Raw genomic sequence first — 72,089 nt, 5'->3', positions numbered from 1 at the left:
AGTGCTGCGTTCGACACCATAGATCACGACATACTCATAGATAGATTACAAAACTATACAGGTATCCAAGGGCAGGCTTTAAGATGGTTTAGATCCTACCTGTCCGATCGCTACCACTTTGTTTATCTAAATGGGGGAGTCATCTCATTTATCACCAGTAAAATATGGAGTGCCACAAGGATCTGTCCTAGGTCCTCTGCTATTTTCAAAATACATGTTGCCCCTTGGTAATATCATTAGAAAATACGGGATTAATTTCCACTGTTATGCTGATGATACTCAACTATATATCTCAACAAGACCAGGTGAAACTTCAAAACTATCTAAGCTAACAGAGTGTGTTAAAAATGTATTAAATTCAGATAAGACAGAGATATTACTTATTGGACCAGAAAACATTACACAGAATCTCGTAGATTACAATTTGCCATTAGACGGATGTACTGTTACTTCCTCTACTGTCAAAGATCTGGGTGTTATATTAGACAGTAACTTGTCTTTTGAAAATCATATTTCCCATGTTACAAAAACAGCATTCTTCCATCTTAGAAACATTGCCAAGCTAAGAAACATGTTACCTGTTCGTGATGCAGAAAAGCTAGTTCATGCATTCATGACCTCTAGACTGGACTATTGTAATGCACTTCTAGGTGGTTGTTCTGCATCCTCAATAAACAAGCTACAGGTAGTCCAAAATGCAGCGGCTAGAGTCCTTACCAGGTCAAGAAAATATGATCATATTACCCCAATACTACAGTCTCTGCACTGGCTACCTATTAATTTACGTATCAGTTACAAAATATTATTACTTACTTATAAGGCCCTTAATGGCTTAGCTCCTGCGTACCTAACTAGTCTTCTACCACGCTACAACCCATCACGCTCCCTAAGATCACAAAACGCTGGACTTTTGATAGTACCTAGGATAGCAAAGTCCACTAAAGGAGGTAGAGCTTTTTCGCATTTGGCTCCCAAACTCTTCCTCTGTTTAAATCTAGATTAAAAACACACCTTTTTGGCCAAGCATTCAAATAATGCATCTTATAATTTTGGACTGCAGTTATATCTGATCAAATGCGCATTATTATTCTTTAACTTGGGTTAAACTAATTAATTTTACTTGGCTTGAACAGCAGCTACGCTAATTATGTCTCTATTTGTTTCTCTGTTTCTGCTGGGATTTACATCTGGATCCAGAACACCTGAGAAGAGATGATGCCAACCCCTCAGAGGACCTCAGATGATGCAAACCCAGAGACAACATACAGAACTACCACATTTTGCTCTAAGTTTGATTGCATAATTGCTGTTAATAGTGTTAATCGTCTGTTTGTTTACGTCTTTTATTGAATTTTCTGAACATTTCTGCCGTATGCATTGAATTGAATTGAACTGTTCACTGTTTAAACTTTAGATAATGTTTCTTTGTCAATGTTCACCTTCATCTTCAAAACCAGCAGATTCAACTCTAAGATTCAGATCAACTCAAAAGATGAAGTTCCTCCCCAAAGAACAATGTCAACATGTTATATTCTTGTATATTATTTTGGTTCATGATATACTTGATATATTTTTTAAATGACTATGAAAGGGTGTCTTATATTAGGCTAAGTTAGTATATTCATAACAAAACCATTACTTGTCTCTTTAGATACATTTTCTAGACTTTTTTTTTAGTTTTGTGTAAGAGGATGTGTTATTTTGCTATGTCCCATGCACTGCTCATTAAATTTAAATAAGAGTAGAATATAGTCAAATCATAAAATAAAATAATAAAAAAAAATGTTCTCTATTATATTTTGTTAAATATTTGTTAAACTCAATTTGAGGGTATTGATCATTTGGTAATAAAAATGATATTTCTATTTAATAAAAAAGAGAAGAGTTTGTCCGTGTGCCTCGAATGGACGTCCTACCTGTTGCTTTTCTTAAGCTCAGCATGTCCACCCTGTCGGCATAAAATATGCCAGAAGTATTTAGAGTACAGTATTTTCAAAACATGTAAGTTTAATGTGAAAGGCTATTTGTTTAATGTTGGGAATTTCCCCCTGCCTATTAAAAATAAATAAATACAAAGTGTCATATTCACAAACAGTTGCAAACATCAGATGAACATGATGAACATCGACGGACGAGATCCTCAACATCCCAGCGGGCAATTGATGTCAAAAAGGTGTCAAATTAACATCAAACATTGAAGTAAAAAAAAACAGGTCAAACACACAAATCAAATTGATGTCAAAATGACACCCTTTGCCCTGTTGTCCTAACTGATGTCCTATTGTAGACCACTAAAATAATTGCACAACATTAATAAACTACAGTACATGTAAATCAGAGGTTAAAAGTACTGTGGATGAATACAGTTCAACACTATAAAAAATAAAACTATTCCAGCATTCACTCACATTTTTGTGCACAATTTTTACAGAATGAGCCCTAAATATTGTATCACAATGTGTCAATATAGTAGGATATTATTTTTAATGCAACATTAATACCAGTAACATTTCATGACATAAATTAGGCAATTTCACCATTTCCAAAATTAGTACTGCATGTTTCATTTTAAATGTACAACTTAAAGATTCTTGAGAATCATAATTTATCAACAACAGAGCATGTGTCAAGTGCCCGAAAGTCCAAGTCCTGGTTAAATTATACAAACCCGATTCCAAAAAAGTTGGGACACTGTACAAATTGTGAAAAAAAAAAAAAGAATGCAATGATGTGGAAGTTTCAAATTTCAATATTTTATTCAGAATACAACAGAGATGACATATGAACTGTTTAAACTGAGAAAATGTATCATTTTAAGGGAAAAATAAGTTGATTTTAAATTTCATGGCATCAACACATCTCAAAAAAGTTGGGACAAGGCCATGATTACCACTGTGTGGCATCCCCTCTTCTTTTAAATAACAGTCTGCAAACGTCTGGGGACTGAGGAGACAAGTTGCTCAAGTTTAGGAATAGTGATGTTGTCCCATTCTTGTCTAATACAGGCTTCTAGTTGCTCAACTGTCTTAGGTCTTCTTTGTCGCCTCTTCCTCTTTATGATGCGCCAAATGTTTTCTCTATGGGTGAAAGATCTGGACTGCAGGCTGGCCATTTCAGTACCCGGATCCTTCTTCTACGCAGCCATGATGTTGTAATTGATGCAGTATGTGGTATGGCATTGTCATTTTGGAAAATGCAAGGTCTTCCCTGAAAGAGACAACGTCTGGATGGGAGCATATGTTGTTCTAGAACTTGGATACACCTTTCAGCATTGATGGTGCCTTTCCAGATGTGTAAGCTGCCCATGCCACACGCACTCATGCAACACCATACCATCAGAGATGCAGGCTTCTGAACATGATAACAACTTGGGTTGTCCTTGTCCTCTTTAGTCCGGATGACATGGTGTCCCAGTTTTCCAAAAAGAACTTCAAATTTTGATTCGTCTGAGCACAGAACAGTTTTCCACTTTGCCACAGTCCATTTTAAATGAGCCTTGGCCCAGAGAAAACGCCTGCGCTTCTGGATCATGTTTAGATATGGCTTCTTTTTTGACCTATAGATATTTAGCCGGCAACGGCGAATGGCACGGTGGATTGTGTTCACCGACAATGTTTTCTGGAAGTATTCCTGAGCCCATGTTGTGATTTCCATTACAGTAGCATTCCTGTATGTGATGCAGTGCCGTCTAAGGGACCGAAGATCACGGGCATCCAGTATGGTTTTCCGGCCTTGACCCTTACACACAGAGATTGTTCCAGATTCTCTGAATCTTTGGAAGATATTATGCACTGTATATGATAATAACTTCAAACTCTTTGTAATTTTTCTCTGAGAAACTCCTTTCTGATATTGCTCCACTATTTTTCACCGAGCATTGGGGGAATTGGTGATCCTCTGCCCATCTTCACTTCTGAGAGACACTGCCACTCTGAGAGGCTCTTTTTATACCCAATCATGTTACCAATTGACCTAATAAGTTGCAAATTGGTCCTCCAGCTGTTCCTTATATGTACATTTAACTTTTCCAGCCTCTTATTGCTACCTGTCCCAACTCTTTTGGAATGTGTAGCTCTCGTGAAATCCAAAATGAGCCAATATTTGGCATGACATTTCAAAATGTCTCACTTTCAACATTTGATATGTTATCTATATTTTATTGTGAATAAAATATAAGTTTATGAGATTTGTAAATTATTCCATTCCTTTTTTACTCACAATTTGTACAGTGTCCCAACTTTTTGGAATCGGGTTTGTACTCTATTCAGGTTCAACACATGTGAATGTAAAACATAAGATACTGAGTTCAAAAACTGAAGATTTGACACATCACTTAGTACACCTTACACTAAATATCCAAGGCATTCACATGAGGATCTATCTTCAACAGCAACACATTCCTATTGAAGTCAAATACATTGAAATAAATAAAATTAAAAATTAGGTCAAAGTCAAATACACAAACAATTCTCCTCATGTGACCACACTGATATACCACAAAGATATTCTGTCAAGACCCATTCACACAATAAAGAGATCAAGCATTTAAAGCATCATATTATATAACTACAGCAACCACTTAGAATAAACATAATATTGTCATCCCTTTATGTGGATGCTGAAATATTTTGGCATTAGTTATTGATCTTGGAGTGAAAAAGTGGGGCTTCAGGACAGGTTAGATAAGCTCTGTGCTAATGTATAGTTATTATAAAAATCTAACTATATAAATATTCTTATAGACATGTTAGGCTATGTTGTTGTAGGATAGTTATTTACAGCGTTTTTGTATCATTGATGTATTATGCAGGTCACATTGTGAGAAATTAGTATTGTCTTTCAATAGAGCAGTTCTATACACTTTTATCATATATCCTGACTCAAATTATGTGTTTCTATCAGCAAACACTCAGAATAAAGAGAGATGATCTGCTGATGATCTGAATGTCTTGTTGAATGAGTGTTGATGGTCTGAGACTCATCAATATTAACAGAGCTGCTGAAAAGACTCATTTCATGTCAATAGTTCTTGTTTTTACCTTATTTATTATGCTGATGTCTTCAATGAAAGGAGCTTTAAGTGGCAGTTTGCATTTTTCTTACCATTATTTATATTTGTAAAAAAAATTACATTATTTGTATTGTGCTGTGAAAACTGTTTTTTTTTTCTATACAGCATTCTAACCTTGAATCTTCTTTCTTTAAATGTTTCTTCCAATCAATTATTTGTCAAATGAATACAGAAAAAAAAATGAAAAGTCAGATTTTTTTTTAACTAAGTAAAAGTTGATTGGGGTCATATTGACCCCAAGGACAGACCAAGGGTTAATTTTTTCTTTTGTTTGTTTCCTAAAATATCTGCTGAATTGTGGGTTTTCCTGCAGCTTTTGATGCGGATGACTGATTTGCTGCTAAAGCAGCTGCTGCCCTAAAAAGAAGAAAATAAAGACAAACATGTTCATTTAACCTAAATCTGAAAATACAGTGTAATTTTAGTTGATCTTTTAATTAAAGTTGGAAAAAACGTGTTTTAATATATATGTATATAATTTAATGTACATAACTAGTATAAACCTGTAGTAAAGACTATAAAGAGATGGACCAACGAAACAGAGCAGGATTTACAAGCTTGTTTTGACCTCACTGATTGGAGTGTTTTTGAAGCTGCTACCACCGATCTGGACGAACTCACAGAGACTGTAACATCATATATTAGTTTTTGTGAGGATATATGTATTCCTACCAGGACTTATTTAACATTCAACAACGATAAGCCATGGTTTACAGCAAAACTCAGACATCTTCGTCAGGCCAAAGAGGATACCTACAGAAATGGGGACAGAGTCTTGTACAATCAGGCCAGGAACACACTGAACAAAGAGATTAGAGCGGCTAAAAGGACCTACTCTAAAAAGTTGGAAGACCACTTTACTTCCAACGACTCAACTTCAGTGTGGAGTGGACTGAGAGCCATTACCAACTACAAGACACCATCCCCCTGCACTGAGGCTAATCAACGACTTGCTAACGACCTGAATGAGTTTTATTGTAGATTTGAAACACCCCACATCCATTCTGATCATCTCTCTACACAACCATTAACACCTCCTGCAATCCCCCTCTCCACACCTCCTGCTCTTCAAATCAGTGAGGATGATGTGCGCCAGGTCTTCAGGAAGAACAAAAGAAGAAAATCACCAGGCCCAGATGGTGTTACACCAGCCTGTTTGAAAACCTGTGCTGACCAGCTGGACCCCATCTTTTCACAGATCTTCAACAGATCTCTGGAGTTGTGTGAAGTGCCGTCCTGCTTCAAACGCTCCACCATCATCCCCGTTCCAAAGAAACCAAAAATAACAGGACTTAACGACTACAGACCTGTGGCTCTAACGTCTGTCGTCATGAAGTCGTTTGAAAAACTGGTTCAGGCTTATCTGAAGGACATCACTGGACCCTTACTGGACCCCCTGCAGTTTGCTTACCGAGCAAACAGGTCCGTGGATGATGCAATCAACTTGGGATTGCACTTCATCATGCAACATCTGGACAAAACAGGGACTTATGTGAGGATCCTGTTCTTCAACTTTGGCTCGGCTTTCAACACCATCATCCCAACAGCCCTCCAGACCAAACTGACCCAGCTCTCTGTTCCTAGCTCTATCTGTCAGTGGATCACCAGCTTTCTGACAGATAGGCAACAGCTAGTGAGATTGGGGAAATTCATGTCAAACAGCTGCTCCACCAACACTGGTGCCCCTCAGGGATGTGTTCTCTCCTCACTGCTCTTCTCCCTGTACACCAACGACTGCACCTCAAAAGACCCCTCTGTCAAGCTCCTGAAGTTTGCTGACGACACTACAGTCATCGGTCTCATCCAGGACGGTGACGAGTCTGCTTACAGACAAGAGGTTCAGCAGCTGGCTGTCTGGTGCAGTCTTAACAACCTGGAGCTGAACACTCTCAAAACAGTGGAGATGATTGTGGACTTCAAGAGAAACCCCCCTGCACTCCCCCCACTCACCATCATGAACAGGACTGTGGCTGCAGTGGAGTCATTCAGATTCCTGGGAACCACCATCTCTCAGGACCTGAAGTGGGACAATCACATTGACTCAATTGTTAAAAAGGCCCAACAAAGGTTGTACTTCCTTCGCCAGCTGAGGAAGTTTAACCTGCCACAGGAGCTGCTGAAACAGTTCTACTCAGCCGTCATTGAGCCTGTCCTGTGCACTTCAATAACTGTCTGGTTTGGTTCAGCTACAAAATCAGACATCAGAAGACTACAGAGAACGGTTCGGACTGCTGAAAGAATTATTGGTGCTCCCCTACCCACCCTTCAAGAACTGTATACATCCAGAGTGAGGAAAAGGGCTCAGAAAATCACTCTGGATCCCTCTCATCCAAGTTACCCCCTTTTTGAACTTTTGCCATCTGGCCGGCGCTTCAGAGCCTCAAATACCAGGACAGTCAGGCACAAGAACAGTTTCTTCCCCCAGGCAATCTACCTCATGAACAGTTAAATGTTCACCACTTATGCAAAAATGTGCAATATTCTTATATTTATTTGTTACCCCTCCATCCAAGTACATCTCTACATCTTACTCTAGTCTAATCCATTGTCATCTATAGCACAACTGTTCATACAATTTATTTATTTGCAAGTTGTTTTTTTTGTTGTTGTTGTCTCTGTGTACTGGAAGCTTATGTCACTAAAACAAATTCCTTGTATGCGTAAGCATACTTGGCAATAAAGCTCTTTCTGATTCTGATTCTAATTTAATAAAAGCCCAATTTGAAGCAAAAACAGACTGTTTTGACTAGCTTAGTGAAATTATACCTCATAAACATCAGGGGTCTCATTTATAAATGTTGAGTACGCGCAAAAATGGGCATAGAAAATGCGTACGCAATTTTCCACACACATATCGGGTTTAAAAAATATGAACTTGGTGTAACAGAGTTGTACATATACAATATATTGTGTGTCTCCACTTGCTAAGAATGTTAAATAATCACACTGGAGGATGATTGGACAGAATAGGGTTAATAGGGCTTCCTATTGGCTGGATGGTTCTTTGTGCTGTGTGTGCCCTCTATTGTACTTATCAGTTCACGTGTGTAAGGCCAGCGGTAAGTCGTGTGATTGATAGCTATGTAATTCTATCTGTCTGTTAATGAAATGTGTGATATATTAAGCAATAACATTTTCAATATCAAGAAAAGTGATGGATGTTGTTGAAGAGTGTGAAAAATATGTTTTATTATAGCGCCAGCAGGAGGAGTGTCGAATATGCTGGAATAGGCCTATATCAACTCAGTCTGTTACTGTGCTTTCTCAGGTACATGTTATGTTTTGATTTTGTGAGAATGCATTATTTTGAACCATGGGTTATATATTTTGAATTTGTTCAGCTCTATTGCACTTATCAGTTCACGTGTGTAAGGCCAGCGAGCCAGCAGGAGGAGTGCCGAATATGCTGGAATAGGCCAATATCAACTCACTCTGTTACTGTGTTTTGTCAGTGAATAAATTGACAAACACGACGCAAAGAGGATAGGAGACCAGTTACATTGGCGTAAATATGTACGCAAAATACAGACGTTCTAGCACTACATACTATTTTTCCTGGCGTGAGAAAAGTAATGAAGAAAACAACGATTTTAAAATCTGTTTACATTTCGATATACAGATTTACATTAAATATTCCACTCTCATTAATGGAGATATGCACTGAAAATACATAAAGTCATTACGCAAAAGTTAAAAATGATATGAATTTAGGCATGTTTAGTGGATGCGCTTGATCACTTTCCCTGTGGCATGCTGTTTTAATGACAGCGAGGAGTGCTATAGGTGCACAATAATTCATCTTCAAACTAAACTGCAGATCTTATGTTATGAGAAAATACTTTAGTGAGAACAATGATCAATGACGTGAACTTCGATACTGTGGTGGACACTGCTGGATTCATTAGAACGGTCGATATCATCCATTGTCTGGTTTGAATAGGTCCAGTGACTGGGATTTATAAAGGGATTTTTGCTCAGGTTCTGGCGTACGCATGGTTTTATAAATCTGAAAACTTTTGTGCGTATGCAAAATCTAGCTTTTGTGCATACGTACACTTTTAGGATGAAATCTACGGAGAGTTTTATAAATGAGACCCCAGGGCCCCGCTCTATGAATGTGCGTTCTGCTCATGTACTGCTCAATGTAAATGAAAAAACAAAGTCTGCTCAAATAACGAGTCGACGGGAAATGTCTTTGTAGTGTACTTGATCATGTTTGCTTTAGCACTGCTGTGCTCACATGATTAACATGGTAACTCTGGTGAAATGACGCTGCTCTCCTTCACTGATAATATTAGCTTTGTAGAACTATACATTATTTAAATGATTAGAAATAAATAAATAAGTTATATCTGATTCTGTTGCATTGAACTGAATAAGAATTAGATGTTGGTATTTAATAATATATGTTCTGTCTAATTCTATTGTTACTTTCAATAAAACTTATTCTTTATTGGGTTGTGTTTTTTTTTTAATTCAGTATAATTAAGATTGAGTTAAATTAAAAAGTCTTACAAAATTACTTTATAATATTTCATTAAAATAATAAATATTTATTACGAAACATTTTCGGTTTTCAGCAAAGTGCATGCAGTCTTACTGTTTTCAATGATTTACAAAGAAACAACACTGTATTTGTAAAGCTCAGGGGTCTCATTTATAAACGTTGCGTATGCACAAAATGGGCATAGAAACATGCATACGCAATTTCTCATGCACATATAGTGATTAATCAAAAATAAATTTACCGTAAATATGTATGCACCGAACGAACATTCTAGACCATGCGTACAAACTCTTTTTCCTGGAGAGAGAAAAGTAATGAAGTAAACAACAATTTTAAACTCAGTTTTAATGTTGATATACAAATTTACATTAAATACTCCACTCACATTAATGGAGATAATCACTAAAATTACATAATTTTACCATGTGCAGTTTATTTACAGGTTATCCAAACATAATCCAAACAAGAAATGAAGACTTGACTTGAACAGACTTAACTTGACGTGGCATGAACAGACTTGACTCACCGACAGCAGGTTACAACATTAATACGCAACAAGGGCTAATGGCAAAAACATGACTACTTATAACAGACAATGATGGACACATGACATGAACAAACCAATGGGGAACAAGGAACATGACTAAAACAACTAATGAGTAAACAGAACTGATAAATCACATGACAAGACAACAAACCAATCAGAACATGACACGTACACAAGGCAGAGATACATGAGGGCAAGGGAAGCATGACACAAACAGCAAATGAAACAATAACAAAATAAAAGACATGAAAACAAGAACATGAAACAAAACCCCAAAACAGACATTACTATATATATATATATGATTAAGGAAATGAAGAAGGCGTGGCCAGGAGTTTTCCTAACAGCCGTAGGTAATGTGTGTATATTTTTGTTTATCTATCTATCTATCTATCTATCTATCTATACACACACACACACACACACACACATATATATATATATATATATATATATATATTCATGTGGAACTAAGTACAGCTTTATATTTTAGTTGCAAATCTGTTGAGAATACCATTTTACCCATCAAGAAGGTATGTTATTACCTCGCTAGCTAACTTAGTATCTAGCTTGATCGCTAGCAACATGTGCTAGTAAGTCACATGCAAAATCCTGCTCATCAATTCACTATCAAAACAGGGTTATTTGTGGTGCCTACTCTAAATAATCTGGTTAATTTATAAATAGTATAAATTAATTTAAAGTAATCAACTTTCTATGACTTGTAAATGATCTGACTAATCAGATTCCATGTCATGAATTACAATTTCTGTCATATTGCCACAATTAATTTCAGCTTACTGTATCCCAAACTGTAAATGTTTACTCTTTAGAGTAAAGGTAGTTTCAACATTATACAAATATTATCAGGGCACAACAATTTTACATCTAAATTATTTAAATTCAGGGTATCAATTTAACCTTTTTAAAGAATAAATATCATCACAGATGCAGTATTGCAAAATCTGTTAACAGAATCAGGTTCAGGTTCATTGTTATTGTCTATTTTAGACTATAGCTACAGAAAACAAATATTACCCATTAGTAAATTCAGATTTCTAGGCACAGGTTGACAAGGACCAGACTGTGGCCACACTTACAGAGGCCTGCTTGTTTTGATTGAGCTCTCAGAGCTTGTGTAGACACAGCTTATGTGCAGAAACCATGGAAGATGAGTTGGAAACCCAAAAAGTAATGTTTTTCATACATTATTTCTCTACCATGGCATTTACCTAATTTAAAAGAAAATGGCTCTGCACACGTCTCCCCCAAATATATCATTTAGTTTTTACTTTTAGACTAAAAAGAAAAGAAAACAAAAGGGAACTGAAGTCTCCAATGTTTCCTGGAGGAAGAGAGACCAGCATGGGAACATCCTACCACAGCGTGTTAGGAAGACTCGATCTGGTCAGTAAAATACACAGTCATTCTGTTGTTCACAAGTGTTTATGCTTCTGGTCAGAAGGAATGGTTTCTATATCATTACATGTTGTTTTTGCAGTGAAACCTGCTGGCACTAGAGACTCTCAGAAGTTGAGGTGTTGATAGTTTCAGCCTTTATATTTAAATTCAAATGTCACATACAGTAAAGGCAACTGTAAAAAGTATGTAATGACCATTTCCATGATGCATATGAAGTGACAAAGCCATATAAGAAATTGCTAATTTGCTTAATTAAAATGCATCATTGTAACTGTCTTTTTCCTTATTATTAAAATAATTATTCGAATGAATCATTTTAAGTATCTTTTTTTATTAATTTAGATCAACATCAGAGACTAAAAAACCTGCTAAATTCTGCCACTGTCTCTGCATCAGTGGAAGCAGAAGAGACACCCACCATCTCTGGAAACAACTTCAGGGCTGCAATGCCAGCAATCTTAAATTGCATGTTGGCTGCAGAGACAGAAACCCAGCATTGCTGTCAACAATGCAAGACTCTTGATGCTGTTGTCCGGTGCCTAGACTGTGTTCCCTCAGGAAGTCAGTTTTTCTGTTCCACATGTGACTCCGAGATCCACAGAAAAAATGTTATCCATGATAGAGAAGCCATGTTTGATGTTTTCTTTAAAGCTATTCCACCAACATCATTAGTGGTGGTTGATGAAAGTGGCCAATATCAACTCGGTGAACAAGGTATGTTCAGATCATTTCGTAGGTCTCCTCTCAACATGTTTTCATAATGTCCACTACATGTACAGTGGTACAATATAAGCTCTGTCTGCAGTTTCCTTTAACTGATTATTATTATTATTATTATTATTTTGACTTTGTTGAGTAAATGTGTAGACATTACTGATATTACTTTCTGAAATTTGATTTATTGCAGTGTGTATGCTTCCGATTTCTCCACCAATGCAAATCTGCTTCTGCGGTCCAAACCAAGACTTCACAGTTATCCCAGGAAAGAAGACTGTCTTGGTGACTATCAACGGTATGTCTTGTCACTTCCTTCTTCTTTTTTTTATATTCCACCAGATGAAGTCAAGCATAATAATGGCTTCCTATTATTGTTTTGTCCTGTGCTGTACAAATACCGGTCAAATGGTAAACACATGTTTGTTTTAAGGTCCATACAGCCTGTGCCTGCCTAGTATATGCTGTCCACTTTGTTCTTGTAAATGGACCTCTGGGATTAGATTCTGGCCAGCGGCCACCAGCTGCCAAATGCTGTTCAAGTATGATGTGTTCTCATCATTTGAGCAGATGAAGTTAGCTAGCCCAGCTTTAACCTTACAAGAATTTCTCAAAAAGTTTGAACATCGATCTCTTTGCACTGGTCGGGTAAAGATGTGTTGAAAAATGCAATGGAATTATCAAGGCCAAAATAAACAAAATATGTGAGAGTACTAAACTTATTTGGATTGATGCATTACCTCTTGCACTAATGAGCTATCGCATGCAAACTAACAGGAACACGCACTTAACACCGCATGAAATGCTTACGGGTCGACCCATGCCTGTGCCATATAGTAGATGTCCCTATAAAGGACCGCCTCTAGAGCAATTACAAATGGAACTTCACTCTTATATGAAGAAATTAACTGCCATACATAAAGCTATCTATTTACAGGAAAAAAGAAAAGAGCTCAGAGAGGAATCAGAGACTGCCTGTCCAGTTGTTCCAGGTGACCAAGTATATCTGAGGGTATTCCGGAGAAAGTGGAATGAGCCCAGGAGAGAAAGACCTTCAACAGCAGTCCAAGTTAGAGCTTTTTCACATTTGGCTCCCAAACTCTGGAACAGCCTGTCACGGCGCGGTAAAGGGCGCCGTGGAAGAAACCGGGTCTGGGTCCAAACGCAGGGGAAAACTTACTTTTTAATAAACAAAAGGCCAACACGGCAAAAACAAAACAGAAACGAATCACAGGAACAGGAACAGGAACAAGCCGAAAATGCAAACACTAGAGACACGTAAAGACAACAAACATAGCAAATAACATTAATTCAGGCAGGCCGAGAGGTGGGAGTGTGGAGAATATATACTAGTGAACAAATGGGGGACAGCTGTGTATGAGTATGTGACAGGTGTGTCGAACTAGTGTCCAGGTGTGAGTGTAAGTGTGTGAGTGGGTGACACAGCTGAGCGGAGTGAAGTTAATGAGTCCGGGAGAATGGAAGTGGCGCCCTCTGGGTGGTGACAGGGAGGAACACCGGGTCCGGACTCATGACAGGACCCCCCCTCTAAGGAATGGATTCCAGACGTTCCAGTGGCCCCCCCCCACCCAGGGAGGAGGCCGTGCGCGGGGGGAACCCAGGTCCAGGTCCGTGTGCAGAAGGGGGACCAGGGGACTGAGGCAGAGCCGGTGGGGTGGGAACCCAGGGCAGTACCAGGATCGTGAGCAGACACCGCCGCCTCGGTGAATCATGAGCGGCACCCGCCTGCTCCTTGGGGGACTCGTGAGCGGCATCGGGGACTTCGGGAGACTCGGGAGAGTCGTGAGCGGCACCCGCTGCCGCCTCGGGGAACTCGGGAGAGTCGTGAGCGGCACCCGCCGTCGCCTCGGGGAACTCGGGAGAGTCGTGAGCGGCACCCGCCGCCGCCTCGGGGAACTCGGGAGACTCGGGAGAGTCATGAGCGCCCACCGCCGCCGCCTCGGGGAACTCGGGAGACTCGTGAGTGGCACCCGCCACCGCCTTGGGGGACTCGTGAGCGGCACCCGCCGCCGCCTCGGGGACTTCGGGAGACTCGGGAGAGTCGTGAGCGGCACCCGCCGCCGCCTCGGGGAACTCGTGAGACTCGGAAGAGTCATGAGTGGCCACCGCCTCGGGGAACTCGGGAGACTCGTGAGTGGCACCCGCTGCCGCCTTGGGGACTTCAGGAGACTCGGGAGAGTCGTGAGCGGCACCCGCCGCCGCCTCGGGGAACTCGTGAGACTCGGAAGAGTCATGAGCGGCCACCGCCACCGCCTCGGGGAACTCGGGAGACTCGTGAGTGGCACCCGCTGCCGCCTTGGGGACTTCAGGAGACTCGGGAGAGTCGTGAGTGGCACCCGCCGCCGCATCGTGGACTTCGGGAGACTCGGGAGAGTCGTGAGCGGCACCCGCCGCCGCCGCCTCGGCGGACTCGTGAGACTCGGGAGAGTCGTGAGTGGCACCCGCCGCCGCCTCGAGGGACTCGTGAGCGGTACCTGCCGCCGCCTCGGGGACTTCGGGAGAGTCGTGAGCGGCACCCGCCGCTGCCTCGGGGGACTCGTGAGACTCGGGAGAGTCATGAGCGGCCACCGCCGCCGCCTCGGGGAACTCGGGAGACTTGTGAGTGGCACCCGCCGCCGCCTCGGGGACTTCGGGAGACTCGGGAGAGTCATGAGCGGCACCCGCCGCCGCCTCGGGGAACTCGGGAGACTCGTGAGCGGCACCCGCCACCGCCTCGGGGACTTCGGGAGACTCGGGAGAGTCGTGAGCAGCACCCGCCACCGCATCGTGGATTTCGGGAGACTCGGGAGCGGCCACCGCCGCCGCCTCGGGGAACTCGGGAGAGTCGTGAGCGGCACCCGCCGCCTCGCAGGGAACATCCACGGGTTCAGCCGCTTCATGAAAGCCGGAAGCGAGCCCCGCTGCCTCGCAGGGAACATCTGCGGGCTCGGCCGCTTCGTGAAAGCCGGAAGCGAGCCCCGCCGCCTCGCCGGGAACTTCCTGGGTCGGCCCCCCCCCACCCTGACGGCTGAGCCACTCAGCTGCAGAGCCAGGTTAACGTAGTCCTCCAGCGTCTCGTCGGGGTGCCAGTATGGCATTAAGGTTTTAAAGGGCTCGGCCAGTCCTCCCCAAAAGAAGACCATAAGACAGGTCTTCTCTGTCGCCGAAAACCGAGCCGCCCCGACGAAGTCCCAGGCATAATCCTCTATGCTCCGATCTCCCTGGTGGACATCGAGGAACATCCCTGCTGGACCCATATAGCTGCCTGAATTCTGTCACGGCGCGGTAAAGGGCGCCGTGGAAGAAACCGGGTCTGGGTCCAAACGCAGGGGAAAACTTACTTTTTAATAAACAAAAGGCCAACACGGCAAAAACAAAACAGAAACGAATCACAGGAACAGGAACAGGAACAAGCCGAAAATGCCAACACTAGAGACACGTAAAGACAACAAACATAGCAAATAACATTAATTCAGGCAGGCCGAGAGGTGGGAGTGTGGAGAATATATACTAGTGAACAAATGGGGGACAGCTGTGTATGAGTATGTGACAGGTGTGTCGAACTAGTGTCCAGGTGTGAGTGTAAGTGTGTGAGTGGGTGACACAGCTGAGCGGAGTGAAGTTAATGAGTCCGGGAGAATGGAAGTGGCGCCCTCTGGGTGGTGACAGGGAGGAACACCGGGTCCGGACTCATGACACAGCCTTCCTGATAATGTTCGGGGTTCAAACACACTTCCTCTGTTTAAATCTAGATTAAAAACACACCTCTTTGGCAAAACATTCAAATAATGCATCTCATAATTTTGGACTGCAGTTATATCTGATCAAATGCGCATTATTATTCTTTAACTTGGGTTAAACTAATTTTACTTGGCTGGAACAGCAGCTACTCTAATTATGTCTCTATTTGTTTCTCTGTTTCTGCTGGATTTACATCCCGTGGTAACTAGGATTTACACAAGCTCCAGTCTGGATCCAGAACACCTGAGAAGAGATGATGCCAACCCCTCAAAGGACCTCAGATGATGCTAACCCAGAGACAACATACAGAACTACCACATTTTGCTATAAGTTTGATTGCATAATTGCTGTTAATAGTGTTAATCCTCTGTTTGTTTACGTCTTTAATTGATTTTTCTGAACATTTCTGCCATATGCACATGAACTGACAGTCACCACTGATAAGCTACTAATAAATATTGTAGAAACTTAATTTTCTGTAAAGTTGCTTTGCAATGATTTGTATTGTAAAAAGCACTATACAAATAAACTTGAATTGAATTGAATAAGTAATAAAAATGAAAGTAACAGTGAGTAAGTCTTCACCATCGGCGTGCAGCCTCGCACACAGCTCTCCTCTTCCTTTTATAGCCTTGTGTTAACTTCCCTGCATCGCTTCTTATCTCGTGCATTCATACACAGACAGAGCACATGACCTTTATCACACTTAATACAGAGCGTCAAAAGTTCAAATGGAAGAATTGCAGGTGCTATTAGTAAAACATGCCAATGCTCATATTAATTTTAGCCCATAAAAATATCCACAACACCTCTAACGCATAGTTATAAGTATACACTGTCTCAACCACATAAGTCACACTTGTATACAGATATAGTAAAATTTGCAGGGCTAGATAGAGGATTCATCTCACAAGTTTATTATAAGATGCATCCCCTTCCTCTCCATCGTCTAAATAAAGCACATAGCAACTTAAACCTCAAAGATGAACACTTATAGACATGAGGAACAGAAGGTGTGATCAAAACATACATCTGAAACTTCTATCATTTTAGAGCTGGAGCTTTAAGTTTGAGTGACTCTAAGTCATCTGTTAAAGTTTGCAGCTCAAGATTAATCCTATTATATTCAGCCATTTCTCTTATCAACTTCATTATTCTCTTATTCAAAGTTTCCTGTTTTCACATCAGCTTTATTACAGTTCTCAATGTGAAATTCATATTCTGCTGGTACTCTTTTTCTGGCAACGCTTCTCCATTTTCACTTGCTTTTTGACTTTTCGGCTTTCTTCCACTTGCACTCCTTTAATGATGAGATCACCAAATTCAATACTTATTTTTTTTGCTTCTCAGTCTCTGTTCCCTATAGAAATTGGTCTAGTGGGGAATTGATCGGAAAATTGCATATCTATATTATTAACCAGATATTGTACAAGACACATGACCAATGAAAACAATACGGCCCAGTTTCACAGACAGGGCTTAGACTAAGACAGGATTAGGCCTTAGTTCAGTGTCTTAGAAACCACTGGCATATTGTAATTAGTTTATTTCAGTTGAGACAGCTCAAACATGCATTTTAGTCTGGGACTAACTTAAGCCTTGTCTGTGAAACTGGGGGAAAGTGTTATAAAAAACACATGTTTCATATCCTCTATTTGGATGAATCATAGCCTGAAGCTATGAGTCTGTGCCCATCATACACTACATGATTTTCTGTGAAATCTCACTGCACAGATTGTGTTGGCTCGCTCTGACTTTCGGCAACTAGCATCAATTTCTGAATCGTCATGTAGTGTGTTCCAGCCTTAAGCCTCACAAAGACACACATGATGTGAAATTGAGTGAGCAAGCATCATGTACAGCAGCGGTTCTCACACCCCCTGCTCTGCATATTTTGTACTACTGAATAAGACGTTGTATCATTACAGGTGATCTGCTGGTGGAGTCTCTGTCTCTGTGCTGTTTGTGGCTGAACTCTCTCTCATGCTGCTCGCTTCTTTATCTTTGTTAGACACTGTTGGAAAAAAGACATGATAATAACAATAATATAAATATATAATTGTGTTCATTTAATAAAATAAATAAAATAAAGTTTTATTATGGTTTATGTTTAAGTCCACCTATGGGTTGCATTTAATAATGTAATATCAATTTGACATGATCAAAATAATACAAGGCCCCGCTCAAAAGTCTTCTTACGTTATTTTTACTTATGTAAAAAGGAGGCTTCAAGGTCAAAATGTTGGGAATATGATAAATGAAACCAATATGTGTTGTAAAATGTTAATCCTGTTGAAAGAGACATTTTCAAATAAGAAAAAAAATGATGTTCAAGTTAAAGCAGTTTTTTAACCTAGAGATAGAAAAAAAAACATATTTCAAATCAGTCGAGGATGCACTAATAAGCAATGCAATATGCAATATTAACAAGCATTGCACATTTGTGTTTATTACCATTGAGAAGAATTTAATACAATCACTTTATTGTAAGAAAAGTGTCATGGACAGAAGCATTCAGCAGAAAAACCATTTGAGGTTTTCCTGGCAAGAACAAGGACTGGTAACCTCTCTAAAAGTTCCCACTTGTGGAGCTGGAATGAAATTGAGACCAAATCATAAGACTGAAACCGGATAATTAAATACAAGTTTGTACACACACACATTTATATATATACATTATACACACACACACACACACACACACACATATATATATATGTAAGGGATAATCAACGGCTAGCTGTGCATTAATCAATTTGATAGCTCTAGTTTATATTTATTCACATATTTGAAAGGACTTCAACAATCAGAGACCATCAGATATGGACATGGGGTAGACACAGATTTAAAAAGTCTGATTCAAAAATAAAAAATGTTTCAAGTTTTGGATTCTTTTCTATGTAATTGAAAGTTGCTTGAGGTATTGCATAGTTTCTATAACCAACATCTTACCTGTCCAACAACTTTGGATTAATGCTGTCCAGCACCTCGGCTCATCTTTGTTTATTGTCATTCAGCTGGGTTTTTAGTTATTGTAAAACTATAGTTCTTTTATACTCTATCCCAGGGGTGTTGAATCCTGCTCTTGGAGGGCCACTGTCCTGCAGAGTTTAGCTCCAACCCCCATTAAACACACCTAAACCAGCTAATCAAGGCCTTACTAGGCATACTAGAAACTTCCAATCAAGTGGGTTGAGGTAAGCTGGAGCTAAACTATGCGAGACAGTGGCCCTCCAGGACTGAGTTCGGACACCCCTGGTCTATATGAATTCTTTTTTTATTACACTTTCTTATATTATGCACACACTTCTAATTTAGCTTTCTTTATCAGACCTGAGTACAATGGAAAAAACACACAGATGTTACACCGTGTCTACACCGGACGCGAGTGGCGCAATGCGACACTTTAAACGATAACAGAACCCATTATAATCAGTTATATTGTCTACAATGGATGCGGCGTGGCAGTAAACAATTCCCCATTCTATAGGGGCGATCACACTGGTTTTTTCATTCCATTGATGTTCATTCATACGCATGCGAATGCGGCAGACCGGAAACACAAGCTCATGTGAAAAATTTCGCATTTCGCTGCATTCCAAAGTTCAAGTTTGGTAAACTCTGACCTGCGGATTCACTAATTTTAACCATAGCGCAGCGTAGCATCTTTAAAAGATTATAAAAATAAAATAAAAATAGCTGCATGGTTCGCGCTGTCAATGGAAAACAGGAGCAGATGGTACATTTGAATGCGAACATATTTATTTTTTTTTTTTTGTGAAGTGCTTGTACTGTCTTTTGTGATGGCATTGAAAGCGTCTTATATTGTTCTCTCTCTCTCTCTCTCTCCGTCACGAAAGACAAACTACAAGCACATCGGAATCCATGTTGTGGTAACTGAGGGGAAACCTTGGTGCATGATGTTGTATCCTGCTCCCGCTCATATTCACAATGGCGTCCGAAACAATTTAGCACGTTCAAAGTCTAGTGTGACCGCCCTTTATTTCTGACGTAGTCCAAGTGCTTTGCAACGGTAGGATTGTAATGTTCAGTGTAGACAGCTTTTAGCTGTTGCAGGATGGCGTGATGTGACACGATACAAGTTGTGTCTGGTGTAGACACAGTGTTACACTTAAATCTGTGTGTAAATCTAGAAATGCACGTGTAAAAGATAAAGACCAGGGATTATTTACCTACTGTTTTATGAATAACATTTATAACATTTGAAAGACAAACCTACTAGTAGATTTGTTGCATTGTAAACTTTGTTCACACTGCTGCTTTTTTTTGGTCTGTCTTTCCATTCCTGGGAAAGCCGTTTCTTTTTTTTTTCTCAAGCATTTGCTTATACGGTTCTTTGGCCCTACAGTGTGGACATGTTTTGCTGGCTACTCCGATTTTTTCCCTGCATGTGTAGCAATCCTTTAGAGTAGGCATCTGTAAAAAAAGAAAAAAAAAATACTTAAATGATAATAAGAGCACTGCATGCTATGTTATGAGGGGATAAGAAATATTTTTTCACTCCCACTATGTTGTCTTCGAAAATATTGTCACCACAGTGACCTAACTTTCAAAACTTTTAAAGAAAATGGCAACAGTATAATGCTACTCAGGTTTGAAATTGTTTTATTAACTTAAGACATTAAAGGGTTAGTTCACCAAAAAATTTAAATTCTGTCATTAATTACTCACCCTCATGTTGTTTCAAACCCATAAGACCTTCATTCATCTTCAGAACACAAACTGAGATATTTTGGATGAAATCCGAGGGTAGCAACGTCATTGCACCTTTTGATGTCCACTTTGACAGTTTTAACCATGTTTTAACTACCTTTCTCGATGTCAAAAGGTGCAATGACTTTGCTTTGTATGTGTGGAGCAGATACTATCGGATTACATCCAAAATATCTTAATTTGTGATCCAAAGATGAATGAAGGTCTTATGGGTTTGGAACGACATCTTGAATAGACTGAATTATAGGCCTTATATTTGTCCAGTAATAATAATCTATCTCTTTCAAATATTTTTTTTTTTATTGTCACTGATGTTCATGCTGTCTAACTTTTCCATTTCCATTTCCATTTCATAATGTCCTTTATAACGTTATTCTCAAGTAGTCTAAATACCTGTAAAACTAATCACCACAAACGAAGATGAAACAACACAAAGTGCCCTAAACATTACTCCCTCCTCAAATACTTATATAAAGGTTCGCTGATAACATACCTGTAATAGCCTCGATTATTTCGTAGAAATCCCACAATGCATCAAGACGAATGTATGTAGCATTTCTCCCGCTGCCTTTAGGGGCACTATTTTAGGAAACGCTCCAGTGGGTCGTATTTGAGGAAAGGTGCAGATGACTAATATGGTCAATTGAGTTGGATGACTTGTTGGTAATTTTGTGTGTATTTGTCTGTATAAGAGCAAGAAGAGGCAAATTAGTTGTTCAAGTGCTTTTAGACGCATCTCTCTGTGTGCGTCCCGTGCGCACAGAACACTGCGCGGGGTGCTGAATTGGGCTTTTCACATCTTCTGTTTGCATGTTTAAACTGTGATTTGTATTTGTTTGTTCAGGTGCAGGAGGACACGAAGGAAAGCTTGATTCAGTGTTGCTGTCCGTGAGTCACGGTTGTCTGCGTGCGCACTGAACACGGCGTGCAAGTAATCAGTTGAGTTTTTCCGCGTCTTGTGTTTGAGGGCTTTAAACTCTTGTGAATGTTAAAATTGGCAAGGCTTAAAAACAGGTGCAAATGAAAAGCTTTTGTGACAATGTGCAGCCCAACAACTGTCCTGAGCATCTTTTTAGGCTGGCTAAGACAGCAGATTCTGTTTTCTGCCACAACTCCAAACACTTTTCATTTTCTTTATCCTGGCTGAAGCACTTTTGTTTCAATCTATAAAAATAATCAGCCTTTTTTATAGTTTAAAGTTAAATATATTAATATTAATAAGGTGAGACTGAGAGTCTTATGTTTATTTGACAGAGATTTCACTTTTTTTTTTTTTTTTTTTTTTTTTTTGCATGAAGGCTAAAAATAAATAAAAGTGACCATTCATTTGTTTGTGGCAGAATTTGCCAAGACTATGAAACCTCCTATAAAACTATATTTCAAATATAGCCTTCATACAAAAAAACATCTGCTGTGGCATTCTTGGCAGTTTTTCTGAGGAATTTTTTTTTATTATTGTTTATATTGTGTCGACTGAATTAACAAATATATTTTGATATAAATTTTGGCCATTTCGTCCAGCCCTGTTTCAGATGGCTGTTTCTCAAATGGAAGACTGCATCCTTATTTTAGAATATTAACAGTTATAAAAATAAATAAATAAATAAAAAATAAAAAGATAAATAAATTTTACCATTATTCTTAGTTAAGAATAAATTGTTGTAATATGCTTATGACTCACAAATGTAATGCTCAGTTAACTGAAATAAACCCGACTTGATGATGTATGCAGTCTGCAAATTCCAGTGGAGAAATACCCGGATGTTGACCTATTCTACACGCTATCGCTGTAAGCTCTGCCATAACGACCTATTTTAGTTGTCATTTAGTTGTCATTTAGTTGTCAGTTGTCATCACTGAGCAATTTTCTATTTAATTATTTAAAATGTAAAAAACATTAATATTTTCAAGGTGAAAAGCATTCATTTGCCTTGTTCCACGCCGAAAAAACGTCTAAATATCACATTTTATTGAAGTAATGAGTAAAACGTCTATTTTTCTTGCTTCCCCCAGCTCCTCGTTTAGGTGAAAGGTAAACAATGTATTATATCAACGTTAAACAATGTTAACCATAACCTTTTAAATACTCAACCTAGTTCCGTTGCTTAGCAACTACGGGAAACAATTAACTCATACAGATTAGGAGACATTATGTGTTCGCTGCATTTGTAATGTTTTAATTCCGTGAATATTTTTTTTTTTTTTTTGCTGTGTATGGTAGAATACATTAATAGTGCATACCCTTTCCAAACCTGAGAACTACACGATAGAAATAAAAAAATACCCGAATGTAAGACGTCACGTGACGTCACCGTAATAGGGCTTGGGCGCCGCGTTGCATTCTGGGACGTGGCGGCCATGTTGATGGCGTCGTGAATGTAAACACACACCAAGTCGAACAAGAAGAAACAGAGTTGGGAGAAAGAAAAAATATGTTAAAATCGCGAAAAGGTTGTGGGATTTACAGGGATACGCTAAATAGGGATGCCAGGGATCGGTATGTGGACAAAACCGGCACTATTAACGGTTTGGATCAATATGAAAATCCCAACAAAGAGTGGAGCACCGACGACGAGTTGCTGCCGAACTTTTCCATTACAGATATCTTCGGCTACCTTGTTTGTTTTGTGAGCGCCTACACACTTCAGAACAGTTCCGAAGCTACAAGTCATTGGAGTCTCATGTGCAGTTCACAAATGGATTGGTAAATTAACTACAAGCCATAAAGCCGGTGTAGTGCCGAAATTTGCACCCTGCCAGATTATGCACCCCCTGGTATTGGTAGGTTTAGGAGTAGGTGTGGGGGAGGGGTTAGGATTAGGGGTGGGGTTGGGATTAGGCAATCAGGTAGCGACTTCAATGAGGGGATGCAGAATCTGGCAGGGGTGAAGAATTCGGCACAACACCGGCAAACAGTATACAGTAATCCGGACAAAGGTAAACTGCACTCCGCCTAGTTGCTAGTTTAGTAACCGTTAGTGCTAACAACCATTCACATGTACTTTTAACTAACTTATGTGTTTCAAAAGTTTAGTTAGTAGCTGTCAACCCTCCCGTTTTTTTCCGGGGTTCTCATGTATTTGAGCTCTTTTCCCGCTGTCTTCCCGTTTGTAGTATTTTCCTGTAAAATATCCCGTTAGCCCTTCCATCGGACTGTTGTCCTGTTGCTACACAGTTGCCCTTCCAGCAAAACAGATATTTTTAAACCATCGTTTTGCTTAACGTTACTTGAAAGCAACCTTAGCGTGATATTGGCCTTTTTAAGATAACAGCGTGGTTGTTGTGAGAGCAGGATTTCACACCAATGTAAGCAAAGTCACGTTAGACATAGCTTCACAATCTCACTTAGTTAATGCAGCAGTTTTGTAGTACGAATTTTTGCTGTCAGCAGAGGGACAGCAACAGAAAGATGAATGTAGAAATTTTCCGGTTTTTTGGATGAGTAGCCCAGGAAATTTCCCTTATTTTCAGTGTTTACTTAAGCTATATAAATTAATATTCAGATATTATACCTCACTTGGTCTCCGTGGTCGCGCCTCCAAGCAGGAAAGCAGTGGCAAGTTAATCCATTTTTTTTTTCAAAGGGCGATTATGTGTTGCGCTATTACACCCTACAATACAGCAACGGTTTACCATGGTTGAAATAGATTTTTAATTAATCAAATTAAGAAACACGGCTGAGAGGGAGTATGTCTAAACACTGCGCAGTAGTCCGAGTAGCAGTAAAGGAGGCCATCAGCATGGCGGCCACGCCAAGTAATGACGTCACGACGCCCAAGCCCTATTTGTTAAAGTTTAATTTAAAGAAAAAAAAAACACTGAATAACTACTTCACATGATTAATACTCTCAAATGTGAAACTTGCATGTGTTTTCAGCTGTGGAAATTCTGAGAAAATACCCGTTAATACCCGTTAATGATTCGCTTGCAACCACGACTTTCTCCTCACAGTAGGTGGCAGTAATGCGCGAAATCGATGCGAATCGCCAAATAAAGGCAGAAGAAGAGTTCCACCTCTTCGGACTTCATCAAGCAGGTAAGACGCGTTGACAACAATATATACAACAATGTAATTTTATAAGAGCTATTGTCATTTGCAATATTAATATATTAAATAACTTATTTAATATTTTTATGGTGTTCTTTGGTCACTCAGTACATGTCTTAATTTTCCAATAGACTTTTAACGTCAGCAATTTAGTTTTACAATTAAGATGGCTGAGCAGGACATTGGTGCAGCAGAGGATGCTATGTTCCATGCAGACCTGCTTTTGGCTCAAATGAAAGTGAGTATCTTTAGTTATACAGCAGTCTGGTCATTTTGCAAGTGAATGGGAATCATACAGTAAGTAAAAATGGAAGAAAACCCACTGCTGTTGTGTTTACATGTAATGTTGATTTTCTCTCATGCAGAAAAACAAAATGAGAAAAGTACACCCCCTAACCGTGAAAGTAAATTTCAGTGGATTGAGAGAGATTGTGAAGGTCGTCCACTGCTGAAAAGAAAGAGCAGAAGCGGAGAAACGCATATGCGTTCTTCAGCTACAGGTTGGTCTTCGTCTGTATCCTACTGTATATTCTGAATGGGTGTGTGTGGAGCCAGGCTAGGTTGGTCTATGTCTTCTCTGGTTAAATCACCTGTAAATATAGCCTATAACTTCACTGCTTTTGATTGTTACAATCCCCACACATTACAGGATGCCTATGCCCCCTTGCTAGTAATGTTTCCAAACAAACTTAGTCTGACCATTGCATCAAAGAGTGATGCAGTAACATTACAGTAGTTTATTTTTCTTTCTGCTAGAGTACTATGTCTGATTTACTTACTTGCACCAAACTGCAAAATTATTTAAGGGAGACTTTATCCCAATATCTTTCAGTCATGAATCCTTGTGAACCAGCTGAGGAGGTACCCATGGTGACAGAACAAAACTTGTCTCAACACTTACTTGGTAGGATGACTCCATATTGACATTTTTTTTTAATCAAATGAACAGTGTAAAATGAGTGTTTGTTACTTCACTATATTGTAGCCAAGTAGTTTAATCTTTCCAGAACCACAATGGGGTCTTTGTAGAACCACTAAGGAGCTTTTTTCATGTCCCTCTTTCAGACAGTGAGATGCAGAAACTGCAGGAGATTCTGGCAACAACTGTTGAAGCTTCAGATGGTCCTCCTTCAACATCATCATCATGGAGCTTGCGACAGTCTGCAGCCCAAGATGAGTGGCAGAAAGCAAGGCCCTACCACCTGGACTGCTTGTTGTTCTCCAGGGTGGTCAAGGAAAATAAATGCAGTCAGTGCTCATCTCCTGCCATTATTCGTTGCAGAGACTGCATGCCAGAAGAGTGGCTGTGTATGGAGTGTGATATAATTTGCCACAAAAAACTGGTACTCCATAACAGGGAGTCCTGCATTGATGGATTTTACCGGCCCATTCCGCCAACGGTGTGCTGCGTGAAAGAAAATGGCAGATATACATTAAAAAATCAAGGTACTGCTCTGATTAGTGTGTGTGTGTGTGTGTGTGTGTGAGAGAGAGAACTTCTATGTAGTATTTACATTTCTCAATCAGACAGTCCCTTAAGCTCTTTTCAGAATTGTGCAATTTCTTTTTAGTTCGGCTGTTGCCTACAGTGAGACCTGACCGACTGTGCACCTGTGACCCAACAAACATCACAGAATCTGCTGGAAGAGCAACTATTTTGGTTTGCATAAATGGTAGGTAGGCTTTATTTTTTGGTTTTGCATTTAAGGGTCACAAGATATTCATACGTTTGATTCTTTTTAGGTCGTTATGACTTGTACTTGCCCAATTTGGCATGCCGAGTGTGTCTATCACAATGGACACCTGACAGAAGCGACCTCATAAGAAGTGGGTATTGGCCAGCATCTGTGAATGCTGAAACATTGTTTTCAGTGGATGTATTCAGCACATTTGAGGAGATGAAAACCGTTGCTCCGGGTTTGTCAAGACAAGGCTTTTTGCGGCTGTTAGAGCAGAGGACAGAGCAGTTTGGAAGGGTATGTTCCGTGTGGATGAAGATTTCCTTAATTAGAGACCATTGGCTATTTAATTTTACTTTTCTCTTAACTATTTGCACATTTACAGAGGGGTAAAATACATGGAGATGCATTTCAAAGGAGCTTTGTGGAATACACTTTCTGCCAGTTTTTATGTGAGAAAATGGCAAATGTAGAGCACTTCACCTGCCCAGCATGTACACCCAACATGCTTGCGGTTTCTGCAGACGGCAGCAGAAAACTGTACAGATTTCAACACTCTAAAGGGTAATGCAAGGCAAGATGCCACACTACATGGCTTTGCTGTACAGCCTACACTGCACAACATCACTCTGTGACAGGGGCACTACATCATAGAAGCTTCTGTGTTGTGATAACATGAGCTACTATTTCGCATCGGATAATTATTCAAGGTTCCATGATCGGTTGTACTTGTTTCTGCTTCCTCCCTGGTTTTCTCTTTTGCTGTCATGGGCCATTACTATACATTTTATAGACTTGTCATACATCACCACACTGTCATACATACAACAACATGACACATTTGATAGCAGGTATCAATATAAATTTGCCGCACTTTAAAATCCAGTAAGAAGAACCATGTGGTGATAATTTTGTACTTTGCAGCTGTGCGCCTGGCTTAAGTTGTTTTACACCTTCTAAAACATACTGAACAAATGGTGTCTGCCACTGAATATGCCTTTTTTCTGCTTTCATTAAGGTCAGAGGAACAATACTTTAAGGGCATCTTCATTGCCAAAGATGTGGACGTATCCTCTTTTGTTGAAGAAATCAGGAGTAAAGCGAAAAGTGTTAGTAATGATTCAGAGTTTGTAGCCCTGCTGTGTAAATGCAGTATTTTTGCCATCTAATATAATTTTTTTTAATTTAATATTAAAAATTTTTTTTTTCTCCATGCAGACTCCAGGAAAAGGCACTTGTGGAGCTAGTCAGTGGTCTGCTGCCAGGGAGACTGCCAGAAGAGCTAGCAAACTTGATGAAGAGGGTCTTGAGGTAGCTGTTTGCAGGCATGGGGTGATATTAAAGGGTCTCAACATGTACAGGGGGGAGATCTTTGCGTATCCCCTATACCTGCAGAAGGAGCTTCAGGCAGCCACAAACATTAATTTCTACTGCACTGACATCTCATGCAAGTACTGGCCCTATCTTCAGAAGATGTCAGTCTCTATGCCTGAACTGAGCCCTCTTCTTCAAATGAGGCCGTTTCTGTCAGTCATGCACGCCAAGGCCCATTCAACTAAGTGTGAGGTATTGTCTTTATTATGCCATTTACTATTGCTGTTAAATTTAATTAATGATAATGGGAATGCACAATTTATATCTTTGCAAAACTGAGATTGGTGCATCCCTAACCAATAACTTTTTCACAAATTTGTTAGATTGTCTGGAGTGGTAGGAATCAGGAGGGTGCTGGCGCAACTGCAGGGGAAGAGGTGGAAATGGTGAACAGTTTCCTCTCTCGTTGTGCTCTCACAACTAAGTACATGACCAAATCTGGTATGTGATCCTCCTTTATTACATTAATAAAAATGTTTTGTTCTTTCAGTTATTCTTTCATTAGTCTTTCATTCTTTATATAAAAATACAGAAGAGAAACCTTTATTTTAATTAAATTTGAGTAGGCCGTCCAGTTACATTTGACTATGTTTTCAAAAAGCTCGCAATGACATGCTGACTGTACATGCAATTGGGTGGAATAGACGCAAGCATGATGGCCTTCATCTTGCATTGTCCAACAGATATGTCAAGGTATTAAACATATTACACAGAATTAATCTGGTCCAAGATGGCAAAGGCAATTGTTTGTTTGCATTTTTATTGAAGACCGTCCGAAAGGCTGAGGCTGAGTCCCAGAGGCTGGAGAACTTGAGCCGTGAACTTGGGTGTCCTGAGAACATGGTGCAGCAGTGGGTACATGACGTCAGACAGTGGGCCACTGATGGTACAGTATTGACGTTATAAATAATAGGCTATTTACAGTTACAGCATAGTGTGCTCGACAGTGTTGAGGACGTGTTACTGTAATCACATTACTTTCTTCTGTAACACATTACAGTCCTAAATGAATATCATGTTTAAGGTGTTTTCGCCACTGTTGCAAACTGCACATACAGCATAGTGCTAGTAGACATAGTGCCATTGATGCACTGTCAGGTAAATTTTATCAGAAATGTAAACTGACCTTTCCAAAGTGGTTATTTATTCATGCTTCTGTCTCCTCCCGATTCTATAGATGCCAGACAGGATGACCAACATATCCTTCAGCGGACGATAGAGCACATATGTCTGGGTGTCTATCAAAAAAAAGCAAGCCTTTATAATCAGACAGGTATGTTGTTGACTTATATATTGTATTTACGTGACTTGTGAATCTCTTGTCTAGATTTTATGTTTCTGTCATGTGTTTGGAAATTATAGACAGCAACAAGATTCGACAAATGCGGCGACGGAAATTGGGGGACGAGAAAAGAAAACTCTTTGAAGCAATCAAACGATACAATGAGCAGGTGCCAGAGGAGGAGGGCATAAATGAGCAGATGGTGGAGAGCCGACTCTCTATGGTGGGCCATGCCAGTGGGGAGGACAGTCTAATATGGCCATGGGAGGTTCACAGCACTGGTATGGAACAACTTCTGTGAGGGAGAGGGATTACATTGTGCAAACAGATGTTGACGCAGCTTAATGGGCATGTATGCTATACAAGTATATTGCAGCTTACAGGTCACTCCTGTTGACTGTCTCATTTGTATGACTTTAGAATCCACAAACATCCTCACTAAGAAGAAGATCTTCGATGCATGCATGTCAAAGATGCGGCTGCAAGAAGAGAAGATCCTAATTCTTAGGGAGATGAGACAGCACTGCACCTAGCTCAGAGGGTTGGCCGATGGCATTAGGAAGCTGATTGCAGACATGTCTGGAGGAAACCGTGGTAAGAACATGGGGTTAACACTGAGGTGCCGTTTTTATTATTTATTTATTTATTTATTTATTACTTAGTGTTATTATCTATTTATTTATTTATCTACTTGAACTTTGGTTGCTGCTTAGTCTATGTATTGTGGCCTGTGTATTTGTTGTTTTGGTGTCCAAATGCAATATGATGTCATTGACAGTGTTTCTGAATGCTTGACTAAGTATTGTCTTGTCGATATGACTGGTAGGCTAAAACTGAATTGCCCTACAGGGATAAGTAAAGTTAATTGAATTGAATGTTATAATGCTGTTCAGAGATGGAAACGTATGGCTGCTATCTTAAATGGGTCAAGTTAAGGGTCTAAACGGGTAAGAATCAATGTGTTCCATTAATGTGTGCCTTTTTTGTTTTATATTTCCTCCTAGGCAGTTTAACTGACGAGGGGCATTGTGGGCTACAGTGTCTTCTACAGGAAAGGCTTGCTGATGTGGAGGAGAAGATTCAAGTCGTTTCCTCAAGATACAGCTTGGCTTTAGGACCTCTATTCCCTGAAGACTGGTCCGAGGAGATACCGGAGATACCGGATGAGAGTAAAGGACTTGAATATGAGAGCTCAGAGGACAGTGATTTGGAAGATGTCTAATTTGTGAATTGACATGTGTTTTTGCATTTGCTTGCCTGTTGTTTTTTTGTTTTGTTTTTTTTGGCGGGGTGGTTTTGGACATGCCCTTTTTCAATAGATAGCCTCTCTCATTTAATTTACATAAATACCATTGCCTTTATTGTGATGAGTAAACTAGCAAATTTATTTTAGTGTCAGATGAAGTGTCCCCACCCACCAGCCCTGTAACTGGTCAAACTGATGTACTTGGTACTGACTCTATAAATAAAAAGCTGATGTATAGTGATCTTTCTGCTGTTATGCTTTATAAGCTCTGTTTGCTAGGCTTAATTTGTTCCTGCTGCACCACATTCTCACAGTCTCACATAGTCTGACAGTGAGTTGTTGAATGACTACCACCAAGACTAATTTATGGATATTATAGCACATGAAACCCTATTCCAAAAAAGTTGGGACACTGTAGAAATTGAGTAAAAAAGAAATTTAATAATTTACAAATCTCATAAACTTATATTTTATTCACAATAGACTATAGATAACATATCAAATGATGAAAGTGAGACATTTTGAAATGTCATGCCAAATATTGGCTCATTTTGGATTTCATGAGAGCTACACATTGGAAAACTGGGACGCCATGTCATCCGGACTAAAGAGGACAAGAACAACCCAAGTTGTTATCAGCGCTCAGTTCAGAAGCCTGCATCTCTGATGGTATGCGGTTGCATGAGTGCGTGTGGCATGGGCAGCTTACACATCTGGAAAGGCACCATCACTGCTGAAAGGTATATCCAAGTTCTAGAACAACATATGCTCCCATCCAGACGTCGTCTCTTTCAGGGAAGACCTTGCATTTTCCAACATGACAATGTCAGACCACATACTGCATCAATTACAACATCATGGCTGCGTAGAAGAAGGATCCGGGTACTGAAATGGCCAGCCTGCAGTCCAGATCTTTCACCCATAGAAAACATTTGGCGCATCATTTGAGCAACTAGAAGCCTCTATTAGACAAGAATGGGACAACATTCCTATTCTTAAACTTGAGCAACTTGTCTCCTCAGTCCCCAGACATTTGCAGACTGTTATAAAACTTTTTTGAGATGTGTAGCTCTCATGAAATCCAAAATGAGCCAATATTTGGCAAGACATTTCAAAATGTCTCACTTTCATCATTTGATATGTTATCTATATTCTATTGTGAATAAAATATAAGTTTATGAGATTTGTAAATTATTACATTCCTTTTGTACTCACAATGTCTACAGTGTCCCAACTTTTTTTGGAATCAGGTTTGTACATTAGTCTAATACATAATGCTGTTTTTGTTGAAGCTCATCCAACTGCAGACGTGTTAGGTGAAAGTATTTGTAGTATTTTGTGCAACATATAAGTCACACGTGCTACAAAAATAAAATCTGTGTGCAATTAATTATCTGCCAAAGACCCACCCAGTTTTGCAGTGACTTTGCATTGTTCCTTCACATTGACTATTCAGACTGTTAGATTTTGGTTAAATTGACTGGTTAATGATTAAACTATATGAAAAACTGTATTATATAGATTTGAGACAGCATGAGGGGGGTGTGTGGGGGGGGGGGGCTGGGGGGGGTAACTTAGGCATTTCCTAAGTTACATTAGGAAATGTTGGCATGGGACATCTATTGATGCAGGGGTTGGTGACAAATTTGATTTGTGTAATTTGAGACCCCTAGCTGGTTCTGTGTTCACAGAAGGCAGAGCCACAAATCTGAAAAAGTTGATTTGGGGTGTAAAATATGCCATTTAAGATAACAAGGAACTTTTAAATTCAACAAATAAGTGTGTCTTTATGCTCTATGTCACATATGTTTCCATTGCTGATATAAGGCCTGTTTGACCCATGCAGTTTATAGGCTCGATATTAAGCTTAGACCTAGGGCTGACATTTCTAACAAGAAGACCTCATAGAACGATGAAATTTGTTATATAATGTCCCACTATGATGTAAAGTAAGGGAGAGATGTGAAGTTACACCTCGCACACTCTCAGACTCTGTAGCACTCCCTAGGAATGTAATTTCCACGCTTTGGTTCCGCCTCCTGGCAACACACAACCAGTTAGAGGTCTCAAATTTGAAAAATAATTGTGTCTTTATGTCCTGTATAACGTATGTTTCATAGGCAGATATGTGAATAAATTACTGACATGACCCTTAATACCAACAAGAGATTTGACCCTTTTATTGAGGTCACACAATGTTTATTTTTTCTTAGCTTAACAACCACTGTACCTGCATGATAGTTTTAAATGATGTCAGCCACCTGCAAGTTGACACAGCAGGTGATAGTCAAATTAAATTAATCAGTACAACACACATGTAAGAATCATAAAGAGAAGCATGGATGTTTTTATGGTTTCTGCATGCTTTCACTGCAAGTCCAGGTTCATCCAAGACATTGCTCCAGGCAGCTGTTTACTGCATTTGCTGGTGCAGCTTCAGAGCCTGGGGGATTATATTCCTATGATGAAGATGACTGAAAATAAACAGGATATACAAAAGAGGGCAACCTGTTGCAATAAGGACTTATATTTGACAACAGTACTGGTACCCAAAAACAGTTTTAATCAGCTTTAATGTGTGATGACTCCTCCGTCACAGATGTTGACAGAATGTGTTGTATGTGAAAGTGCATAAAAGAGTAAGTCCAACGAAGACATTTGGCATTGTAACAACTGTTTATTAAACACACACACACACACACACACACACACTACATAAGGAAGGAATCCTCCTCCACCCAGGTGCTTCTCCATTTTTTTCCACTGAAATGAAAACAGAGAACATATGTATGTTATGTGTAACAAGTATTTATTTTAAGAGTTCAAGAATTTACAAAACTACTTTAAAAAAAATGAGTGTTGTCATTTGACACATTTGATTCATTATCACTTACATGGTGACAAAAAATGGCTGAATGTTATGTAAATCACATGGATAAGTATTCCATACTTTGTCAAGCTTTTCTACAAAGTACAGTGCAATTTTACAAACCCTGCAGAATGAGATTAACTGAAATACAATCTTATAATCATCCCAAAATATTTCTCCAATATAACTTGGTGTAGCCCACATTTTTTATATACGTTGGCTAATGAGTACCTACTTTGTACAACTTGGGGCCTTTGAGAAAAAATAAGTCTCAATTACCAGTGTTGGGGAGTCGTGAACTACAAACAATTAAATTATTTTTTTTTTCTGAATTTGCTGTAGCTTCCTAGTAGTTCAAATGCATTCTTATTTGTATATTAATTCAAATACTTAAATTACATTTTTGCCATTTTTGTGTATTTAACTACTGAAACTACCAACAAATTAGGACCATAAAAGGAAAGGAATGATTAGCCAAAATGCTGTGTGGCACAATGCTGGCGAATGTGAAACTTTGCCCAGTGACTTTGATCCGCTCTAAAATGTCATGGGTACTTCCTTGACCCATGATAGACCTTTCATGAAACTCATGCTGGTAGTTTTTGCGTAATCCTGCTTACAGACAAACAAACAGCACTGAAAACAAAAAGGAGGTAAAGAGTAAAGAAGATTTCCATACATACCATAAACTGCAAGGGTGCCATTTCAGAAGGTATTCCTTCCTTCCCTATTGAAAAAGCAGAATATTAAGTTAGTTTGATTGTTGTCAATACTGCCAGCTACACAACCAAGCATTCAGGAATTCAGACCCCTTACACTATTTTCACAATTTTTGTTCTGCTGCAGCCTTATGTTAAAATAGTTTAAAATAATTTCCCCCCTCAATCTACACACAAAACCCCCTAATGATGAAGCAAAAGTGTTAAAAAACCTAATAACTGTAAGTAACGTAATCTGTAGGTCTACACTTAATGTACAGTAGTTAAGTAGGCTTACACGTGCAATAACTATCAATACACTTTCATAAATAAAATACTCTTTATTTTGGACTGTATTTTGAGTTAATTTGTCTACATACAGTATATGATATCTGTCTACATACAGTATATACAATAACCTGTTTTACATTGCACATGTCTTGTAAATTTCTGTTCACCCAAATATTTCTGTAAGTATCTCTGTACATTTCTGTTCACCTAAAATGCATTAGTCTAATACTTCTGTACACAATTAGTCTATATATATATATATTCGGAATTTCTTCTTGTGTTTGTATTATGATAATAATGGCACTGTCCATGGAGCAGACCTGTTTTACATTTCACTGCTGGTTATATATTCTCTATATAACTGTGTATGTGACAAATAAAATCTTGAACCACAAATGTAAAACATATGTGAAATAATAGTAGAAAATCATATGTCATATCATGTCACATCGTTATGTTCAATGTAGATTAGTCTTACGTGTTAATAAGTTCAGTTCTAACCCTGCAATAACATCCATTCTTTAATGTTCTAGTTTTTATCCATATCAGGTAATGGCTGACCAACCTCTTTAACTCGTTCCTTCAAAATATCTCCCTTGTATACCTCCTGGCTGCTGTGAGAGCAATCTGAAATACACAATTTGTTTTTGGTGAAATGTCCATTAATTTCTAATGCAAAACAATCACTAGATTCTTTGTCTCAAAAATAAATTAGATACATGTTTTTAAAAACATATACACCCACCATTCTTCTTCTTCCTCTTGTTTCCTCCAGGAGCAGGGATGGCAAGAGTAGGCCCTGGAGGGGTAGGAATGGGAATAGTAGGAATAGGAAGAGTAGGGGCTGGAGGGGTAGGAATGTCAAGAGTAGGGGCTGGAGGGGTAGGAATGTCAAGAGTAGGGGCTGGAGGGGTAGGAATGTCAAGAGTAGGGGCTGGAGGGGTAGGAATGGGAATAGTAGGAATGGGAAGAGTAGGGGCTGGAGGGGTAGGAATGGGAAGAGTAGGGGCTGGAGGGGTAGAAATGGGAAGAGTAGGGGCTGGAGGGGTAGGAATGGGAAGAGTAGGGGCTGGAGGGGTAGGAATGGGAATAGTAGGAATGGGAAGAGTAGGGGCTGGAGGGGTAGGAATGGGAAGAGTAGGGGCTGGAGGGGTAGGAATGGGAAGAAGAGTAGGGGCTGGAGGGGTAGGAATGGGAAGAGTAGGGGCTGGAGGGGTAGGAATGGGAAGAGTAGGAATGAAGAGTAGGGGCTGGAGGGGTAGGAATGGGAAGAGTAGGAATGGGAAGAGTAGGGGCTGGAGGGGTAGGAATGGGAAGAGTAGGAATGGGAAGAGTAGGGGCTGGAGGGGGGGGAGGGGTAGGAATGGGAAGAGTAGGGGCTGGAGGGGTAGGAAATGGGAAGAGTAGGGGCTGGAGGGGTAGGAATGGGAAGAGTAGGGGCTGGAGGGGTAGGAATGTCAAGAGTAGGGGCTGGAGGGGTAGGATTGGGAAGAGTAGGGGCTCCATAATAACCTAAAAGCAACCAGAAATACAAAATGTGAAATTACAAACAGCATCTAGGGTGGAATATCAGTACATTATGTAACTATGCAACACTTACTTGATGTGGCCAGTGAGTTGTCCACAGGAGGCTGCTACATCCCCTCACCTAATCCAACCAATTACTAACACAAATCAATACTTCAGGGGTACAGAAGTCAAACAAAAAATAAATAAATTCAATAACACCATATAATTAAAGGGTTTAATTGATTTCAATATGGCATTATTGCTATTTAAAAAAAAAAAAAAAAAAAAAAACTTACTATTTCTCTAATGATGTCTTGTTCTACTTTAACATACAACAATACCTTGCACAACAAATTCAAACAACGCCTCCATCCTCTTTAGGCAGGCAGATGCTGCCTCAGTGACTTTACATCTGGGCAGAAGAACCTCACAGGTCCACGATTTAGTTCCAGGGCGGGATATAAATAACACACCCCTGGAGCCAAGGGCTTGAAACCTTTCCAGTTCCAACAAGAGTAAAGAAAAATCTACATTATTTCTGAACATTTATGCTCTTAAAGCAAATTCTTTATATACTAACATAATGACATATGCTGCATGCATACATATTCATAAGAACTATTTCGCTGCAATAACAGTCTTTAGAATTTTGGGATCAGCAATTAGAAGCTTTACACAGTGATTTTTCATTCAGAAGATGAGTCAATAAGTGTAAACCTAAAACTAAAAAAATACAGGTGTGTAATTACTTATGCATGCAAGCGAAAAATATAAAAATAATAATAGTCTGTAACTTACCAACAAAGAAGCGTCATCCCTCAGGTGGGATGAAGTGTTATTCTTTTTCTGGGCCTGGGCCCATGTCTCTGATTTCAAATCAAACCTTTCTATTTTTTTTTCAAACGCAGATTGTGGGGCTGCGCTGCTTTGCAGTACTTGCACGTCTTGCAAGCCACATTGAGTGGCATAGAACAAGACGCACATTTCTTAGTAGTTGAACCAGGTCCTGGCATATCTGTTTGGAAAGAGACATAAATTCACAATAATAATACAATGAAATGATATAAAAGTTGGCTAATTTTTCTGGTCTTTGGCTGGTTAGTCACTAACATCAGGGCACGGTGTCTCAGGCATTTTTTATTTTTATTTTTGGGAGGGGTTAAAATAGCCTACACATTAGAAGGATTACTCCAGTCTCCGTACTTTAAACAATGGTCACCAATACAACTAAATAAGAAAGCGGATTTCTTTGGGTTGCCTCGCTGTACAGTTTGCTGTTCTGGTAGCGATTTCCCATACATTGCCATTTCTAACAAATGCAATTACCTGTACACCTGTACACATTCCTCTCTATACGACATTGGTTCCTAAAGTGTAGGGTGGTTGAGGGTGAAAATACAGAATGAGAACACTAGATAATCAACTACTGGTCAAATTAAATATGGCACTACACCTAACAGCTTAGTTAATAACAACTTGAACTTATATAGCGCCTTTCATTGTACCTAAGTTTGCTTAACAAATGGGGGGGGGGGTATAGTCTATAACTCAATTAATCATATTTGATGATGAGTTTATAGCCTAATTTATATGTATAAGGGACAGTTAAAGTTAGCCCAATTAGCAATACAAGAGACACTATACATAGCCAATCATAAAACCTTCTTTGATGTGCCCAATTGACCTGTTTTAAAAAAGAGCTCTGATCAAATAAATTGAAATGTTTAAAATTATTAACTGATAATATATTTAAGTTGAACTGACTTAAAATGAAATGATGGTAACACTTTAGGTTAGGAAATAAGTATTAGCAATTAACAAATAACTAATGTGTCTCTATTAGAGCCTAATAAGGCCTGCATTAAGCATCATTATTCATTTAATAGGCCTGTATTCACCTATTTTCACATTCTCATTGAATAGGCCAATTATTCTTGGTAAATCCTTAATAACCCAAATACCTAAGGTTACATACAGTAAGGTCAACATAGAAAGTTAATAGCTTTGACTATAATATAACGTTATATATATTATATAGAGCCCCCTTCCTCAAATCTTGCCCTGGAGGTCCAATGCGCTGCAGAGTTTAGCTCCAACCCTGATCAAAGTCACCTGCCTGTGATTTTCTAATGATCCCAAAGACATTCATTGGCATTGATTAGCATGCTCAGGTGTGTTTGATTAGAGTTAGATCTAAACTCTGCAGGTAAGTGGATCTCTAGGTCCAGATTTGAGGAACCCTGATATAGAGTGACCAAAGAACACCATACAAATATTAAATAAGTTATTTAATACATTAATATTGCAAATGGCAATAGCTCTTATAAAATTACATTGTTGTATATTGTTGTCAACGCGTCTTACCTGCTTGATGAAGTTCGAAGAGGAGGAAGTCGTGGTTGCAAGCGGGAGTATAACGTCATCATTAACGGGCATTAACGGGTATTTTCCCAGAATTTCCACAGCTGGAAAAACATGCAAGTTTCACATTTGAGAGTATTAATCATGTGAATGGTTATTTGGTGTTTTTTAATTTTTTCTTTAAATTAAACTTTAGCAAATTATGGTGACGTCACGTGACGTCTTACATTCGGGTATTTTTTTATTTCTATCGTGTAGTTCTCACGTTTGGAAAGGGTATGCACTATTAATGTATTCTACCATACACAGCAAAAAAAAAAAAAATATATATATATATATATATATTCACGGAATTAAAACATTACAAATGCAGCGAACACATAATGTCTCCTAATCTGTATAAGCACTAAGGTGCTAACCAATGGCACTGAAGTTACTGGAGTTAATTGTTTCCCGTAGTTGCTAAGCAACGGAACTAGGTTGAGTATTTAAAAGGTTATGGTTAACATTGTTTAACGTCGATATAATACATTGTTTACCTTTCACCTAAACGAGGAGCTGGGGGAAGCAAGAAAAATAGACACTTTACTCATTACTTCAATAAAAATGTGACTTTTAGACGTTTTTTTCGGCGTGGAACAAGGCAAATTAATGCTTTTCACCTTGAAAATATTCATGTTTTTTTTACATTTTAAATAATTAAATAGAAAATTGCTCAGTGATGACAACTGACAACTAAATGAAAACTAAAATAGGTCGTTATGGCAGAGCTTACAGCGATAGCGTGTAGAACAGGTCAACATCCGGGTATTTCTCCACTGGAACGTGTTAACGCAAACGTGTAAGATTCACATCTGAGGGTGTTAAACTGTGACATCTACACGTTTTCCAAAGTGGACCAACATGATTATTTCACGTCTTGTCGTGATACCGGGTTGCTGGAGGATGTAGCCTTCCGTTTGAGAAACGCTCTTAGTCTAGTCCAGAAATTAATAGGATTATTTTCTTGGAGAAAGACTAGAATTACTTTAGCAGGTTTAACTTCAGATTAACATTGTGTTTCCAGTCTTTATGTATCAAAATTATCGGCACCCTTGGTAGATATGAACAAATAAGCCTGTGAAAATATATCTGCATTGTTAACAAGTTAGATTTTTTATTCCAAAAAGTACATTTTATTTACTTTCTGAGAGATCAAAAGGTAAAAATACAGGTGTATTTTCACAACCTTCTTTGATCATATTTTCTTAGGGTGCCAATATAATTCTTACTCTCTCTCTCTAAAACTGCTGCTTTATTTATAACATAATACATGATATTTTGCATGTTGCAAAACTGACAACAGCTGAGTGGAAGAATTTTTGCAATAATTAATTACAAAGAGATTTCTAGGCATTATTTTTCTTTTATTTGAACCCTGATGTGATTAGTTTACTTTGCTTGGTTTAAAAAAGTTATCTTCTTCAATAACATTGTTTTTTTTTTTTTTTTTTGGCAGTGTTTTTCCATTGGTGTTTGGCAAACAAACGTAAGTGTTTAGCGCCAGCAGCTGGACTGGAGAATGAAGGAAATAATACGAGGGATATTACTTTGTGCTTTGCTAAGGTGTACTGTTTTTTCTTTTATTTTAAAGCCGATCTGCACAAGTAAAGCAAAAAGGACTTAAAATTATAGACTCGTATTTGATAAGCATCAACAGTCTTCGTGTGTGAGGATTAGAGGAGAAAAAAAATCGATTTCATTAGTCAAAATTAAGGAAATTAAGATAAATGAAAACACATGATAATGATAAGATGTAGCCTCATGAAAGAATTAACAAAATCCAATATATTAAACAGGTTTAGCATGACAAAACTACATCCTTGTGTTATGTGTCCACCCAGAACTGTTGAATGAAAGTTAATGTGAATCCACAAAATAAGATATTTTGAAGATGTTTCTGAAAAGCTGCTTTTGAGGATTAAACTTGATATTAAAATTGCTATTTTTGCAGTGTCTAACATCAGATTCTGTGATGAAGAGAATAAAGAGGATTTTGCTTGATCCCCTCCAATTTTACAAGAAGCTGTGAGACCTAATTCAGAGCCATAACTTTATTGTGATAAAGTAATTTTAATTTGGTGCTAAAGAAATGTAAAATCCCAAATTACATTAATGGACAGAGTTAATCCTATTTCATCTTACATATGATTATTGATGTGCTCAGAATATTTTTTTAAATTAATTAAACAGTAGATAAAACAAGCTATGTTTTTATAATAATGATTAGGCATCCATGCAGATCATTTCCATGCTGCTTATACTAACCTGCTGAAAATGGCAATGGTTGTAATGGTTTTACTGGTTATAATGGAACTTGGTTTTGGTTTTAATGGAAACTATAATGGATCCTGTGAGTCTCTACTGGTAACTGGTCACCACTGGTATTGTTGATTTGTTTTTGTTTTTTGCAGCAGGGTATACTGGGTCATGAGTGCAGAAGGATCACTGATGTACAGAAGGGTGATCACATCGGAGTAAAGAGGTTAAAACACTGCTGATGATCTGAAGGTCTTGTTGAATGAGTGTAGATGGTCTGACCCTCATCAATATTACCAGAGCTGCCATTTCATGTCAATAGTTCCTATTTTCACCTCATTTATTATGCTGATCAGTTTACAAGTGAAGACGAGCATCAAATCATCAGGAAGAGCTGAAATCAGCAAAGACTGAGTTTATTAAAGAGGACAGAGAGAAGATGAGCGATCCAGAACCCTGCAGAATCAAACACACTGAAGATACTCAAGAACAAACAGGTTGGTGGTTATTTTTTTATTTGTTTTGATGGAGATAAAAAAAATCTGTTTTTCAACTCCATCAGTTTTTCTTTGTTGTTGAATGCAGTCAGTGCTAGTTTGTGAGACACTGAGACAAAGGATTTAGAGGAGTTTCTTGTTTTCCCATCATGCTGTAGAAAGAGCCCAAATGTCCATGTCTTTAACTATGTCTTTTCTGGGGGTATTCCTATATTATATAAACTGGAGAAAAACATATGGATTATCAAAAGTTTAAAGGGGTCATATGATGCGATTTCAAATTTTCCTTTCTATTTGGAGTGTTACAAGCTCTTGGTTCATAAAGAAGATCTGTAAAGTTGCAAAGACTAAAGTCTCAAATCCAAAGATATATTCTTTATTAAAGTTAAGAGTCTGCCACACCCTCCAAAACACCTCTTTTAAACACCCCCCCACATGTCTATGTCACTATGAAAAAATATTTGTATAATGCTCTCAAATGTTCATGCAAAGAAAGACGGCGTTGGTTTCAGTTAGGGCTGCAACAACTAATCGACAAAATCGATTATTATCGATAATGAAAATCATCAACAAGGATTCTCATTATCGATTAGTCGAGTCTGCCCACAGTGCCCGTCCAACTTCATCCTGTCGCGTCAAATTACAGAACTGAATAATGCATTTCTATGGACAAAATGCATCTACAAATATTGGAGGAAACAGAATGAGCTCCTGCAGGAAAAGTACGTGATCCAAGCTGCCCAAAACATGGTAAATCTTTATTTCAAGCTTCAAGCTGATGCATTTGCGTAATGGCTTGCCTGTCAGGCACTTTTTACAGATATGTGTGTACGCATCCTTATCTGTAAATGTCAGAAATTCACGCAAGCCTCTCATGTGTTTTCAGACTTGATGAATCCCTGAATCTCGTCACGGTGTGAACACTTGTAAGGTTTCTCTCCAGTGTGGATCCTCTCATGTGTTTTCAGACTTGATGAAGCCCTGAAACTCTTGTCACAGTGTGAACACTTGTAAGGTTTCTCTCCAGTGTGGATCCTCTCATGTGTTTTCAGACTTGATAACGCATTGAATCTCTTGTCACAGTGTGAACACTTATAAGGTTTATCTCCAGTGTGAATCCTCTCATGTGTTTTCAGACTTGATGAATCCCTGAATCTCTTGTCACAGTGAGAACACTTGTAAGGTTTCTCTCCAGTGTGGATCCTCTGGTGTTTTTTCAGATTTTGCAACTGATTAAATTTCTGATCACAGTGAGAACACTTATAAGGTTTCTCTCCAGTGTGGATCCTCTCATGTGTTTTCAGATTTGATGATTTAATGAATCTCTTGTCACAGTGTGCACACTTATAAGGTTTATCTCCAGTGTGAATCAACTCATGTGTTTTCAGACTTGATGAATCACTGAATCTCTTGTCACAGTGTGCACACTTATAAGGTTTATCTCCAGTGTGAATCAACTCATGTGTTTTCATATTTGATGATTTAATGAATCTCTTGTCACAGTGTGCACACTTATAAGGTTTATCTCCAGTGTGAATCCTCTCATGTGTTTTCAGACTTGATGACACACTGAATCGCTTGTCACAGTGTGAACACTTATAAGGTTTATCTCCAGTGTGAATCCTCTCATGTGTTTTCAGACTTGATGAATCACGTAATCTCTTGTCACAGTGTGCACACTTATAAGGTTTCTCTCCAGAGTGAATCAACTCATGTGTTTTCATATTTGATGACACACTGAATCTCTTGTCACAGTGTGAACACTTATAAGGTTTCTCTCCAGTGTGTATCCACTCATGTGTTTTCAGATTTGATGATTTAATGAATCTCTTGTCACAGTGTGAACACTTGTAAGGTGTCTCTCCATTGTGGATCCTCTCATGCTGTTTTAAACTGCTCACTGAACTAAAAGACTTCTCACACTCAAAGCACATGTACTCTCTCACAGCAGTATGTATTTTCTGATGTACTTTCAAACTTTGTAGATGCAAAAAACTCTTACCACACAAATGACATGGATGTGGTTTCTGCTTTGCATGAACTTTCAAGTGTTTCTTCAGAAGTGAAACCCATAAAAACATTTTACCGCATTGATCACATGCGTGCTGCTTCTCTTCAGTGTGGATGTTCATGTGTATCTTCAGGTTTAATGATTGTTTGAAACACTTCCCGCACTGATCGCAAGAGAATGGTTTCTCTTCAGTATGAATGCTCATGTGACGCTCAAAACCTGTTTTGTGTGTGAATCTCTTTCCACACTGAGTGCAGGTGAAAGACTTCTTGACTCTTTTTTTCTTTAAATCTTTCTGTTTGGTTTGAGTGCAACTCAGGTTTTCCTCCAGTTTTGACATGATTTTTTTCCTCAACTTCACTTGATTCTTCATTCTCTTTTTCTTCAATTAACTCTGAAACAAAAGTAAAAAATATTTATTTTTGGTAACTTGTTAAAAGCTGAGAAAAGTGAACATAAAAGTGACCCCATTCGATGTTTAACATCTGTAAATACACTTTTTTTTCCTTTTACTTCAGATTTAATGGAGACAACTCTGTAAACATAAAATGAACATGATGTTATTTTTTCAATGCCTTCTAGATATTTTGAAGCATTATTGTTTTTTGGGGTCAATTCGACCCCAGGGTCTTTAAGCTGTATAAAACAATAAATATAAAAATTTTACTAGGGCTGTGACGGTGGCAGATTTTACCAATGCGGTGGTAATGCCACCGTCACAGCCCTAGTAAAATTTTTATATTCATATATTTAATATACATAAGCCCTATCTATATACACACACTGAACACTGAATTATAAACGCAACACTTTTGTTTTTGCCCCCATTTTTCATGAGCTGAACTCAAAGATCTAAGACTTCTTCTATGTTCACAAAAGGCCTATTTCTCTCAAATCTTGTTAACAAATCTGTCTAAATCTGTGTTAGTGAGCACTTCTCCTTTGCCAAGATAATCCATCCACCTCACAGGTGTGGCATATCAAGATGCTGATTAGACAGCATGATTATAACACAAGTGTGACATAGGCAGGCCACAATAAAATGCCACTCTAAGGCCCCGTCCACACGGAGACGGAGCTTACCCCAATCCGATCTTTTTTTTCCTCGTCTCAAGAAATATCCGCGTCCACACGAAACCACTAAATGATGTAGTATACATGCCAGACCAGTATGTGGCGCTGTAATTCTGCCACAGAGATACACTAAAAAAGGAGAAGACGACTTTTGGACTATGCTCATAAACCTTGCGCGTGGTACACAAACGAACATGGAACAATACATTTATTAATCTGTGTTAATGTTAGGTAATAAAAAGACAATTGTTCAGTGTTTGTTTCATGTTTTTTGTTGCTGTTACGTGACGTAGAGGTGTCTGACTGGGGGGAGATGTGGGCTGATGACGTCATCGTTTCAGAAAATATACGGATTAGCCATCCAGACGAAAACGCTAAGGCGGCGTTTTCAGATTCAAAAAAATAGCGGTTTCACCTTACGAAAACGCCGGATCCGTGTGGACGAAACGCCTATCCGATAAAAAATTTGTGCGTATTCACAGAAACGCGTCTCCGTGTGGACGGGGCCTAAAATGTGCAGTTTTACTGGGTTCTGAAAACCAGTCAGTATCTGGTGTGAACACCATTTGCCTCACGCAGTGCAACACATCTCCTTCACATAGAGTTGATCTGATTGTTGATTGTGGAATGTTGGTCCACTCTTCTTCAATGGCTGTGCGAAGTTACTGGATATTGTCAGGAACTGGAACACGCTGTCATATACACCGATTCAGAGCATCCCAAACATGCTCAGTGGGTGACATGTCCGGTGAGTATGCTGGCCATGCAAGAACTGGGATGTTTTCAGCTTCCAGAAATTGTGAACAGATCCTTGCAACATGGGGCCGTGCATTATCATGCTGCAACATGAGGTAATGGTCGTGGATGAATGGCACAACAATGGGCCTCAGGATCTCGTCACGGTATCTCTGTTCATTCAAAATGCCATCAATAAAATGCACCTGTGTTCGTTATCCATAATATACGCCTGCCCATACCATAACCCCACCGCCACCATGGGCCACTTGATCCACAACGATGACATCAGCAAGAAAACACCTCTTGTGTCAGACGCCATCGAATGTGAGCATTTGCCCACTCAAGTCGGTTACGGCGACAAACTGCAGTCAGGTCGAGACCCCGATGAGGACGACAAGCAGCAGATGAGCCTCCCTGAGATGGTTTCTGATAGTTTGTGCCTAAATTCTTTGGTTATGCAAACTGATTGTTGCAGCAGCTGTCTGGGTGGCTGGTCTCAGACGATCTTGGAGGTGAAGATGCTGGATGCAGTAGTCCTGGGCTGGTGTGGTTACAAGTGGTCTGCGGTTGTGAGGCCGGTTGGATGTATATACACACATATATACACACACACACACACACATACATACATACATACATACATATATACATATATATATATATATATATATATATATATATATATATATATATATATATATATACACAGCAACACCGCCACCAAAAATCACACCACACACTCTTCCTAGACAACCAACCACCAGCGCTTCACAATCCCAGTTGCTCAAAAAAAAAAAACACCCCATTCCCCCGACCACACTCACACATCATGTTTGCGGCTGAATGTTCATAATTAATGGATGGACATCTATGCCCAGTTAAAAGACATCAGCAATCCAGCGCAGAGAAAAGAAAACAGAAGAAATTAAAAAAAATAAATAAAAATAAGGCATAAAATTGACTTGACGTTGGACGTTTGATATTCGCACATTTAGGGACCGTCTCTGAAGTTACATGCGATATATTGGTATACACTTTTCTACCATCAATAGTGTAACAATATGAAAATTGTTATAATGCTTGTTCAGATTATACTTGCCACTAGGGGGCGAACAAGGGTTTTTCTGGAAAAAAGTCAAGAAAGTGAGTGAGAAAGGGAGCTGACAGGGGAGACTGTGTTGACAGACTGTCGAATAAAGTAGGACCCAGTTGGGCCAGAGTTAAGAATATAGATTCCTGTTTTATATGAAAACACCACACTTTAACATGGTGGCAGCGGAAGTGGATTTTTGCCCAAGTTTTTAGTGGTTTGCTGGGAGGACCCGGCGAAGTCCGAAGACGGTAAAGTGCGTAGATTAGCATCAAAGTAAACAAGCGAATGCTAACGTCATGGACGGACTTAGACCTCCACAGACGTTGTGTCTGGACTCCAGTAACCTGTCTAAAACGTGGAAGTCTTGGAGAGACGAGTTTGAACTGTACATTGGATTAACTGTCGCCGAGGATGACGAGAAGAAAAAGGTCAGGCTTTTCAGTTATCTGGTCAGTGAGAGTGGCAGAGAACTACTGGATACGTTAATGGGAGACACTAGGGATGGGACGAAATATAGTTTGACAAAATATCGCGATACAAAACTTGACGAAACGCATCGAGGTCGAAAAAAATGGATCGCGAAATAAAGATAGATGGCACTGCTGCATGATTTGCGTAGTATATAAATAATTTAGTGTATTATATTTGTGTGTATGTATATGGGGCAGGGTAAAAAAACTAAATGAAAAAAAAAATTATATCCGGGGAACGGTGCGGTACGTCGTAACGTCAAGACAGCGCATGTTGCAATAACAACACTGCAGCGAGCTAACAAATATTATTAGCATTAGCACCAACTGCCTTGCCCCCAAACAGCCGACCATGGAGTCAGATGAGGTCGAAATTGAGGACGCTCCGCCTGGATACAAGTCATATGTCTGGCAGTATTTTGGCTTTCTCATTAAAAAAGACAAAGACGGCAATAGAGTAACTGACAAGACTAAGACTGTGTGTAAGCTATGCCATGCTGTCATTTAGGGCTGCACGATTAATCGCATGCATTTGTCATGCGTGTCTCATCAGTAAAGCCGGTTCCGTGATTAGCGGTAAATGTCTGTCACCTGTTTTCAAACGGGAGCGGCAGTTAATACACAGAGCCGTAGTTCACTGACAAGCTACGCAATATTCTGTTCATAATTGAGATTAATCGTATTCGATTATGAACACGATATTGCGTAGCTTGTCAGCGAACTACGGCTCTGTGTATGAACTCCCGGTGCATTTGAAAACAGGTGACGGATATTTACCGCTAATCACGGAACCAGCTTTACTGATGAGACACGCATGACAAATGCATGCGATTAATCGTGCAGCCCTACTGTCATTCCGTACACCACATCCAACACATCAAACATGAACCACCACCTTCAACGTCACCATAAAAATGTGAAGACGGCCCCGGAGAAAACGAGCCTACCGAAGGGACAGCTGACCATGAAACAAGCGCTGACACCAACTCTACCTCCGTCAAGTCTGCGTGCAAAACAGATAACCAGGCTCATTGGCGAATTCATAGGCTACTATATGGCTCCATTTAACATGGTAGAGAACAGAAAATTCATCCAAATGTTCAATGTGCTGGAGCCCAAGTTTAAGATGCCATGTCGAGGACATTTTTCAGAGAAGGTAATCCCGGAAATTTACAATGAAACCAAACAAAGCGTGAAAGAGTATCTAAAAAATGCCGACTGTGTCGCCCTGACCACCGACAGCTGGACCTCGCGTGCAACAGAGTTATATAACCATCACGGCAGAAGTCATCAACGAGAAATGGGAGAGAAAAAGCTTTGTGTTGCAAACTCGTGAGCTAAGTGAAAGTCATACTGGTGTTAACATAGCTCACGTGTTGAGAAATGCACTGAGTGAGTGGGAGCTAACGAGGCCACAAACAACCATTGCTTGTGTCACAGACAACGCGAGCAACATGGACATTGCTGTGAGAGAGAGCGGCCTCCACCCTCACATCAAGTGCTTAGCGCATGTTGTGAATCTGGCCAGTAAGCGAGGGTTGGCTGTATCCCGCGTCGCGCGCCTTCTTGGTCGTGTGCGAAGAATAACTACATTCTTTCACAAGAGCACCACGGCCACCGCCGTCCTGACCAACAAGCAAACCCAGTTAGAGCTGCCTCGGCATAAACTTATCACCGATGTCCAAACCAGGTGGAATAGCACATACGACATGCTGGCGCGCTACCTGGAGCAACAAGCAGCTGTCTCAGCTGCGCTGAGCTGCCCAGGAATCCGAAGGAATGCGAGATAAATTGACACTCTGGATAACAGTGATATATCAGATGTCGAGGACATAGTGAAACTGCTTAAGCCACTGAAGACAGCCACAACAGTTGTCTGTGATGAAAAAGAGCCCACTGTTTCACTGATAATCCCACTGAAGTTCATGATCGAGCAAAGCATGTCACCAGACGAAAATGACACACAGACCATCGCCAACATGAAAAGCGCCATTCTACTCGACATCTCGGACCGGTACTCGGGGGACTGCAATGACATGCTGCAGGAGTGCACTGCGCTTGACCCACGATTCCGAAGCCTGTCCCATCTGAATGATGAACAACGCGAGTCCATCTATGCCCGAATACGTGAAAAAGCTTCAGCACTTCATGAGCAGCGCAACCAGGTAGGCTAACTTTTATTGAAAAAAAAAAAATGAGGTGCCCTGCGCGTGTGTAACTCCGTATGTGTAGGCCAGAGCCCGAAAACTTATTTCTTATATTGTTTTTTTTATTAGTCGATGAGAGAGAGAGAGAGAGAGAGAGAGAGTCTCTGTGTGCGTGTGTCTGTGAGAGAGGGAGGGAGTGAAGGATTGAAAGACAGAAATGTTTGAGCTAGTTTTATTTTATTTTTTTCAGACCAGTGACTTAGATGAAAGAACCACTAGGGCCAGTGCTTCAATATCAGGGGCAGCACCAGAGCAGGCCAGGGTCATGGTTGAGGCAGCACAGGGAGCAGAGCAGAGCCAGGAAGAGCCAGTGGAGGGAAAAAGGCAGATGCAGGACGTGACACAGCCTCCCCCACCAAAAAAGACAGCGTTAGAAGATCTCCTTGGGAGCTCCTACACTACTGTTGTTGAGACAGTGCAGTCCAGCAGAGGGATTGAAATGGAGATACTCTCCTACAGAAATGGGATTCCTATCCCACTCAACAGTAGTCCACTTGAGTGATGGAAAGTTAATGCATATGCTTACCCCATACTTGCCCCCCTGGCCAAAGCCTACCTTTGCATTCCTGCTACGTCAGTGCCCAGTGAGCGTGTCTTTTCCACAGCAGGAGACATTATGTCTGCTCAAAGATCACTGATTACACCAGAACATGTTGATATGTTAGTTTTTTTGAAGAACAACCAGTCCTGAGATAACTTAACCTAGGATTAGAGCAGCACTAAGGGAGTGTTCTTGTTTGTGTTTGGCCAGTTAGGCCTTGTGTTGCCCTGTGTGCAGCTGAAACAAAAATAAATAAGTTGTTGTTATACAGTAATATTTTCTTCTTTTTTTTTTTTCTTTTTTGATATCGTATCGTGACGTATCGTATCGTGACCCTGGCATATCGAGGTGCATCGTATCGTGAGTTTAAGTGTATCGTCCCATCCCTAGGAGACACAGCTAAGTCGGACTGGAAGATTAAGGACATAATTGAAAGGTTTGATAACTACTGCAGTCCTAGAGTGAACGAAACAGTGGAGCGGTACAAATTCTTCACAAGAAATCAAGGTACCAGTGAATCCATAGATGGCTATGTTACTGAACTCAAGCTGCTAGCAAAAACATGCAACTTTGGGACATTGAGAGACTCACTCATTCGGGACAGGATTGTGTGTGGGATTAACAACAGCAACATGCGAGAGAGGCTGTTACAAGAAAAAGATATGACATTGGACACTTGCATTCAACTTTGCAGAGCTGCTGAGTGGTCGCGAGAAAACTACAAGGCCATAGCGGGGCACACAGTGGAAGAAATTCACGCAGTGCAAGGAGCTTCGCGCCTACAGCAGAAAGAAAACACTGTGGATTGCAAGTTTTGCAGCAAAACACATGAGAGGAGCAAGCATAAATGTCCAGCATTTGGGAAAAAATGCACAAAGTGTGGTAAGGAAAACCACTTTGCGGTTAAGTGTAAAGCTCGCATTGAACCAAAAATGAAGAAATTTGTGCACAAGGTTACTGAATGTGACAGTGATTATGAGGACATACTGTGTGTTAGAGAGGTAACAGAAAGCAAAAATGTGAATGCGGTGGACTCTAACAAAAGTAATGACTCCCAGTTGTTTGCTGGCATGCTCCTAGGAAAAAATATTATTAAATTTCAGATCGATTGTGGCGCTACATGCAACGTTTTGCCTATTAACATGCTGAACACAGATACTAAGCTGGAGGATACAAATTCTGTGTTAGTGATGTACAATGGCAGCAAAGTGAAGCCACTGGGTAGATGTAAAGTGAAATTAAGAAACCCAAGAAACAAAAAACTGTACCAGCTAGAGTTTCAAGTTGTGGACAAGGACTGTTCGGTACCACTGATTGGTAAGAGAGCCAGTGAGGCTATGAAACTCATAAAAGTACAATATGAAAACATTATGGCTATTGACAGTATTGTGACAAGAGAGAGAGACACAAAAGGACAATGGACATTGGAACAAATAAAGTCAGATTTTGCAGATGTGTTCACTGGAGACGGTTGTCTGGAAGGAGAATACAAAATGGAAGTGGATGAGAGTGTGAAACCGGTACAACTCCCAAAGCGACGTGTTCCGGTCGCCATGATGAAACCGCTGAAAGAGGAGCTTCAGGACTTGGAACACAGAGGTATTATCACACCGGTAGACTGTAGCACAGACTGGATCAGTAGCATGGTGGTGGTGCAAAAACAAAACGGCAAACCTAGAGTATGCATTGATCCAAAGCCCCTCAACAAGGCACTCAAGCGCAGTCACTTCCCACTACAAACCATTGAGGACGTACTCCCAGATATGTCCAAAGCTAAAGTGTTCACAGTGTGTGACGTCAAAAGCGGTTTTTGGCATGTCAAGCTCGAAGATAAATCCAGCTATCTGACTACGTTCTCCACCCCATTTGGCCGTTTCAGATGACTAAGGATGCCCATGGGAATAAGTCCGGCACCAGAAGTTTTCCAGCGAAAACTGACCCAAGCACTGGACGGATTACCTGGCCTATACATTATTGCAGATGATGTGCTCATCACAGGTCAGGGAGAGACACAGGAAGCGGCAGAAGGAGACCATGATGTGAAGCTGAAACTGTTCCTGGAGCGGTGCAGACAAAAAAACATTAAGCTGAACCCAGACAAGTTCAAGCTGAGGAAGAAGGAGTGTACATACATTGGGCACCACCTGACGGCAGACGGACTGAAAGTGGATCCAGACAAAGTTCGTGCTATTGAACACATGCCAAGTCCTACAGATTTGAAAGAGGTACAGAGACTGTTAGGTATGATAAACTACTTGGCTAAGTTTTGCCCACACCTTTCAGACCAGTGTGAAGTGTTGCGGCAGTTGACACACAAAGACACAGACTGCGATTGGTCAGAGCAGCATGAGAATGCGTTTGTGAAACTAAAAAAGACTATTGCTGATGCCCCTGTTCTGAAGTACTATTGCCCAGAGGAGGACCTCGTAGTGCAATGTGATGCATCGGACACAGGTTTGGGAGCTGGACTCATGCAAAAGGGTAAGCCCATCGCCTATGCAAGCAGAGCACTCACACAGACGGAGCGGGGGTATGCCCAGATTGAGAAAGAGTTCTTAGCTATGGTGTTCAGTGTAGAGAAGTTTCATCAGTACACGTATGGTCGCAAAGTTACTGTCCAATCTGACCATAAGCCGCTAGAGACCATAGTTAGGAAACCTCTTTTAAGTGCGCCCAAGAGACTTCAAAGAATGATGCTACGTATTCAGAAATACGACCTGACTGTAGTGTATGTTCCTGGGAAAGACATGTTACTGGCAGACACCTTAAGCAGAGCATATCTCCCTGAGTGCCCACCTCTGAGCTCTGTAGAAGCTGAGATCGAGTCAGTTAATATGGTGCAACACTTACCCATTTCAGGTGACAGCCTAAGCCAGATCAGGACAGCTACACAAGATGACAAAGCGTTACAAACTGTGATCCGACTGATGAAGCAGGGTTGGTCACCGGACAAAAGGGCCGTACCTCAGGAAATCAAACCCTACTTCTCATTCCAGGAGGAATTAAGTTATCAGGACGGCATTGTGTTTCGAGGGGAACGTGGTGTTATTTCATTATCACTGCAGAAAGACATCATCCGCCGCCTCCACTCCTCACATCTCGGGGCAGAAGGATGTCTTCGAAGGGCCAGAGAATGTGTCTACTGGATTGGCATGAACGACCACATAAAGACACACATAGCTCGCTGTGACATCTGCAGGTCAGTGGAGGACAAACAGCACAGAGAAACGCTCAACCCAGCAGGCCATGGGCCAAAGTAGGCATTGACCTATTTTACTTTGATAACAAAAACTACCATGTATTAGTCGACTACTATTCCAATTTTTGGGAAATAGACTTTTTGCCAGACACAAAAGCTACTACAGTGATAAAGAAGCTAAAAGCCCATTTTGCTAGATACGGCATTCCCAACACAGTAGTCTCAGACAACGGACCTCAATATGCATCTCAAGAGTTCCAAAGATTCAGCCAACTGTGGGAATTTGAACACAAAACCTCATTGCCAGGGTACCCACAGAGTAACGGCAAGGCAGAGTCTGCTGTTAAAACGGCAAAGAGACTGTTACACAAAGCCAAAGCTTCCGGACAAGACCCCTATCTCGCGCTCTTGGACCATCGTAACACACCGACACAAGGGCTGGAGAGCAGCCCAGCTCAAAGACTGCTGAACCGTCGAACAAGGTCTCTGCTACAGGCGAAAAACAGCCTTCTCCAGCCTAAAGTGATTCAAGCAGACCAGGCACTGGTTAACAACCAACAGCGTCAATGTGCATACTACAACCGATCAGCCAGGGATCTAGATGCCCTACGACCAGGTGACACGGTCAGAGTGCAGTCATTTGAGCCTCACGCTAAATGGAAGCTGGGCAAGGTGAAAAGACCAGTTGACTCTAGATCCTATGAGGTTGAAATGGATTCGGGTGCAGTTCTAAGGAGGAACCGTAGACACCTCAGACGCGCTCATTTTGTTCATCAAACAGAGGTTGTTGATATAGAGACAGTAAACACTCCGGAAACACATACAGACACTGTACTATCCCAGCAGAGCCCTCAAACTCAGAAAGATACACGCAACAGTGACGTGCCAAAGACAACCAGATGTGGTAGAGTTGTTCGTCAGCCTCAACACTACAAGGACTTTATTACTTAAACTGGCATTTAGGTGACGTGAAGAGAGAGAGAAAAAAAGGAAAGTGATGTGAGATGTAAAAGGAAAAAAAAAATTGTACATGTGAAAGTTCATTCCTATTTGCAGTTAATGTTTGCAAATGTGTTACAGGGAAAAGAAAACTCTAAAAATTCCTATTTGCAGTTAATGTTTGCAAATGTGTTATAGGGAAAAGAAAACTCTCTAAAAATTCATGTTTGCAGTTAATGTTTGCAAATGTGTTACAGGGAAAGAAAACTCTCTAAAAATTCCTATTTGCAGTTAATGTTTGCAAATGTGTTACAGGGAAAGAAAACTCTAAAAGAGAAAGTATGTAACAACATGAAAATTGTTATAATGCTTGTTCAGATTATACTTGCCACTAGGGAGCGAACAAGGGTTTTTCTGGAAAAAAGTCAAGAAAGTGAGTGAGAAAGGGAGCTCACAGGGGAGACTGTGTTGACAGACTGTCGGATAAAGTAGGACCCAGTTGGGCCAGAGTTAAGAATATAGATTCCTGTTTTATATGAAAACACCACACTTTAACAAATAGCATTTGAGGAGAAAGACTTACAGTCATGAAAACAACTGTAATGTGTTCATTTAGGTGTCAACTACAATGCACACCTTATACATTTTAAATATTTATTCAAATTAATTGTTAATCATTTAGGTAAAAATGAGGCCCGTGTATCACTTCAGGCAAATTCCTGTGAAAGGTTTTTGGCTGTTGATGTTAATAACGAGTTTTAATGTCAGAAATAATTTCACCACCACCAACACATCTAATATTGTCTCTGACTTTCCACGATCCCTTACGAAAATGATCCATGGTTTTAACAATGAATAACACTAAAAATCATGGTTCTTGTAGCCACGGTAACTGCAAATTAACCATTGTTTTGTTACTTCAAATAATAATTTACAAAGAAGTATTAATATAATATTTTTGTTGTTGTTGACATAAAAACAGACCTAAGCCATCAATAGCCTTTAAAATGACTTAAAATGCATTATATAAAAACAATGAGGCAATAATGATTGGTTAATAACACTGTTAAAATACATAATGTAGGCGAATACAAAATAACTTACAGGACGATCAAATCCTTGTTTAGGCTATTAGCCAAACATTTAATTCAAATATTCACTTAATCTTTCATTTTTGGCCACCTATTTGTTATAGATGACACAGCCTCTATAATTTCTTCAACAAAAAACATGTGGACATCACAACCCTTACAAAAATAAACCATGGTTTTATCATGGTAAAATTACTTAATTTTCTTTTGCATGATTTCTGAATGCTTGAGACTACAAAATATATTAGAGTCATAATAAAGTCATAGCCATAGGTAAATGTTGAGAGCTACAATTGTAATTTGTAATGTCATTTACTTTTTTTAAAAAACTTATTAAAGTTCTATTTTGACCCCTGTAGTAGGTGTTTTATATATATATATATATATATATATATATATATATATATATATATATATATATATATATATATATATATATATATATTTGAGGAAGGGGGGCACAACAATACACTCCTGCTTAGGCATCTGACCAGCAGCAGCCCAGAAAAGCATATATATATATATATATATATATATATATAAGGGGTGGAACGGTACACAGATGTCATGGTTCGGTACATACCTCGGTTCGAGGGTCACGATTCGATGCGATTTTGGTACAACCGGGATCAAAAAAAATAAAAATCTACTATGCTTGGTTTCTTTTCATTTATTTTGAACAGACAGTAGTACAAATTTTATTTTTTTCCACCTATGTGAAAATACTAAATATTATAATATAATATTAAACATATATATTCTGCAGTACATCAGATGAACATAGGCAGTTTGAGTGATGTGGAGAGACATTACTTACTTGGCAGTCTGTGGGACAGTCATAAGCCTCTCGGTTTTCATCCAAAATATATAAAATTGTGTTCAGAAGACGAACTAAGCACTTACGGGTTTGGAACGACATGGGGGTAAGTGATTAATGACAAAAGTTTTATTTTGGGGTGGAGTATCTCTTTAAAGTTGATTCTGCTAAGGAAACAGTTGAAGTGATTCTGTGTTAGGGATGTCAAATTTCAATCATTTCCATCGATCGCCGTTTAAATTAACAATCAATTAATCGATTAATCGTTAACCTTAATGTTGCAAAATGCTTCTATTGCAGCCACGCAGTCACGGCATGAAAGGATTTGCAAAAGCCACACACACACAAAATGCTTAATTAAAGGGGGTTTAGTCTGAATAAAATGCTAGTAGCAGGATTATAAAATGAATAGATGTGATTATGATCATTTGATAAAATGAAGAGAGCGCGCCACACGTTTGAGATCATTTTAGTTTAGTTGACTGTTTCCTATCCCGCACGGAGACCACTGAACGCGCCTCTTTAAATGGTTTTGTGGTGCTCATTGTTGTATTTTATAACACAATTTTAATGCTTTCAACTGACATTATGGCATTTAAAATAAAATTCGGAGACATGTGAGGCACTTTTTATTACATATGTGCATGCTTTATTTGACTACTTTTGGACTGTTGAACAAAAATACCCGCCTACTCCAATTCTAACGCTTGGAAAAGCCAGCATAATTTTTATATTATACACACCTAGTTATATACACCTAGGATGCTTTGAGAGTGAGTAAAACATGGGCTAATTTTCATTTTTGGGTGAACTAACCCTTTAATATCTTTCTTGTGGTGAACACAAAATATGTTTTGAAGAATGTGGGTAACCAAACAGTAACTGGTGCACATTTGATAGTAGGAAAAAATACTATGAAAGTCCGTTCCACTATTTGGTTATACACATTATTCAAAACAACAATTGTCATCATAACATCATACTATTGTTTTCTGTGAATAAATGATCAGGATGATTTTCACATCATTTTTGTTTCATAAACTCTAGTATACCACATTCAGTTCTCAAATGTATTGTGAACAAATGTTCTGTATGTGTATCATGGCCTTATTTCAGTAACTTAAAAAAAAAAAAATTTCACTAACCATACATAAACGTTGTTTTCTCAAAAACACAAACATGTAGGCTACATTCATGCTGCACAGCATATTATTGTTGCACAGATTGTGCCGATTACAGTGTAATCATACTTAAGTCATTAATGTTTTTGTTTTATATATATATATATATATATATATATATATATATATATATATATAACACACACACACAAATGTCAGGGCATGTCAAAACTTCTCCAGGGCCCCAAAACACCCAGACACCAGAGAAGTAAAGCGTCGTAAACCTGATGTAACATTACCACAAACAGACATTAACGATGAATTTAGAATAAACACCAACCTCCTTGTTCCTCGTGTTTTATTCTCCAGGTTTCTGGTTCCTCGTGTTTTGTTTGTGGTTCCTCATGTTTTATTCTCCAGGTTTCTGGTTCCTCGTGTTTTATTCCCCAGGTTTCTGGTTCCTCGTGTTTTATTCCCCTGGTTTCTGGTTCCTCGTGTTTTATTCTCCAGGTTTCTGGTTCCTCGTGTTTTATTCTCCAGGTTTCTGGTTCCTCGTGTTTTGTTTGTGGTTCCTCATGTTTTATTCTCCAGGTTTCTGGTTCCTCGTGTTTTATTCTCCAGGTTTCTGGTTCCTCGTGTTTTATTCTCCAGGTTTCTGGTTCCTTGAGTTTTATTCTCCTGGTTTCTGGTTCACTCGTGTTCTCTTCACTCTCTTCTTTAACAAACACCATCTTCACAGCAGCAGATCTCAGTTCAGATAATACTCCTCCAGATATTCCTGCTTGCTTCAAAACTTAGTCACGACTGTGAGGACGAGAATATTACAGGTAGGCCTATTTACTGCCGTGACTCAAAAACTGTATTTTTCTCTTAAAAATAAACATTTCCAATCGTTTGTATTAAGGCAGCATCCCGACATAACAACAACAGAGAGCGCGGTATAAACATATAATTTTCTTCCTCTGAGGTTTAATGGTGTTTGTCAAACAAACGAATGTGTTTAGCGCCTCCCGCTGGACTGGAGAAGCGACGCAGCAAAAAACAGGACGTCGCCAGTTCGTCGTCATTCGAGCCGAATTTCAAACGGAAATGAGCATCCCTATGCCATACTCCGTTCGAAGAGCCCTTTAAGTGAGTTATTTGAAGGGTCTCGTAAAAGCGTTTGTAACTCCCTTGGCGAAGGGAATGGCTGACCAAATGTTACCTTGACAACGCTGCGGGTCCGAGCAGCATCCAGCACTACATCCGATGCTGAATGAATGGATAAATAAATAAATATTTACTTAAAATTTACTTCTTGTCTAATTGTGTCTTATTTTAAATTACTTTCCTTCAGTCAGCTTGGTGTTTAATAAAAATAAATGGATATAAATTAACACACTATAAAGAACATTTCCCTCGACTATCCTTACAAAAAAATAACTGCAGTATATAACTGCAGTTCATTAAAGTTCAACAGCAGTAAAACTGCAGTCCAATGAAGTTAAGTCTAGATTTGCAGTATAATGAAGTGCATGTGAAGATTTCAGATACAAAGACTTCTAAGTCTGATTAAATCTATTTTATTTATGTTTTATGAGATTTAAAAAAAAAAATAATAATAAAGCTGCTATGATCAGGTTCAGTAATTTCACTTTAAGCTGTGGTTACAGTATTGGCAAGTGTTTCGTTTAGTTTAGTTTTTTTGTAATGTAAACGTCCTATAAAATATTCGTATAAAATATTTTTGTACAAAAACAATATTTGCCTATGGAATATTTCACACACGTAGATTAATAGCCCGCGCGTGAGATCTTTCTTCGGTCGTTGTCATGACAACGAGTCTCGCTAGCAGCTGATTTACGGTCAATCAGCGTCTTTTCCGTGTCTACTGCAGGATGGATATAAAAGAAGAAAATAGCCTAGGGTGATTCTCTGAATTGGGTGCCCTTCAAGTCCCCCAAACTTACTTCAAAGATTTTCAATTGAAGGAAATCACAAAATGCATTTTAACGCTGTCAATTAATAGAACCAGGTGCCTTTGCATTATAATGCAACACAATTGCTTTTTTAAAAATTTAATTTAAAGATAATGGGTTGCCTAAGTAGTAGACAACAAGCATGTTTGCATGTCCTCACTAACCATCATTACATTTTCATTGAATTTCAAACAAATCAAAAGTGCAATTCATACCAAAATGTTGCTGCTAATATAATCACATGTTGGTCTACTTTAACTAAAATATACATATATATATATATATATATATATATATATATATATATATATATATATATATATATATATATATATATATAAATGCATTAATTATATATGAAATTGCAATATTTATACACATCCTCCAGTTTGTTTTCAACCCCGTTACTATTTACCCCCCTATAAAAATAATGGATCAATCCCTGTGGCATCACATCCAGGAAGTGACATCACACAAGTCTCTTGAAGAACATGCTGCAAAGAAAGGCAAGTGTCAGTATCTTTTCTTACCTATATTTCATGTTTTTCACTGTCAGATTAAGATTGTCAGGCTCAACATTTCAACTCTGTTGTATGACTAAATGATAGCAAACAATTGTTCAAGAAGAATTAAATAATAGTTTTGCAAAACATTACAATTTTATGATGTCCTAAATGCCATGTGGTGCTACTGTCTTAGCTAAGTATGGAGTCAGAGCTACTGTTAGCCAAAAACTTCAACCCCGTCACATTCAACCCTGTCACATTTTTTATTATAACAGGGTTGAATCGTTGTGACAGGGTTGAATGTTTGACACTTCTTAGTAGATTACTCAATTGTAGACTTGTTGTATTGTGATGTGAACTGTCAGAAATAATCGATTATGGTATTTTATGTTCAATATTTTCAGATATCCCAATGGCAAAAACAGCAGCAGAGAGGCAAAGACAGTACAGAGCAAGAAGGGATGCAGACGCAGAGAGAAGGGAAAATTAACTCAGGAGTGAGCGTGAAAGGTGGAAAAGGGACACACAGGCAGGGAAAAAGAAAAAAAAAAGCAATCTGGGTGACAGAGCTAAACGACATAAGCGAAAGATGTGGAGGGATGCTAAAAAAAGACAGAAGAAAAGGGAAGCTTTGAGGAATAGCGACACCCCTCCACAAAGTCCTGATAATCAAAATGCAGAGCAACCTAGATCTGGGTCCTCGAGGTCAGTTGTAAGGAGTTAATTTAGATTAGATGAAGCTGAGTGTAAGTTAGTGTGTGTTAGAGAGAGTAAGTGTATACTGTATCTGTAAGTGTATATAGGGGTTTGTCCATGTGAGATTTTAAATGTTGGCTGCAGTTTTGGTAATTATTTATTTTAATAAATTAATTTAATAATAATAATAATTTATTTATTTATTTATGATTTATTTATAATATATATATATATATATATATATATATATATATATATATATATATATATATATATATATATATATATATATATTAAATTTTTTTCTTGTTTGTTTCAGGCAACATTTGGAGGGAAAGAAACAATCCCAAAGAGCAAGATACAAACTGCACAAAGAGATAGCACAACTCCAACATGCACTCAAAAAGGAGAGGAAACTTAAAGAAAAGTACAAAAAGAGGCTCCAGCGATCAGTAAAACAAAATGAATCTCCAAGATCCAAAGTCCGTGAACTGGTGAAGAACTGTCCTGTGAACAGCAGAATCAGAAAAACATTACTACTTAATGAAGCACTCATTTCTGACATCAAGAGAAAATACCAGAATGCCAGAAATGAAAGAGATAAGCAAATCTTAGCCAAGGTTACTGTGGGAAAGATTGTCAAAAATTATAGGCTGCAGAGATGGTCAGAACAGGCGTTGGGGTTTTCAAAGAAACGCAGACACCTTTTGAAGAGCAAAAGCCTGACCAATTTTACCAGAAAGACTGTCAACAGGTTTGCAGATACATCTATTCAGAAGAACATAAAGAGCTTCTTTAACAGAGATGATGTCAGCAGGATAACTACAGGAAGAAAACAAACATTAAGAAACAAAGTAAAGATTCAAAAAAGGTTTCTTGTAGACACAATGAGAAACCTCCACAGAAAATTTCTAGCAGAGAATAATGTGAGGATCTCATACTCTTCATTTTGCCACCTACGTCCCTTTTGGGTTGTGCACCCCTCTTTGTCTGATCGTGAGACATGCCAGTGCAAACTCCATGAAAATTTAAGCTTTCTAGCAGAAAAGCTTAATCAGCTGAAGTTAATCGAGACCTCAGATCTTGAGAGACTTACTAAAACTGTGTCCTGTGATACCACTCGCAAGGATTGTATGTATGGGGAGTGTGAGAACTGTAAAGATAAAACAGTTCCCCTCTCCAGTATGTACGACAGTGTAAAAAAAGTGTCCTATACTCAGTGGGGGACAGAAGAGAAGGCAAAAATGGATGATCAGGAGGGACCAAAGGTAAAGATATCTGTTAAACAAATTGTTGAGGGAACCCAGGAGCAACTTGCTGAGCAGTTCTACACACACCTGAGTAAGTTCAAGAAGCATTCATTCAATATTAGGCAACAGTATGCCTACTACCGTGAGCTGAGAAAGAGCATGGCCACTGATGAATGTCTAATTCACATAGATTTTTCGGAGAACTTCACCTGCAAGTACAGTTCTGAAATCCAAGCAGTGCACTTTGGATCATCTCTTCAACAGGCAACACTACATACAGGGATTCTTTGTGTAGGCGGTAGCCAAGAACCGACCTGCTTCAGCACAATATCTCCATCAAAGCACAAAAGCCCAGCAGCTATTTGGGAGCATCTGAACCCTGTATTGGATTATGTGCAGGCAACACACCCAGAGGTTTCTGTGATACACTTTTTTGGTGATGGGCCTTGTACCCAGTACAAGCAGAAGGGCAATTTTTTTCCTTTTTAGCACGGAGCTGGAGAAAAGAGGCATTAAGGCAGGGATATGGAATTTTTTGAGGCCAGCCATGGCAAAGGAGCACCAGATGGTGTTGGAGCAGCCTTGAAGAGGACTGCTGACTTGCTAATAAGCCATGGCCGGGACATTCAAGATGCACATGAGCTCTTCGAGGCCCTTTTGGAGACCAACACATCGATCAAGTTGTTCTTTGTCAATGGTGATACTGTTGAGCAGGCACTTGAGAGGATGCCATCAAACCTACCAGCAGTCCCAGCAACCATGCGGATACATCAGGTGGTAACTCTTGCTCCAGGAGAGATACTGTCTCGTGATGTCAGCTGTATGTGCTCGACCCAGAAGTAGTTACAATGCGAGTGTTGGAACACAAATCATTTCAGCTTTGTTAAGAAGGTGCCAGATGCTGTGTCACAGAGGCAGACACGAATCCATTGGGAAGACCCAGAGATGCTAGGGCAGTGGTGTGTGCTCACATATGATAAAGATTTGTTCCCAGGAATAATACTTGCGATGGATGAAACTCATGTGCAAGTAAAATGCATGCACCGTGTCGGGCCAAACAGGTTCTTTTGGCCTGCTCGTGAGGATGTGCTTTGGTATGTTTTTGATGATGTGCTTGAGCTCATCCCACCTCCTAAGCCAGTGACAACACGGCACATGGAAATTCAAAAAGATGTTTGGGCCAGGCTTTCTGAATAAAGAATGAATTAATGGACATGTTACAGTCCTGTTTCCAAAGTTAAATGTTAAGCACTAAAAACAAGTTTTAATCAAAATGAGATCCCAGCAAGGTAGTTTTCCATAGTCTATGTTGTTTTTATAAGGGATTTTTTGGACCAAATGGAAAGATCGATTGATGTTTGTGATTAATGCATAATGCTTTTGATTTAATGTTAAATACTTACTAAAATGTTTGTTTTTGCCAACTTTAATAAAATAAAATGTTATTGAATGTGATATCATTAATTTTACAGGTAAGAAATCCATACTATATTGAAATAATGATCATCACTTCAACCCTGTTATCATTTTCAACCCCGTTATGCTGAGTTCAACCCTGTTATTTGATAGTTTTTATTAATATTTTCATGATAAGAAGACAAATTAGGTCAGTGTTTGTTTTGCTGTGTGCAGAACTTACAGGACAGTCAGAAAAAAATATTGAAGCCTGATTAAATCCTAATGTTAATGCATATTTTGTGATAAGATATTTAGACCAATGTTACAGTAGATACAGTTTTCATTACCTGATTTGGTATTCAAATGGTGAGTATTTAAAAATAAAATTCTACATGCAATAAATGATATCAAACAAGGGACATCTCATTGAAAAGCTTCTACAAGAATTTACTTGAAAATCTTTTTAAATAATATTTAAACAGGGTCCAAGTGGTCTGTGATGGGGTTGAACTCCAAAACAACTAAGTAAAAAAAAAAAAAAACACTCAATATCGACTAGAATTTCGTCCCTGAGGTGGGAAAATGTATTTTCTTAAAGGTTTGACTAATCCACTATCACATGAAATGATCAGAAATATAACTATTTAAGGTATAAAAAAAAGGTATGACACAAAAGGCACCCATCTCAGAGAATCACTCCCTACGTTTTGGTTTGACAACATCATTAATACATGAACTATCAGAATTAAAGCACGAAGACATAACAACATTACACCCCAAGACCGTTCACAAGTGAGAGAAAAGAGAAGAAACGGTTTCCGGGAGAGAAGTTCATCAGGAGAGCGTTGACTTTGTCGAGTCATCCAGTTTAGCGGTGAGTATACTGTCTAATGTCCTCATATATCTTTAGTTATTATTTTAGAGAGGTGTAAAAAGACTTCATGGTTATCTTATTGAGATTGAGGAGTCACGACTGGGGGGTGAGATCGAAAGTAAGGTCCTTTCTTCTAATTGCAGCCAACCAAGCAATCCGGTGTCTCCTCTCCAGGTCAGAGACTTGCTCTCCCTGATGCTGTGTCCATTTCGGTAACCTAAAAAACTGTATTCCATTGTTCCTATGTTTTCCATATGTATCGTGTGAGGTAATTGAGCAGTTTTTAACGTAAAAAATTAAGTGTTTTTACCATAGTAAAACACATTATAATTATATTATAAAATCTAATCTATTAAAACATCAACATCTCAATCCAATTAGTGACATAACCAAGATGCATTTAATTATGCTGTGGCTCAGCAATTTAGTTAAAAGCAGATCTGTAGAAATAAGTCATGTCATTGTCCAGCTCATTCAGTTCTCATTCCAATGGCATCAGTACATCATTTATAATAATGATATGAACAGTTGCACTGGATGTACTGTTTATTTGTTTGTTTGTTTCTAGGAGAGCGTCGACCCATTGAAAAGTGTAAAGTGTAGCCCTCTTTGCATCAGAGGAAGCATTAGGAGAGAGGAGAAGAGAGACAGTGAAAAGACACTCAACAGACTTTATTTCTGGAAATGCATTAAAGGTCACTTACATTCTAGTTAGCCACACATTTAAACCTGATTTTAGACAGTATTTAAATGAGATTAATAACTCCAGCTACTTGCAGGCCTACAGTCCTCAGGGTTCATACGGGTGCTTGAGATCCTTAAAAATGCTTGAATTTTAATGCAGTGTTTTCAAGGTTTGAAAAATGCTTGGATTTTGGATAAAGTGCTTGAAAACGCAGTGGCATTGGTTTCATAATAATTTCTTACTGAATAGTTAATAATTTTTTTTTCTTTACATTAGATAATCAGCTCCGCTCGAGTCTGCGCGTGTGGCTGTAGTGTGATCTTTATTAACACGCATCCTCTGATGGAGCAGAGCGGAAGATAAAAACTTGCTGGGACCAGAGTATGTGAGCGGAGTGGAGCCGCAACAAACATTTAATAATCACTCCGCTCTGCACTCACTGATACCAGAAACACCGCTCCGCCTTCGATCCGTGGATAAAGTACTTCAATAGGTGTGAAATGTTATGTTCATCATGTAGCCTATATTAAAATAAAAAATAAATAAATAAATAAAATAACAGGAGAGTATCAAAGTAACTTAGACTATTGTGTGCAAACTATTTTTCCTAAGAGCACCATGACAAATCTTACTTAAAATTCTCACTCCAATCTGTCAGAAACTTTGGAAACACATGAAAGGATTCACACTGGAGAGAAACCACATCAGAGTTTGATCATTTATATTGTCTACACTCATTGTCAACATACCTTGATTTCAGAATCAGAATTTCAGAATTTTTCTAGTAAAGTGCAGATGAAATGTAAGCATTACTGTAACAGAAATATATTTGCCATTACTTGTAATCATTTGCAGAAACTACAATTATTTAGACTAAGTATTTTGAAACTATTGGGTACCAGTTCTAATATATTGTGGTATACTATCCATAGTAATGCGTAACTGTAATCTAATTACTTTTCCTGGTAATGCAGTAAAGTAAAGAGTCACATTTTAAATGCAGTTGTAATTTGATTACAGTTACTCATGTCAATAAACTGACGTTACTTAAGGTACAAATGCAGTGTTAAACACACACACACACACATTATATATATATATATATATATATATATATATATATATATATATATATATATACACACATATGCCAAGTATGGTGACCCATACTCAGAATTCGTGCTCTGCATTTATCCCAAAGTGAAGTGACATACAGCCAAGTATGGTGACCCATACTCAGAATTCGTGCTCTGCATTTATCCCATCCAAGTGCACACACACAATGTGTCAACACGCACCTGGGCTACAGAGAAGCAGCACTGGACTGTTGCTCAGTGGTCCAAAGTACTTTTTTCGGATGAAAGCAAATTTTGCATGTCATTCGGAAATCAAGGTGCCAGAGTCTGGAGGAAGACTGGGGAGAAGGAAATGCCAAAATGCCTGAAGTCCAGTGTCAAGTACCCACAGTCAGTGATGGTCTGGGGTGCCATGTCAGCTGCTAGTGTTGGTCCACTGTGTTTTATCAAGGGCAGGGTCAATGCAGCTAGCTATCAGGAGATTTTGGAGCACTTCATGCTTCCATCTGAAAAGCTTTATGGAGATGAAGATTTCGTTTTTTAAGCACGACCTGGCACCTGCTCACAGTGCCAAAACCACTGGGAAATGGTTTACTGACCATGGTATTACTGTGCTCAATTGGCCTGCCAACTCTCCTGACCTGAACCCCATAGAGAATCTGTGGGATATTGTGAAGAGAAAGTTGAGAGACGCAAGACCCAACACTCTGGATGAGCTTAAGGCCGCTATCGAAGCATCCTGGGCCTCCATAACACCTCAGCAGTGCCACAGGCTGATGGCCTCCATGCCACGCCGCATTGAAGCAGTCATTTCTGCAAAAGGATTCCAGACCAAGTATTGAGTGCATAACTGAACATAATTATTTGAAGGTTGACTTTTTTTGTATTAAAAACACTTTTCTTTTATTGGTCGGATGAAATATGCTAATTTTTTGAGATAGGAATTTTGGGTTTTCATGAGCTGTATGCCAAAATCATCAGTATTAAAACAATAAAAGACCTGAAATATTTCAGTTGGTGTGCAATGAATCTAAAATATATGAAAGTGTAATTTTTATCATTACATTATGGAAAATAATGAAATTTTATCACAATATGCTAATTTTTTGAGGAGGACCTGTATATACAGTATATATACACTATATCAGTTTGGCGAGTAAACTAAAAATTTACTATCCATGGCGATTCAATTGCCAAGGTGTCCGTAGAGGGTTGCTATATAAAGTTTTTTTTAATGTAACAACCTTCAACATATTCAGAAGTAAAATGCAACAGGTTCATTGCCAAAGGCAGGGTGAGCATGGAGACATAGACAAAGTATAAAAATTAAGCAAATTATTTAATCACAACAATGCGTTTTTTTTTTTTTTTTTTGTTTGTTTTTTTTATGTACACAAAATCAAGACAGATACACATATCTACCAGTTACAGAAATGACCAGTAGGAGAGAAATGGCCAGCAGGGGCCTTTTGGATTTTCACCTCACACCATACCCACACCTCACAGTTGTGTAAGCAATACAATTGGCTAAGCACCACACTTCATGTGGACACACTAAAAGACTGCAATCCCCGCTTCTAAAGTTTCTACTCCTAAGTGACAACATGGTTAACTGGTACAAACTTCAGGACACAATCAAAAATACTAAATTCGTACCTTCATCCCACAACACAATCTACTCCAAAAGGAGTCCACATACACAAAGATTCAACAACTACTTGTACAATCAAAGAAAAACAAAAAGAAAAATAAGCAGTCGTATGCACCAACCAGAGGAACAAAATGGCCGACCAAGGCCAAATATCTTACTTGTCTCCCAGCTAACTTGCACACAAGTTAATGAATGGCTGCTCATGAATGAATAAAAGTAAATGAGAGAAGAAAAAAAACATACAGAGTTAACCAAAATAAGACCAAGACAGACAAAGTTAAAACAGTCCCCAACAAACACTAAAATCAAAGCAGCAGTGCGGTCACATCACTGATGTACATTCGTCTCCAACCAAGTTACTGGAATCCCCTGGATGTGCAGTTCCACAGAGAGAGATTTACCATGTAGCAAAATGTATGGTTGCTGACCACGCAAGACCACAGCCGCTAGCTTGCTGAAAACACAACAACACAAGGATGCACCAAGCCCTATCCCTTGTTCATAATGACATACTTCCACAAAGGTCTAGTACCAAGGATGATGCATCCCGAGCAATCAAACCCTTCCCTTTTTATATTATCAAGCCAACACTGATTTGTTCAACTTCCAACCTTGTAAGCATGTAATAATTATGAAAACATAAAGCACTGACAAATAAGCCTGGTGTAAACATTAATATGAAAGTCAGTAACAAATGACACATACTAAAGTAGATTACAGAAATATAAAAATAAATCTGTTGCTTTACCACACTACTTTATACAACTCAAAGTCACTGTAATAAACATATGTAAACATGTGGACAGCACTTTTTAAACACTGTCTGTTAACTTTAGACCAGTGGTTCTCAAACTTTTTTGGTCGCACCCCCCTTTAAATCTATAAAATAATCTGGTGCCACCCCCATTCCCAAATCCCTTTTGGCCATTTGGTAACACAAACAGTACAAATTGCTTGTGAAAAAAAAAACACATTGCCTATCTGACACTTTCATGTAAGCAGAATATAGCTGTGGAGAGATCGCTAAACTCGTATGTTTTCATATCATCATCAGCAGTGTTGGGCAAGTTACTCTGAAAAAGTAACCAAATTACTGATTACTCCTTGTAAAAGTAATCACGTTACTGTTCTGATAACTTTATTTCAAAAGTAATTAGTTACATTACTAGTTACATTACTTTTTTTCTCTATGAAGTTTATGAAATCCCAGCATGCTCCCGATAAATATCTATTATTAAAGCATCAACATTCACAGAACACAGTTATTTTTAACTAAAGCAAGAGGCTGCTGTGTGCATGGTTTGGCAAAACGGCAGCAGAGAGTGCTGCATTTATAATCTCTAAAAGACATCTCAGGTTATCCCAATCTCACAATTCTCTTTTATAACAGAATAAATATATGCATAATTAATATTGCACATTGAAGTATATGGAGACAAAACAACGGAAGTATTGATAACAGTATCGCTTGTCCCGAAGCTTATCGGTATTCCGGTATCAATCCAATTATGTACCGGTTCAAGAAAAATACCGGTTCTCTGTACCCCCCCCTACTGAGGACGCACATGCATCATCAGTTAAACCACCTGACAAGACAAGCCATTACGCTAATGCATTAGCTTAAAATAAATAATTATCTTGTTTTGGGCAGTTTGGATCACGTAACTCTCCCACAGCATCTCATTCTGTTTAATCCACTAATTTTAGATGCTTTTTGTCCATAGAAATGCATAATTCAGTGATGGAATTTAACACAACCGGCTGAAGTTGGACGGGCACTGTGGGAAGACCCAACTAATCAATAATGAGAATTGCTGTCCATGATTTTCATAATCGATAATAATCAATTTTATCGATAAGTTGTTGCAGCCCTAATTATAAGGCAATTGAACATAACATGAAACTCATAAGAAAAATCGAATATATTTATATCATGAAGCAAAATGATTTACAAGAATACAGCTTTGTGACATTGTTCTTTGGAGATGAACTCCATCTTTAAGTTGATCTGAATCTCACAGTTGAATCTGCTGGTTTTGAAGACGAAGATGAACTTTATTCACTGTGAAAACTTTAGATAATGTTTCTTTGTAATGTCACTTGTAATGACTGGTTAGGACAGCTTTATCCAGATGATACTTAACTGCTTGATGCATTATTGTGTCACAATTGATGAAGTCGCAGCATCAGACCTAAAAGTGCAGGATCTGAAGATGATCTACTAACTGTGATAGTTTTTTGTATGACTGTGTAGAGAAGATGAATTATTGAAACACTTTCCACATGCAGTGCAGTGATATGGTTTCTCTCCAGTGTGGATCCTCTCATGTTTTTTCTGACTTGATGACACACTGAATCTCTTGTCACAGTGTGCACACTTATAAGGTTTCTCTCCAGTGTGGATCCTCTCATGCAGTTTCAGATTGCTTGCTGAACTAAAAGTCTTTTCACACTCAAAGCACATGTACTCTCTCACACCAGTATGTATTTTCTGATGCACTTTCAAATTATTTAGACATGAAAAACCCTTTCCACACAAATGGCATGAATGTGGCTTTTCCTTTGTATGAACTCTCAGGTGTTTCTTCACGTCTGAAGCCCACAAAAATGTTTTTCCGCATTAATCACATGAGTATGGTTTTTCTCCAGTGTGGATGTTCATGTGGCCCTTAAGATGTGATAATTGTGTGAAACTCTTTCCACACTGATCACAAGTGAATGGTTTCTCTCCAGTATGAACTCTCATGTGCACCATAAAGTTTCCTTTTAGTCCAAAACTCTTCCCGCACTGATCACATGTGAATGGTTTCTCTCCAGTGTGGATAATTTCATGTCTTTTCAGTTGTGTTGAATGACTGAATTTCTTGTCACAATCTGGATATTTGTATGGTTTCTCTCCAGTGTGGATCCTCTCATGTTTTTTCCGACTTGATGAATCACTGAATCTCTTTTCACAGTGTGAACACTTGTAAGGTTTCTCTCCAGTGTGGATCCTCTCATGCAGTTTCAAATGTTTAGCTGAAGTAAAAGTCTTTTCACACTCAAAGCACATGTACTCTCTCACACCAGTATGTATTTTCTGATGTTCTTTCAAATGTTGTAGACGTGAAAAACTCTTTCCACACAAATTACATGAATGTGGTTTCTCCTTTGTATGAACTCTCAGGTGTGTGTTCAAGTATGAAGCCCACAAAAATGCTTTGCCGCACTGATCACATGAGTACACTTTCTCTCTAGTGTGGATGTTCATGTGTTCTTTGAGGTGTCCTTTTATTGTGAAACTCTTTCCACAATGATCACATGTGTACGGTTTCTCTCCGGTGTGAACTCTCATGTGAAGCTCAAGATTACGTTTGCTTGCCAAACTCTTTCCACACTGAGTGCAGGTTAAAGGTTTCTTGGCTCTTCTTTCCTTTAAATCATTCTGTTTGGTTTGAGAGCAACTCAAATGTTTTTCTCCAGTTTTAATATGACTTTTCTCCTTAACTTCACGCAGTTCTTCATTCAACTTTGAAATAAAAGTAAAAATGGCTCATTTTCAGTAACTCGTGAAAAGCAAAGAAATGTGGACAAAAGTGAACCCTGGTGTAAATGTGTGAAGCAGACAATTGCCACTAACCTGATAGTTCTTGAATATGTTCAGTCTGTTTGATTTTGCAGGGTTCTGGATCTCTCATCTTCTCTCTGTGCTCTTTAATAAACCCTGTCTTTGCAGATTTCAGCTCTTCCTGATGATTTGAAGCTCGTCTTCACTTGTGATCTGATGGGAATATTCCAGCATTTATTGCTCAGTAATTTTTACAAAACAAATTTACAGATTTAGACAATTATGTGAGTGAAGCAGATGTCCTTTAAGCCTTACAAATATAAAGTGTTGGCTCTCTGCAGATTATTATATTACTAAATTAAAAATAACAGCGTCAACACAAAAAGCACATCAATTTAAAATGCTCACCCATATCTGTTAATTCACACAATCTATCCATTTCTGTTTTCTGTCCTTCTATTTTTAACAATATATATCCATATACATATACATATACACACATACATATACATATATATTTGAGGTCGACCAATGTATCGGTTTTGCCGATTAATCGGCACCGATAGTTGATTGCTGGAACGATCGGTTATCGGCAAAAATCCATGCCGATAGTTTTCCGCGTTTCGTCCGTTGATGGAGCGGCTGAGAAGGCTCTGTTTTCATTAAACAGTATGAGAGCGGCCTCTAGTGGTTGAAATCACTGACAGCATGTGCTGTTTGTTTAGACACGTGAGGCTGCACCATAGACTGTATAAAAATATGGACGTAGTGTCCATGACGTCACCCATAGACTCCTCAAGATCGGTTTTGAAGCTCAAAGTGTGCAGAGCGGGCCGTCACCATCTTGGCAGCGCGTCACCGCACGACTCTCCCGGATAATCGAAAATGGGCAAAAAGGCGGGAGCTGGTTGCTGAAGCCACGCCCACCTAGCGCGACAGCATTGTCAGCAGCAGCAGTCCACCCGTCACTCATGTGACCACGCCCTTAATTATGCAGAAATTTAAGGCTTAATATAATTTAAACGGATGAGTTATAAAAAAATTCACCCCCTTCACAGTTGTCATGAAGGGCAAAATTAGCTATATAGACAAAAATCTTTTTTTGCACCAGGCTGTAAACATGTTTTTTTCTGCTGTAAAGTTGGGCATTTTAACATGGGGAGTCTATGGGATGATAACAAAATGATAACTTACAAAGGATTAAATTCATCACAATTATGTAAGTATCTGGATATTGCCAAGGGGCGAGGGCTTCGATAACCTCTCTCTTTTTTGACCATACATGTTTGCATCCCTGATATCTAAGCAAACTTATCGAAGCAGAAGCGAATATCTAAATGTCAGTATCGTTGCTACTTGCTGTAGTGTAGTGTAAGTATATTTTATTAAAATTCAATTGTTCCAGCATTGTTGTGCCAATTCAAAAACTTAAGTGTGGACTCAGCTGTCCACAGAAGTGAGGCTTCCATAAATAGGAAATGGCGCATTGTTGTACCCTTTGTTGTACCCTGGTGTTTTATTTTCGCATTGAATTGACATCCTGTATTTGTACCCTGTACTGTATTTTTCATTTTTTTATGTCATACCTCTTTTGCACCTGCACGCACTCTTGTACAAAATGAATGTTAATATGATTTTAAAGTAAAATAAAGTTTATAATCTTTCATTAAAATGTGTTGCCATTTTTAATGTGCCCCTTGGCCCCTCTCAGGGCCGTGCACAGACCTTTTGAGGGGCATGTGCTGAAACTGAAAAAGGGCACCCCCCTCCCTTTTTTTATATCAAGATTATTTAGTAAGCCTGCATAAAAGGAAGAAATGGTCACATCTTCATGACAAATTCAATAACACAAAATAATAGTCTCAAAAGCTTTAGATTTATTCACAATAAATAACAACCATAATAATAATATTAGATAATTAGATAATATAGATAAACAGGGTTTTAAGGGCTTCTCTAAACCTAATTACAACAGCAACCTTCTGTGAGCCATGTGCTTGAAGATGTTTATGACTTCACTGTGATCCACTGGGATGTCCCTCTCCCATATATATTCTCTTTTTTAGATATTCTGTTTGGTTTTATAAGCTAATTTGTATTATTTGGTTAACATGATTATGAATGACATTGAGAAGAGGGGAAGGTGAGCAATGAGTCAAGTATTTTTGACAAACTTTTTTGAAATACAATTTAAGTAATTATGTCCAACTCAATTCCAGATTATAAGAAACTATAGCCATACCGTTACTATAACATATC

At 39.0% G+C, this 72,089-nt stretch overlaps 4 protein-coding genes and 2 long non-coding RNA genes across 6 annotated transcripts; 3 read left to right on the top strand and 3 right to left on the bottom strand.

Moving 5' to 3' along the window:
* The first annotated feature begins 25,621 nt into the window (after positions 1–25,621).
* LOC109059269 lies at positions 25,622–27,147 on the top strand. Its single transcript, XM_042721267.1, has 5 exons — positions 25,622–25,688; positions 25,850–26,230; positions 26,356–26,457; positions 26,528–26,760; positions 26,849–27,147. The coding sequence occupies exons 1-5, from the start codon at positions 25,652–25,654 to the stop codon at positions 27,029–27,031; spliced, it is 936 nt and encodes a 311-aa protein (XP_042577201.1). The 5' UTR covers positions 25,622–25,651; the 3' UTR covers positions 27,032–27,147.
* A 1,844-nt stretch (positions 27,148–28,991) lies between these two features.
* On the top strand, positions 28,992–30,650 carry LOC109059268. The gene is made up of 4 exons (XR_006154337.1): positions 28,992–29,110; positions 29,200–29,400; positions 29,540–29,713; positions 30,124–30,650. It is a non-coding gene; the product is annotated as an uncharacterized LOC109059268 (long non-coding RNA).
* A 2,299-nt stretch (positions 30,651–32,949) lies between these two features.
* LOC122136704 (vegetative cell wall protein gp1-like) lies at positions 32,950–38,168 on the bottom strand. Its single transcript, XM_042721130.1, has 5 exons — positions 38,097–38,168; positions 34,969–35,602; positions 34,789–34,850; positions 33,918–33,961; positions 32,950–33,128 (listed from the first exon to the last, which is right to left on the bottom strand). The coding sequence occupies exons 1-5, from the start codon at positions 38,166–38,168 to the stop codon at positions 33,077–33,079; spliced, it is 864 nt and encodes a 287-aa protein (XP_042577064.1). The 3' UTR covers positions 32,950–33,076.
* A 2,591-nt stretch (positions 38,169–40,759) lies between these two features.
* Positions 40,760–41,898, top strand: LOC122136748. Its single transcript, XR_006154335.1, has 3 exons — positions 40,760–40,888; positions 41,535–41,638; positions 41,775–41,898. It is a non-coding gene; the product is annotated as an uncharacterized LOC122136748 (long non-coding RNA).
* On the bottom strand, positions 41,636–56,588 carry LOC109059262 (zinc finger protein 501-like). Its single transcript, XM_042721205.1, has 2 exons — positions 56,530–56,588; positions 41,636–43,293 (listed from the first exon to the last, which is right to left on the bottom strand). The coding sequence occupies exon 2, from the start codon at positions 43,270–43,272 to the stop codon at positions 41,761–41,763; it is 1,512 nt and encodes a 503-aa protein (XP_042577139.1). The 5' UTR covers positions 43,273–43,293; positions 56,530–56,588; the 3' UTR covers positions 41,636–41,760.
* An 11,018-nt stretch (positions 56,589–67,606) lies between these two features.
* LOC109056605 (zinc finger protein 665-like) lies at positions 67,607–70,407 on the bottom strand. The gene is made up of 2 exons (XM_042721275.1): positions 69,903–70,407; positions 67,607–69,791 (listed from the first exon to the last, which is right to left on the bottom strand). The coding sequence occupies exon 2, from the start codon at positions 69,615–69,617 to the stop codon at positions 68,904–68,906; it is 714 nt and encodes a 237-aa protein (XP_042577209.1). The 5' UTR covers positions 69,618–69,791; positions 69,903–70,407; the 3' UTR covers positions 67,607–68,903.
* Between the last annotated feature and the right edge of the window lie 1,682 nt (positions 70,408–72,089).

The sequence above is a fragment of the Cyprinus carpio genome, chromosome B3 (genome assembly GCF_018340385.1).
Source record: "Cyprinus carpio isolate SPL01 chromosome B3, ASM1834038v1, whole genome shotgun sequence".
NCBI classification, from domain to species: domain Eukaryota; kingdom Metazoa; phylum Chordata; class Actinopteri; order Cypriniformes; family Cyprinidae; genus Cyprinus; species Cyprinus carpio.
Note: the sequence above shows the minus strand (reverse complement) of the source record. Positions and strands in the feature narration are given on the sequence as shown.

Excerpts from the sequence above, each read along its gene's own strand:
- LOC109059262 (XM_042721205.1), bottom strand. The coding sequence starts at position 43,272 with ATGAAGAATCAAGTGAAGTTGAGGAAAAAAATCATGTCAAAACTGGAG.
- LOC109059269 (XM_042721267.1), top strand. The coding sequence starts at position 25,652 with ATGGTGACAGAACAAAACTTGTCTCAACACTTACTTG. Across the intron at positions 25,689-25,849 it reads CTTGTCTCAACACTTACTTG|ACAGTGAGATGCAGAAACTG; the intron begins GTAGGATGACTC and ends TCCCTCTTTCAG. Across the intron at positions 26,761-26,848 it reads GGACAGAGCAGTTTGGAAGG|AGGGGTAAAATACATGGAGA; the intron begins GTATGTTCCGTG and ends GCACATTTACAG.
- LOC109056605 (XM_042721275.1), bottom strand. The coding sequence starts at position 69,617 with ATGAGAGTTCACACCGGAGAGAAACCGTACACATGTGATCATTGTGGA.
- LOC122136704 (XM_042721130.1), bottom strand. The coding sequence starts at position 38,168 with ATGCCCGTTAATGATGACGTTATACTCCCGCTTGCAACCACGACTTCC. Across the intron at positions 35,603-38,096 it reads CTTCGAACTTCATCAAGCAG|CCCCTACTCTTCCCATTCCT; the intron begins GTAAGACGCGTT and ends CTACCCCTCCAG. Across the intron at positions 34,851-34,968 it reads CAAGAGGAAGAAGAAGAATG|ATTGCTCTCACAGCAGCCAG; the intron begins GTGGGTGTATAT and ends TGTGTATTTCAG.